The sequence below is a fragment of the Anser anser genome (genome assembly GCF_964211835.1).
Source record: "Anser anser genome assembly, chromosome: 24".
NCBI classification, from domain to species: domain Eukaryota; kingdom Metazoa; phylum Chordata; class Aves; order Anseriformes; family Anatidae; genus Anser; species Anser anser.
Window position 1 is genome coordinate 1,355,583 of NC_139745.1, and position 68,830 is coordinate 1,424,412.

At 62.8% G+C, this 68,830-nt stretch overlaps 1 protein-coding gene across 1 annotated transcript; it reads left to right on the forward strand.

The window, feature by feature from the left end:
• Positions 1 to 29,870: 29,870 nt before the first annotated feature.
• On the forward strand, positions 29,871 to 59,999 carry FOXO6 (forkhead box O6). Its single transcript, XM_083809902.1, has 2 exons — positions 29,871 to 30,999; positions 55,275 to 59,999. Exons 1-2 carry the CDS (start codon positions 30,553 to 30,555, stop codon positions 56,685 to 56,687), a joined length of 1,860 nt encoding a protein of 619 aa, XP_083666028.1. The 5' UTR covers positions 29,871 to 30,552; the 3' UTR covers positions 56,688 to 59,999.
• Positions 60,000 to 68,830: the final 8,831 nt, after the last annotated feature.

Sequence of the window (68,830 nt, forward strand, 5' to 3'; positions counted from 1 at the left end):
GAGCCTGCGCTCAGCTCGGAGGCCCCCAGCACAAGGAGGACGTGGAGCTGTTAGAACAAGTGCAGAGGAGACCACAAAGATGCTCAGAGGCCGGAGCACCTCTGCTATGGAGACAGGCTGAGGGAGTTGGGGTTGTTCAGCCTGGAGAAGGCTCCGGGGAGACCTCACAGCGGCCTGACAGGGCCTAAAGGGGGCTGCAGGAGAGCTGGGGAGGGACTCTGTGTCAGGGGGTGTGGGGGTGGGATAAGGGGTAGTGGCTTTAAACTCAAAGAGGGTAGGTTTAGATTAGGTATAAGGAAGACATTCTTTACCCTGAGGGCGGTGAGGCCCTGAACAGGCTGCCCAGAGGAGCTGTGGGTGCCCCATCCCTGGCAGTGCCCAAGGCCAGGCTGGATGGGGCTGGGGGCACCTGGGCTGGTGGGAGGTGTCCCTGCCCGTGGCAGCGGGGATGGAATTGGATGGTGTTTAAGGTCCCTTCCAACCCAAACCATGCTGTGATTTTATGACTGTTTTTCTTCTAAAACTGACCATGTCATGGGGGTGAAGAGAAAACCAAGAAGAGAGAAGATACACTTTATTTGCAGTGGAGATTTACTTCAGGGTAACTCAGAATGTTTCATTTTGCTATTGCTGTAGGAAATAAAAATCAAACAAATGAAAAAACAAACCAGGAAGTTACTAATTTGGCTTAAGACTAATCGTTTGCCCCGTGTTTTGCCTTTTGGTCCCAAAACAAAAGCCAGACCCTGCGATGACTTTCTGCAGGTGCCTGAGATCTCCCGAATTGTGGGGAATTCCCACCTGCAGCATCTCTCAGCTCTCAGCCTTCGCCGTGTCCCTGCCCGGTGCCGGATAGCCCCTGCCTGGTGACACGGAGATGGGGAGGTGCAGGATGGAGGCAGCCACCCCAAAACCTCCCCTTTCACCCAAATCCCCATCTGGCCACGGGGCCTGGCCAGCCCGGCTGTGCCAGCCTCACCGCGCCGCTCTGATAAACTGCACATGGAATATTTGTTTCAGATATTTAAATACATCTCAGGGTTCAGATCACAGCTTCTCAACAGCAGTTAAATAAGTAACACATTCATATTTTGTAAACTGTTTCTCACAGCTTGTTTATTTAGGGTTATAACTCGATTTGGGCTCCTTATGGAAGTGTGACTCATTGTTTAATGTGTCAGCTCATTAGCAATACTTGTTTTTGCCTTATATTTCTGTGCTACCACTAATTGCTGAGCCCACTGTGAGCTTCAGCTTCCAATGACACTGTGGAAAATGCAAGAAAATAGATCAGTTACTAGATAAAAGGCAACAGAAATAAACAAACTCACGAATCTGCAGAGGAAGCTTTTTAGCTGCTGTGATTTTACTCCAAGGAGACACTTCCCTCGCCTGGGAGATGGATGCCACCAGTTCCTGGGCTCCTCTGCCAGGAGGAGTTGAGCGTGAGCAAGCCAAGGAACACGGATCGTGAAGAAAGTGGATCAGGGCCACCTCTCCATGTAGGCACAAGCGGGCTGAACGCCTGCAGCTCCGAAAAGGTGCCCTGGGAAAGGAGAAACCATCGAGCCGAGTTTGGGCACTTCCTTCCCTGCAGTTTATTTCTCTGAGACCCAGCCCTGGAGGGCTGGGATGGAGGTGGCGATAGCAGCACCCGCCCTCCGTTTGGCAAGAGGGCTGTGGTCCAACACGACCATTCGAGGTGCTTTGGAGACCGGCACAGAGACCGAACAATCCCAGCCAAGGCATCCTCCTCGGCGAGGCCGCAGGCACTGCTGTGAGCAGTCAGCCTCCCCATGGGCTGGGCGGCCAAAAAGGCACCAGGGCACCAGGGGGTCCCCCCCACGGCCCCGTGCTCTGGCTCATCTCCTCTGCCACCCGCCCACAGCTCTCAGGACAGCCCGTGGGATGGGGGCTTCCCAGGTTGCGCTCTGCTTGGACCACGCCAGTGACGTCTTTTTTACGTCTTTTAGAACCCGTTTTTGTCATTTAGGTTTCATGTGGTGACCAAGGGCTCTCTGGAACAAGCCTGGAAAATCCTGATGTTCATGGACACATTGTCTCTGGCAAAGCAAATGTTCTGGACGCTTGAAAATCAGCCTTCCCTGCTGGCTGGCTTCCTTCCTTTATTCCTTCCTTTTCTCTGCATCACTTGAGTAAGATTTTTTTCTGCTTTGCTGGCACAAGCTTCTTTCTAAGAAAACTGCTGTTAGTTTCCTACATGGTTTTATAAGTTTTCACAATGTATTTAAAGGAACAACATCCACCGAATTAAAAATATTTTATGGGAGAGAGAACGAGAAAAAAAAATCAGAAAATTGGAGGGTTCAGCGGTGATGTCAAAGGAGACGAAGGGAGCCAAATTGTCTGATTCATGTTTTTAACTTCTTCCCCTCTGCAGAGCCTCCGGGGAGTGTTGCTGGGAAGGGTCGGGCTGGAAGTGTCGCTCGCTGGTGCCTCCCAGCAGCACAAGGAGCCCCCCAGCACGGGCAGCATTGGGCCCGGCTGGCCCCGGCTGGCTGCCAGGCGGTGTCGGGCAGGGGAGACACCAGCACCCTGTGGCTGGCGTCAGGAGCAGAGCTGCAATTAACGAGAGGAAAGCCAGGGAAGGTTAAGTAAACTCAAGCTTTCCAGAGGAGGCTGCGGTAGCCAAAGCTCCAGGGCTGTGTTTCTGGCCAGAAGTGCTGCAGGTTTGGAAAAAGTCGTGGTTGGAGCTGAGGAGCATCCAGCCCGGGTCTGATCCGAGCACTGCTGGGAGGTGGTGCTGGAGGAACCAGGCAGAAGGCAGCCCCCTCCTCCCGAGGTGCTGAGACCCACATCATGCCCTGCAGCACCCCATTTGCGTGCAGTCCTTATCTGCTCCATTTTCCAAGGGCTCCTCGGGGGTTTTCCAGGGCTGCTGCCCAGGCCCGGTGCTGCTGCGGATGCTCGGCAGCAGGGGCACCCAGCACGGGGGACATGCTGCCTCCGCCTCGGCTCAGCAGAGCGGGGAGGAAGAAAAATTCATTGTCTGATAGATGTAACAGGGCAGAATTGCGTTTTCCAGCTCCGAGGAGGGTTTGCAAACAATGGAGATTAAAAAATAAATAAAAGCCATAAAAAGTGCTTGACAATGTCCTTTTAAATTATATTTTTTTTCCTGAAAATACGCAATAAATCCCATGCAAGAGTCATAAAAGTACCTGAAATGCTCTTAGAAAGATTTATGGGCATCTTACCACTATTCTCAATAAAGTGAATATGCTGCTTCCAAGATAATTTCTCATCACCCATACTTCAGATTCCTGAACTCCTTTCAGTCAGCCTATCCCAAGAAATACTGTAACGTCAGGCTGTCTGAATTACATCTTCTTAGAAATAACCATCGTGTCTGATTTATACGTGCTAGCCGGGATCTTTCTCCTTTGTCCACGTTGCTGAATCCAGTGCTTTTAGCTTTGACCAAGTGCCAATGAGCCGTCCCTGTAACTTTTCCAGGGAACTTTGTCATCCCAAAGCAATCTAATCATTACCCCGAAGTAGTTTAGAGACTCTGCTTTAGAGACACGCTCTCCTGACATGGAGAAGAAATGGGATTTAACACCTGCCCTGAGATGTTATGTGCCAGGGGAGGCGGCTGGCAGAAGGCAGGGACGAGCGTCCCCTCTCGCGCCATGGAAGCGTCAGAGAAGGGTTACAAAGGGGGTGCTGCTGCGGGCCCCACCTGCCCCGTAGACAGGGATCACCCCGTGACATCCCCCTGAGCAGAGCAGCTTCTGCAGACCCTGCCCAGCTGTCTCTGTGTTGACCACGGTCATCGCCGTTGGCTTCTGCAAGGCAGTCTGCTCCTGGCCGTGCTGACGAACCCCGTGCAGGGCTGTCCTGGCTTTGGGTTGGTGCCGGGACTGCTTCTGGCTGGTGCCCGCGGCTGGAGGTTTTTCCCAGTTTTTCCCACTGACACCCCAAAGGGCTGATGCCAGGACAGGGCAGAGCCCCTGGGCTGGCTGGGGCTGGCTGCGGGGACAAGGCGTGGGACAGGCTCGTACCCTCCTTGCCCTTCTGTGTCTCCTCCATCACCTGCAGCATCCCTCTAAAATCCTCACCCTGGGCAAGTCAGTGCATCCTCTGGGACTTCCAGAGACATCTGCAAGAACCTGGCAGCACTGAGCTCTCGTGGGTGTGGAATTTATTGAGGGGAGAGCAATAGCACTGGGGAAGAAAAGCCCCAAATGTCTGCATTCTGTGTTCTGCTCCAGCAGGAAAAATGTCTTTTAATTCTTGGGTTAAAACAGTTGTGACCTGGGAGACACTTGGGTTGTTTATCCTTGTTTCCACCTTCCTTATTTCTTTAATTAGCCCACTAATGAAAGAATGCCAATAATTTTTTGTCCCAGAATTCTTAGTGACTCTGGGTTTATTTTCGTTTTTCACCTTCTTTCTGTTCCCACAGTCCTTTTCTAATGTGCAGAGGTTTGCAAAATTAGGTAGCAAGGGGAAAATTACAGAAAAGGAAACAAGGAGCAAGGTCAGTGTCCTTCTTCCAAGGGTAACTGGGCTCTGACAAAAGGATATGGACAATAGCAATCTGCTAAAAAAAACCTTGAAATGGGGAAAAGAAAAAGGTAAATTATAATTTTGACAACGACAAATGGAAAATTAAAGAAAATCATATCCATATTTGTTTGTTTGTTTGTTTTGGAGAAAGGATAGATTTTGATACTAGGTAAATGTAGTATTTGTGGGGCAAACCCATGGTTCTCAGGGACACCCAGTGACACTAGTACCACGGGCTCTGGGTGGGCTGTGCAGGGCAGTGCACCCTTTTGGGGATGTGTGGGGCATTGGGGTCCTGGGGTCCATCCCCCCCAGCATGAGCATGAACCTCACCCACAATATCACTGTGCAATTTGCTAGTGGCTCGTAGCATGGCAAGCTCGGGAAGGGGCTGTAAGAGAGCATTACGAGGTCCTTGACCAGGCAGTGGGCATTTTTCAGTTTTCTAATGTGTAGTGAGTAAACATACCTAACTAAATCGTATAGTGCTCAAATATTGCCACCTTGTTCGTCATTCAGCAGGGAATAACCTTGCTTTGTGTGGGATGCTTCTCTGCAACCTTTGCAGAACACAAGCACGCACAGGCACACGTGTGTGGGCACTTCATAGCGCACATCCTTCTTTTGAGGTCCCACTCGCCAAAACCCACTAGAGCAGCCACTGGAACGGGTGCACGGCCGAGGGCACGAATTCTCCTGCAGGTGCCTTTGACCTGGGTGGAAGGAGCTGGGAGGCAGAGGGCTGAGCTGAGCCTGGCAGAGCCCTGTCACCGCTGGGAGTGCCGGGGGCCGGGGGTGTCCGGGGGGGCTGTCCTGCACAGACCGAGGCTGGTGCCCCACAGACCCTGCTCAGCCCCACAACCGGGTGCTGACCCTGGCCATGGCCGGGGCAGGGGCAGGGGCTGGGGGTGTCTGCGTTCGCCTCCCCCTGCTGCTTGCCTTGGTTCAGCTCTGGGAAGCCTTAGGGATTTCGCCTCCTGTATCTGTGCTTTCTGCTGGTGTGCCGGGGAAATCTGCGCCTACTCAGAATGTGAATTTCCAGGAAATTAAAAAAAAAAAAAAGAAACACAGAAAAGAAAATCTCATTTCACTTTCACACGTTTCAAACTGCCTTTTTTTAATAGCAACTGCAAAGATGGAAGCAGGGAGGCAGAGCCAGGCGCGGATGAGCCAGGAAAGGGAAGGTCCCTGCTGCACGCCCAGCTGGGATGGGGTCTGAGTCCCAGTCAGGGCCAAGGGCACAACGGACCCGGAGCCACCTCCTCCCCGGGCCAGCAGCACAGCCCTCCTCCCTGCCTCTGATCCTCTGCCAGCCTCGGAAATCAGCCTTCTCAGCACTAAGCAGTCCTCGTATTGGGTCATCCCAAAGAGTTAAGAAATGTGGCATCCTGTTTGGAAATGCTCTCAGAGGGCCAGTCACGCCCTTCAGTGGTGGGATTTGGGTGTTTGCTTTTTGCATTTGTCACGAGTGCTTTGCTACACACGTGCCTATTCATCTTTTGTGAGGGTCCCAGGCCCATCGCCCAGCCACTGCAGGAGCCCCCTGAGTGCAGGACAGCCCCACGGGGTCTGCTCCGGTCCAGCACCCGAGCCTGTTCCTCCCGGGAGCGCCGGGCAAGCTTCCAGGGTGCTGCTGTCACCCTGGAGCCAGGGCCCTGACCTTGAAGCAGTGGTGTGGGGCCAGGGGAGCGATTTTCCATCTGGTTGCCCTTGGCTGCTCCAGCCCGTGCTGGAGCTGTCCTGCAGCAGGAGGTGCCAGGCGCACGCCTGGATGGTTTTTGGCGTGCACGAGCACAGAAATAACCAGGGAGTTGCATGCACGGAAGAAAAAGGCAGAGCGGAGATGAGAGGAAGGACAGCAGAGCATGGCCTCTGAAACTGAGGATTCAAATAGTTCCAGCAATTAATTGGTTGTGTGATGAGAAGCATGCGCTGACTGTAAAAATGTTGCTGCGCTGGGTCATGTGTCTGGAAGCACTGACATGCATGAGTGTTTGCACGGCAATGACGATCTGATGCTGGCATTTGAATTCTTGATGCTGTGGTCCTTTCTCTGCAACACCGACCTGCCTTAAGGAGCGCCTCCCCTTACCTACCCGCGCTCCCAGACTCACGGCCATGGGACTGGCACCTGTACCTCGCACCCCATCCCTCCCAGGGGAAACGCCATTAGGATGGAGGCACCTGGCCTGAAAGGGGGGAACGATGTTGGTCGGGTTGTTGGAGGCTGAACATGGAGATGGGGGTGAGGGCTGCCTGCACCTCCTCCCCGCGTCCTCTCCTCGCTCCCAGCCGATGGAGGGGGACGTGCCTGCTGCCAGCGCCAGGACAGAGAGGATGCGAGCGCTGCGGAGAGACTCCGGTGTCCGCCGTGGTCCCTCTGGGATCCATCTCTCCAAGAATAAGTGTCTGTGTCTCCATGGCCTCCGGAAAGCCAATCAACAACACTCGTTAGCTGCCATTTGGGCTCCCAGTGTCTCCAGCCTATAATTCAGTGGCTTGCGTGCATTAATTGTCAAGCTCAGAGTGCTACAAAGATGCCCAGCCTGGCTTTCTTGTGGTTTGCACTGGCGCCTCTCAGCACCGGCTCGTTGTCCTTCAGCCGAGCTCTTTGGCAGAGCAGCCTGGGTCCCGGGCCTGGCTCTCCAGGTTACATCCATGGTCCTGGCCTCCGCTCCGGCCCCAGCCCGCTGGATGTCCCCAGCCTCTGGCAGCCCCAGAGCTGCCCACGGGAGCGCAGCAGAGCCTCTTTTCCACTGGGCTCCCAGACTTACTGGGGTAAGCCCGTGCTGTCTCCAGGTGCACGGGAGTGTTTTATGGCTCAGTGCAGGCATGCTGATATAGACCCCATCTCAAAACCATATTGCTGCTACCCCGAGGATGGGAGTGTGCACACAAACCTCACCCGTGTGCTCACAGATCCCATGTGGACGTCACTGTGCACGTCTAACCTCTTGGGGCAGGGCTGTCTCAATGTCCTGTGGAACACTCAAGACAACGAGCCTGAAGAACAAAGAACCCCGGTGACTCGTCCATTTGCTCAGCAGCCTGTCCGACTCTCAAGCTAATCAGACTGGAGATCTTGGATCTTCTCCAGTTGCAGACCCTCACTTTGTGTGCAGGTGTTTGGTCTCTTACCAAGCTTGCAAAATTACAGCCAAGGATGGGTTCCTGGGGAAACGGCAATGTGAACAGGAACCTTTTCTTTTGCACTCATCCAGCAGCAATTTTCTGGGCTTCCTGCAACTGTGGTTGCATCTGGACCATCTTGTGGAGTGCACCTTTGCTGGCACTGGTGATGATTTTTCTGGGGTACTGTTTTGGGCACTCGGTACAAGAGAGACATCAACAGGGTGAAGAAGGCAATCGGGATGGTGAGGGGGTGGAACACAAGGCACATGATGCTCACCTGCGGGAACCAGGCTTGTTCTGCTGGGAGGAAAGGGGATTTTAAAGGGTGGGGGGCCAAATTTCTTCTGCTACTTCTGAAAACAGTGGTTTAGAGGAGATGGAGCCAGTCTCACCTCAGAGGTGTACAGGGAAAAGGCCAGAGGCATTGGACACAAATTACAAAACGGGACATGAGGAAAATATTCTTCATCACAAGAGCAATACAGACCCGTAACAGAGGTACCAAGGAGATGGAGACTCCACCGCTGGAGATTTTTAGAAACTGAGTGGACCAGGCACAAGCAACCTGCTCTAGCATGGAGCAGGAGGCTGCACTGGAGATCCCCCCGGACAACTCTTTCCATCTAAACCCGTCTGTGGTCCTCTGCTTCTGCGGTTCCTAATCTGAGCCCAAAGACCATTTTCAGTTCCACAGCACCAGTGGCCATGAATCTCAAGGTGATTACAGGTGGTTTGGTTTAACCTGACCTTTCTGTGGGGTAGCCTCAGCCCAAACCCCTGGTTCTCACATGCCCCACACTGGAGGAGACGTGGCTTCCTTCCCCCTATTTCACACCCTAATCCTTAGGTCTGCCTTTGGTGCCTTCATCATTTGCGTTTCCCTCACCATTGCAGGGACGCCTGGTGCACGTCAGCTGCAGGAGTCCAAGGCTGTGAAGTGGTGTGTTGGGCTGGGCTCTTCACCCCTCTGCCTTGGTTTGCCTTTTGGTCCATCTCTGAGCTTTGAGCTGGTGGTTCAAACTCTGCAGCGTTTCTCAGCCCGCTTCCCTCAGTAACATGAGCAAATTTAGAGCCCATTCTTGCACAGACATATGTAGCCTTGTTCTTTCCAATGCACACTGCTTTATATTCACTGGTGTTGAATTTCATCCGCAGTTTTATTTCCTAGCTACTAATTGTTGGATTCATCTGTTTAAACCGTGGCTGCCTGTGTGACACCTGGCCACCGAGGTCTCCCTAGGAGGGAGATGGCGAGCAGCACCAGGCACAACTCATCCCAGGGACGCATCCTGGACAGGGTGGGCAGCGGTGGCAGGGCTGCCCCCAGGGGCTGCAGGTTGACGACCAGCACAGCAGGAGGGCTGCTGGCCGCTGGCTGCTGGCCGGCTGTCCGCCTCCCTGGGCACAGGGGTCTGTGAGCAAGACATGGGGTGGGCATGAAAAATAGGCAATGAGAAGGGAGCCCTATAATGCTGACAGCAGATTTCCAGTTTTGCGCATTGAAAACTTGCTTGCTTGAGCAAGCACAGCGAGCTGATGCTGCACCTCCCCACAAAGCTCGTGGCCCCCCACCCAGCACAAAGCCGGGCTCGGCTCTGCCTGCCCCAACCTCTCCGGCCCTTCCAGGGGCGGCACGTCTGCGCTCCCCAGCCTTTGCTGCCAGGGATAACTGGGGCTCAGCAGCTCAGTGGTCTCACGACCGGATTCCTCAGATCTCCCGAGTTAAATCCACCCGGTTCCGGTGATTTGCTCCTGTCGATGCTTCTGACTGATGCTTCAGTTTGAAATGCTTCCCAGACCCCATCCCTAAAGACCATCTCTGGCGCAGGGACCACGTGAAGCTCTCCCAGTGAGCGATAATGCAGATAATTCATCCGTGTGACCTTTTCCTCGCAGAATGTTTCTCTTGCATCTTTACCATCTCTTGGCCCAGCAGACTTTTTGGCAGGCTCTTTGCTTCTGATGTATTTGAAAAAGCTTTTATTACCAGCTTTTACACCATTAGCAAGCTGCTCCTCCAAGTCTTTCCTGGCTTGATCTGCCAGGGTTTAATATTTAGCTCACTTGCCTTCATGCCACTCCATTACGTGCTGGGGGAGGCTGGTCCCAGCTAACCTGCTGCTGTGCCTGCCATCTCCCCCACACCCCCAGGCTCTTGCGCTCCCGGAGCAAACACGTGGGCAAAACCTTCCCATTGCATTGTGACATTTGGTACTTAAAGCTTTGGTTTCTGGAGTCAGGTAACTCCGTGGCAATGTCAGCTTTCACCGTCGCCTCCTCCCAGCCCAGAAACGGGGCAGTGAGAAGGGAGAGCCCAAAGATAACGGGGTAACAGGAGCAGCCTGGTGCCTGGGATGCCCCAGGGTGAAGGAGGGAGGCTTGTGTATCTGGGCAGCTCTGCAGACCTCAGCCCTGGCTGCCCGGAGCTGGTGGCAGAGGGACCCCTGCACATCACCTGTGGCATTTAATTGTCCTGGCTGGCATGCCAGTGAGCAGACCGGCTTTCCTCCTGCCCTGCATCCTCAGCTCACCACCCCCTGTGCAGGGAGGAGAAAGCCTTGCAGGGGGACAGGGACGAACGCAGGGTTTCGTCTGGATGCTCGCAGGCTGCAGACGGCTGATGACAAGATGCTTGAGCCAGACGGCTGGCAGGAGCTGCCGCTGGCACTCAGCAGCACTCGTGTGACACTGAGCAGAGCCGCTGATTACACCCAAGTCCTTCAGCGGGTGGGGGGGACATTACAATCAATAAGCAGCTCTGGATATTATTTAAGAAGTCAATGGTACCAGCTTCAGGACTCTCTCATCAGATAACTGAATGGCTGGGGGAAATTCAGATAACACCGCGGTGAGATCGCGGGGGAAAGGCAGGTTAAGAGGCGCAGCTGCCTCCAAGCAGCACAGACTCTGTTATCTGCGGAGGAACTACCAGGTCTCACTGTCAGCTTTTAAAGCTTTTAATGACACAGCTTGTGAATGGAAATAACCCCTGTAAAATAAAGGCTGGTGCGTTTTTCAGTCTTAGATTCTAACTTTGCGGTATTAGCGAGGAGCTGATCAATTTTTCATACAAATGTGAAAATCTAGGTTGGTTCATGTTGGGATGTGATGAATGCTCAGCCCTGCCAGGGTCTTTATATAATCTCACTTGGGTTTGCAGCAAAAAATAAATAAATAAAGAAAGAAAACTAGGAGACCCTGGCTAATGAACAGACTGAAAATATCACAGCATGCATTGCCCCTGGCCCTTTCCTGGCAGGACTTGGTCTGTCATCCACACGGGATGGATGAGGACTGTGGGGGGACCCCGATGTTCACACTGCAGCGGGTGGTTCTCCCTAAATGCCATGGGCAGAGGAGCACCTCGGCCCCTGGAGCTGGCTGGGCACATGGAGAGCTCCACGCGCGGGGGGTGTCCTGCGAACTGAGACCCCCAAGGGGCCCCCAGAGCCAGGAAGCTGCTGCCTGCATCCCCCGCCAGCGGTGGTCTCATCGCGTGGTTCCTCCTCTGGGAGGTGGGTGGCGGAGCAGAAGGGGATGGTGCCCACCAGGGGAACCAGCAACCAGTGGCCATGGTCCCCACCTGCTTCTGGGGCGCAAGGGGAAGTGGTGCTGCGATGAGCAGGAGCTAATCCCGGGCAGCCAGTGGGAATTTCTGGCCATCTTCTGGGATCAGTGCATGTGCTGCTACCTGGGGAGGCCTTGAGGTCCCGTCCTTCAGAGGCACTGCCGTGTACACCCAATTCCTCACCATCTGCAGGGGGAGGCAGAGGGTACAGGCAGAGGAAATCCGGTCAGGTGCAAGGGGTATGTGGGGCTGGACGCCAAGGGGAGAGCCAGGTCCCTTGGGGACAGGATGCAACAGCTTCCTGACATGGTTCTGAAATAAGTCCTAAACACATGGGTACTGCTCAGCCTGCTCGGCTCGGGGGCCCACCAGAAGATGTTCATTTGTTTCCCCTCATCAGCTGCTCCTAAAACGGCCGGTCCTGATCTCAGCCGCATGCAGCGCCAGGTCCTCTGCACCAGTTTTGCAGACCGGCTTTGAAAAGACTCCCGGAAGATGCCCAGGGCTGGCCAGGAGCTGACAGCTCCCGCGATGGTGAGAAGGTCACCCCGTGGGGGGCACCGGCCCGGCGGTGGGATCTGGCCGGGTCTGTCGGGGTAGCTGATGGAAGCCACAACCCAGCACACATCGCTGCCCCTGCTCCCTGCTCTGCTGCTGCTCTGGGGTTTGCTTCTCTGAAGGCGTCCCCAGGGCACAGGGCTGGGGCAGCCCTGGCTTGCTCGCAGGCTGAGGGATCCTCACGGGGCATCGGAAATCCGCCTCCTCCACCCCGAGCTGGCTCTGCTTTGTCCCCTGTGCCGCTCCACTCGCTCCTGCATGCTTGTTTGTCCTTCTGCCCTCCCGACCCACCCCTCCTCACCCTGTCCCCTGCCTCCTGTCCATTCGGACCCCCCCAGATGTGTTTAAGGACTGCCCTACGCCGTGTCCTTGTTCATCACTGCTCAGTGACGTCCATGAGAACTTCCCAGGGAGCGGCAGCAGCAGGAGGAGCATGAAGACCTTCAGCCAGCCTGGCCAGCTGCCCCCCCAGCGCTGATTTTCTCCCTCTGGCCGTGCCCACCTCTAACTTGACCTCTGTTTTTCTGTAGCCCAGGCCCCCTGCAGCCCAACGGGTGGCCACAACCCACAGCCTCAGCCAGACTGCACCTTCTGCCCCCCCGTCCTGCCCCTCGCTGACCGTACCCCGGGCAGGGGAGGTTGTGCCTGCAGCAGTCCAGAATCTACAGAAAGGCCCCGGGGTGTAGGTGCTGGTGGGCAGCATCCTCTGGAAAGGCTCACGTGGAGCCTCCCCTGCAAGAGCTCAGCCACGTCCCCAGCGCCTGCACCCCAGCGGGGCTCTGCCAGGTGATTCCTGCACAGAGGGTGCTTTTTGGGGGAATTTTGGAGTGGAAATGGGCCATGTGCTTGGAGTGCCAGGTTTGCTGCTTGTTCCTGCCTCATCACTGCATCTCCAGTAACACTCACCTGTGCAGGGCTGGTGCTTGGGGCTCTCTGGGGTGGAAAACCCAGGGCTGCTGGCAGCTTCTGGCGCTTGTGGTGAGCTGAGTGCTCGTAAATCCCTGGGGCTGTGATTAATTCTTTGTGTTGTTATTTAACAGCTTGCCAGGGGTTCACACGGGCAGCTCCAGGAAGATGAAGTTTTGGGGGTGACCTCACCTCAATGCACTCCAGCAGGAGCTGCTGGTTTTGGGTAGTGCTGTGAACAACCGCTTCTCTGTCCATACAGCTGGAACGAGGGACACCAAAGTCCTGAGCTCCTGATCCACACAATTCCTCTTTCCTTCCTGTGCCTTTTAGACCAGTTCCCCCAGAAAACTCCAAATTGTGCTCCCAGACTGATTCAAACTCTGGTTTTCTGTCCCTGCCTCCTAAAGCTTTGAGTTCCACGAAGGATTTGTGCTGCAGGCTTCACTATTTCCTTTCCATTATTGGGCTTAAAACCCTCTGTGTGTGGGGAGCAGCTCCCTGTGTCACTTTGCCTTCCCCACCAGCCCTCCAGGGCTGCTCCCTGCTTTGCAGCCCTGTCTGCATTGCAGACCTTTGCCTTCTCCAGGGCTGAGGTGACCGGTCCTGGACCTGCTCTCTGTGGTCTCTGCAGGTTTGCTGCTGAGCATCATGCTCCAGCTTCTGCCATCACCTCTCCGGAGCAGTAAATAGCACGGCTGGGTGCACGAGGTACTCCTCGGGGGGGGGGAAGTTGTGCCTACAGCCTTCAGCATCCCCTTCCCAGCTCACGTCGCTCCCTCCTGCTGATCGGAAGCTTTGGGTGAGACCCCAAGCAGAGCCTGAGCCCCTTCCCACCAGCTGTCCCCATCTCCAGCTGAGGAGGGGCGAGGTTTGGGGCAGGACGGCAGCGCCGCGCTGCTCTGCAGCTCAGCAAAGGGTACTGAGAGAACTGGCGGAGGAGCTGGCCGAGCCGCTTTCCATCATTTATCGGCAGTCCTGGCTATCGGGGGAGGTCCCGGTTGACTGGCGGCTAGCCAATGTGACGCCTATCTATAAGAAGGGCCGCAGGGCAGACCCGGGGAACTATAGGCCTGTCAGTTTGACCTCAGTGCCGGGGAAGCTCATGGAGCAGATTATCTTGAGGGTCATCACGCGGCACTTGCAGGGCAAGCAGGCGATCAGGCCCAGTCAGCATGGGTTTATGAAAGGCAGGTCCTGCTTGACGAACCTGATCTCCTTCTATGACCAAGTGACGCGCTTGGTGGATGAGGGAAAGGCTGTGGACGTGGTCTACCTTGACCTCAGTAAGGCTTTTGACACCGTTCCCCACAACATTCTCCTCGAGAAACTGGCTGCTCGGGGCTTGGACTGGCGTACGCTTCGCTGGGTTAGAAACTGGCTGGATGGCCGGGCCCAGAGAGTTGTGGTGAATGGAGTCAAATCTGGTTGGAGGCCGGTCACTAGTGGAGTCCCCCAGGGCTCGGTACTGGGGCCGGTCCTCTTTAATATCTTTATCGATGACCTGGATGAGGGCGTCCAGTGCACCCTCAGTAAGTTTGCAGATGACACCAAGCTAAGTGCGTGTGTCGATCTGCTCGAGGGCAGGAAGGCTCTGCAGGAGGATCTGGATAGGCTGGAGCGATGGGCTGAGGTCAACTGCATGAAGTTCAACAAGGCCAAGTGCCGGGTCCTGCACCTGGGCTGCAACAACCCCAAGCAGAGCTACAGGCTGGGAGATGAGTGGCTGGAAAGCTGCCTGGCCGAGAAGGACCTGGGAGTATTGGTGGATAGTCGGCTGAATATGAGCCAGCAGTGTGCTCAGGTGGCCAAGAAGGCCAACGGCATCCTGGCCTGTATAAGAAGCAGTGTGGCCAGCAGGTCGAGGGAAGTGATTGTGCCCCTGTACTCGGCTCTGGTGAGGCCGCACCTCGAGTACTGTGTTCAGTTTTGGGCCCCTCGCTACAGGAAGGACATGGACGTGCTCGAGCGAGTCCAGAGAAGGGCGACCAAGCTGGTGAGGGGTCTGGAGAACAAGTCTTACGAGGAGCGGCTGAGGGAGCTGGGCTTGTTCAGCCTGGAGAAGAGGAGGCTCAGGGGCGACCTCATCGCTCTCTACAGTTACCTGAAAGGAGGCTGTAGAGAGGTGGGGGTTGGTCTGTTCTCCCACGTGCCTGGTGACAGGACGAGGGGGAATGGGCTAAAGTTGCGACAGGGGAGTTTTAGGTTGGATGTTAGGAAGTACTTCTTTACCGAAAGGGTTATTAAGCATTGGAACGGGCTGCCCAGGGAGGTGGTGGAGTCACCATCCCTGGAGGTCTTTAAAAGACGTTTAGATGTAGAGCTTAGGGATATGGTTTAGTGGAGTACTTAGTGTTAGGTCGGAGGTTGGACTCGATGATCTTGAGGTCTCTTCCAACCTAGAGAAAATCTGTGAATCTGTGAAAGGTCGGGGTTCAGAGCAGCCAGGAGAACTGTGCTCAGCGGGGACGCCTGACCTCGGACCTTTCAGTTTGAGCTGAGGAAAGGAAGAAGGTAAGAGAAGGCACCCGACAGAGCAGCACGGTGCGGCCTCCCCGGGGAAGGCAGCTGGGCATCGGTGGCCTGCTGCTGCTCCTGCCTGGGCCAGGGCTGGGAGGTGGCTCGGGAGCCCTTCCTTCAAACAGGAGAACAATTAACAAGCAATAAAATATCAGCAAGCCTTGAAAATCACCTGGAAGATAATAAAGAGAAAACAAATCTCTCCTTTTTTCGAGAGAGAGCTCTTCTCGGCTCAGCAGATTTATTGCTGCCTTTTTAAATTTTAACAACTTGCGAGGCCAATGCACTGACTTCCATTACATTAAAACTTTTGCTTTTTATTCCCTAATTTGAAGCAGAAGGGAAGCTAAATCACCAGGCAGTGAAAGGTCTGCGGTCGACAGGCGCTGCTGTGCGAGGAGATGGATGTCTCTGGCAAGGTGTCCTGTCTGCGAGGTGGCACGGGGGTGCAAGGTGAACGCGGTGAGCGGGGAGGCTCCTGCAGCATTTTGGGGTCCTGGAGGTGGGTGAGAACTGCTCTGAGAACGTGCTCCACCTTTTTGAGGTCAGACAATGTGCTTTCTGCAGGGCAGGGGCTGGTTAGGGGGTTTGGGCTGGCTTAGGGCACCCATGTCCCCGTGGTGGGATGGTTCTGCACGAGAGCGGGGCTGGTCCACCCGCGGACACGGCTTCGGTCTGGCAGAGGCAAGGAGAAAGCAGCTGCTGTGCTCTGCCACTCCTCGCTGCAAGACCTTGAGCAGACACTTCTTTCCAGCTCTGTCTCCAGAAGGGCCCTACAGAAAGCCTTTCCCTTGAGTGTCTTACAAACCTTTTTCACTTGTCACTGCTTGACAAGGACTGGGGGCCTCAGGGGGATGCTCACGGGGTGCCCGCACCTTGCCTTCACCCACTGCATCCAAGCAGAGGGCATGTTGCTCTGTGTGCCTCCCCATGGGACACTGTGCCGTGACTCTGGCTGTCCCCTCAAACTTCAGAGCTGAGCTGGGGCCCCGTGGGCACGCACGGTGTCTCCCATTGCCCTTGGAAGACCTGGACCATGGGAGCCCAGAGAGCTGCAGGATGCCACGAGGGGCACGGCCGCGCTCGGGGCGTTCAGAGCCTGGTGTCGACGTGTGCCAGCCGCCCTCGGCAGTGAGGACAAGTGCAGCAGAGGCTGCAATGTGCTGTGCACCTGCATATTGCTGGCTCAGCGCACAGGTTTCCTGGGGTTGTTAGTGGCACTGTTGCCTGGTGGCAATAGTGAATGCTTCACTGCTGAGGGGATGCGGATTTGGTGTCAGGAGCAGGCAGACCGACAGCCTGGGGTTTCTGGAGGTCCCTGCGCACCAGGAGGGCAGGAGGGGAGCAAACACTGTGCCTGGTGGCTGCATCTCCCCACCCGGAGGTGGGGAGCAGCTCGGGCCGTGCCTCGCACATCTCTGGTAGGCGCCAGCAGCCCAAGGCAAGCACAGACGCTCTCACCTCCGACACGGACGTGGCTGAGTGCTGCGGGGTTTTATTTGGCCAGAAGTCAGGGAAACTCCCGAAGGGGCAGGGTTTGCATCCTCCTTCACACCTCACGCCTCGTCCCACGTGCAAACACCCACGTGCACCCCGCAGCCCTGGGGCTCTTCTGTGGGCTTTGGCGAGGGGTTGGCCTGTGAGCAAAGAGCAGGCAAGGTCTGCCAACCGGTTCTAGCTGAGGCGTAGAAGAATTTAGGGTCAGATCCCCTTCTTTTACAGGCTGAAGGTGTTCTAACCAGGGAACAGCTTTTCCTGGTCTGGGAAACCTGGTGGCCACAGTCCTGCAGGGGTCTGCAGTGCAGCGTCACCCACGTGCCACGGGGACCTGCCAGCCCTGAACGAGGGTGCTGCCCGGGCCCCAGATTTCATCAGGGTGGAAGGGGAAGCGAGATGGCACAAGCAGAGGTTGTGCAACCCCGCGGAGTTACTCATGGTCAGATGCGGCATTGAGAACCTGCTTTTCATGAGGAACTTGACTTGCTAATGAGCAGCGAATCTGGGTCAGGCATTTCCCACACTGGGGATGGGTGGACGCGGGCACGGGCACCTACCCGGGAACCTGGAGACACGAGGCAGGGCAGCCGGGTTTGTCTCTGCCTGCGACAACCACGGGGAAACTTGTGCACGGGGCGCTCCGCCTGCTGCCTCCTGCCAGTTTCAGCGGGCTGGGTGCGTGTCTCCGCTGGCTGCGAGCAGCCGCAGCTGTGCATCGGGCCCCGGGATCGGCACAGAAACTTGGCTCCTGCCCGCAGGTGCCTGCTGCACCGTGGGTGCGGGTCCCTTCAGGCCCCAGCTCCTCCCGCACGGCGCCGCGGGTCGCAGCTGCCCCTCTCCTGGGAGCACAGCAGGAGCTGCTTTGAGACCTCTCATTGTATTCTGTAACACAAGAACTGTGCTGCCCTGCACGGGTGTTCCTGGGGGGAGAGGCTGACCAAAGCCGTGTCACCAACCAGCCCGTGGCCCTCTGCTGTGCTCCAGGTCCCTGCTCAGCACCCTCCACCCGCTGGGGTGGGCAGGACCCTCCCTGACCCGGGGACCCCCTGCCAGCGCCGCCCCAGCTCCAGCACCGGGTGGATTTGCTGGCCCCCAGGGCTGCAGCACGGCTGGGAAGGAGCCTGGCAGGGGGTCTTCCTCTGCGCCCCCCCCTGCACGGGGATAGGGCTGGGTGTTCTGTTGCAGCATCTCATGGCTCTTGGACCAAAATCTCAAAAATTAGGCACAGCAGTCTTTTTCATTTGTATGCACGTCTGGGCACTGGATTTAAACATGAAATTGGTGCACTAAACGGGGGTGGAAGTACACGCAAGTGGCTAATCAGACCTTTACACCCTGTGTGCCGACTGGGATGCCCTCGCCTGATTTGCAGGTTGCTCTTGCCTTGTAGTCCTCTAATTCCTTGATCCAAGCAGCACATTCAGGCAAAATCAATGTAAATAAGGCTCCTGTGGTTCTGCCTCTCCCTGTCAGAGCCCAGCACTTGAGTCAGATGGACAAAAAAACTGCTCTCAGCAACTTATTTATTTTTTAAAACGAATCCAGCCTACAGCAGGATTACGTGGATTAGCAGCTGAGCATTCCCCTGCCTACAAAACATGCATAGCCAGCCAGCCAGAGACTCACTGACGGGAACCCTGTCCTCCAAACACGGCGTGTATTTGCATGGCCCCTTGGCTGCTCGCACCCGAGCCCATCTGCTCAGCTGGTTCGGGGTCTGCCCACACCCCCGGGCTGCTTGGAGCGATGCCCTGGGGCAGGGGCACCAGCCTGGGGGTGTGGGTGGGCAGGAGGTGCTGGGGGCAGGCAGGGGGTCCTGTGTTATCACTCCCTGCAGGACGCTCCCCTTGCCAGCAGCCGGCGGGTGTCACGGAGCGTGGGGCACAGGGGGGCTGAGGGCTCTGGCAGGAGGCTCGCTGCTGCTGTGGCCAGCTGCTGGCCACGCCGGTGGCAGGAGTTCACAGACCGCTCAGGGGAGGAGGGTGAAGCATGGCCTGAAGTCATCAGGATGAAACCCGGGCTGGGTGTAGGGGGTATTGGGGCACAAAAGCACGGGTGTGGGAAAAGCGCCCCAGAAAGCACCTTGTGTGGGAGCATTGCTGGGGAAAAAATGTCTGGCCCCAGGCTGGGAACAGGTAGGAGATCCCCCACCTGCAAAGAGAAGTCCCAGCTGCTGTCACAACCAGCCCCCTGAGCAGCCCGACGGGCTGCGCTGGCTCCGAGCCCCACGGAGCAGCACGGTGATGGAGCCGGCACCACCCTCACGAGGCTCATCCCTGCGTGCGGAGCCTCCTGTCCTCCACGCAGCCCCCAGGGGCTGGGGCTCTGGGGGCACCAAGCAGGTGGAGGCAGCAGGGCGGGCAGAAAAGCTCTGGGGATGGCAGCTCTTTGCCGTGTCCTTGCTCTCCCTCCACCGTTGCTGCTGGGAGGATGCTGAGCTCCAACAAACGCTGGCAGCCTGTGGCTAAGCCAGGTCCCCTGCTCCCCGTCCCCTGTGGGAGCTGCGCAGCCTCCAGGGCCGATCCCTGCTGCCAGCCCCGCTCCCTGCCCGTGCCTGCCCGCCTGGCACGGGGCAGGCACCGTGGCACGGGGGGAGCAGCCCAGCCCCGGTCCCTGTGCCAGGGAAGCCCGCTTGGCTGAACAAGTTTTCACTGACACATTTTTTTTTATTATATTTTTTTTTCTGCAATGGATGCGTGCCAGCAGATTTGGAGCTGCTGTCGGCGGAGGGAGCCCAGCTCCCTGCCTGCTCCGGCGGGGCTGCTCGGGGAGCACGGTCCCATGCGGGGGGAAAACCCTCTGCCTGCAGAGGGTCACTCAGCCCAGGCTGCAGCTGCTGGGGGGGGTTTGGGCTCTGCCCAAGGGGCTCAGCACCAGCCTGGGCAGGTGCTGGTGACCTCCCTCCTCTCTGGCTGCGTCCTGGTGCAGGCAGCCTGGGGGCTGCGTCTCCCCATCACCATAGCCAGAGCCTTGCTGCCGTCCTGCCCCGTCCCTCTCTTCTTCCTAGGACCTGCCCCTGGGATTAAACGATAACTTTCAAGTGGGAGACATATGTGTGGAGCAGGTGAGGTGATCGGAGGGAGGAGGACACAGGTAACACTGCCAGGTCTGAAGGTTTCCCGGGTTAACGTACGTCTGGTGCCTCCTGTCTCAGTCGCACCAGGAGCAGCACGGGCCCCTTCTGCCTTGCTCAGTGCAGGACGTGGACGCGGACGAGCCTGTGACTCACTGACGGAGACTGGGGAACAGAAGGTGCTGAGCAGCCTTGTCATTCCAGATGCATCATCCCTCCTCCAAACAAGGCAGGAGCGCGTGCTAATAATCCGGGATCTCGTAATTAAATACCCTGCAGCCTGAATATGTATAAGAAGGCACAGTTACTGTGCCGAGGACTATCTCACTTGTGACATTTCTGTGGGTTGGAGTTGCTTTGCTTTGCAACTTCAGCGCTCACGTAGGGCTGGCTGTATGCGGCTCGCTATCAATCACGGGTGTGAAAAGTCCCCCAAGCCACCAGAAAATGGAAACAATCTTGAATGCTCCTGAAGTGAAAGCAGAGAGCCATTCCCAAGATGTTCCTTCACCAGCAAAATGGCTTTTTAAGGAATTCAGACAGAAGAGGTAATAAGGGAAAAGCTGTACAGGAAAAGAAAACCCCACCACCTGCAGCAACACAGCGTGATAGGAAAATTCAGGGAGGAAGGGTCTCTGGAGGTCTGCCGTGCAAGCTTCTGCTCTAAGCAGGGTCAGACCAGGCTGTTGAGGGACTTTTTTCAAGACCGTTTAGGTCTTGAACACCTCCAAGGACACAGACTGCACAACCTCCCTGGGCAACCTGCTCTGACATTTGACGTCCCCCGTGGCAAAAAAGTGTTCCCCTATATCCAGTCCGAACCGATCCCAGTTCAGCTTGTGCCTGTTGCCTTTTATCCTCTTACCCTGGGCTATTGCAAAGAGCCTGGCTCTGCCTCCTCAGTGACCCTCTCTCAGGTGGCCTCGAAGTTCCCCAGAGCTTTCTGGTCCTCAGGCTGAACAAACCCGCTTCCCTCCGCCTCTCCTCCAACACCCTGCAGCCCCTGGAGCTGCTTGGTGTCAGCCCCTGAGCTGCCTCCAGTTTTGCGATGCCCACCATGACCCAACACGCGTGAGGTCTCTGGGTGCAGTCTAATGAGTGTTGTGCAGAGGGGGAGCAAACCTCCTTCCCAAGCACCCCAAGCTGCGTCCTGCATCTCCGGGCATGGCCTCGGCCATCCGGACAGAGGTGGGCACGCGGGGAGGTACCACCGAGGGCTACCCAGGAGATCTGAGGACAGTTGTTGAAAACCCAGGCAGGAGGGGACCAAAATCACCATCTGGGGGCTCGCTGGGCAAACCAGCAGCCCAAGCTGGTGCTGCAGCACCACCATTTCCAAAGGAGGCGGCGGCCCAGGGGGAGGATTCGTCCCCTGTGGGGCAGCAGCGAAGCCCCAGCGCCTGCCACCCCTCCCGAAGGCTCCCCGGGGAGGTGGGAGGAGGCGATGCCGGGCAGGGTGGGGATGCTCAGGGTGGGGAAGTCGGCTTGGCTGCAGCCTCCCCGTGGAAAGGAGAAAGTGCAGCACCGCCCTGCGCCGGGCACGGGGCCAGCGCGTCCTGCCCCGGCAGGCAGCACGCCCCACGCTGCGGGGACGCTGCTCAACGCGCCGAGCTGCTGCCTGTCGGCCTGGGACGTCCGTGGTGGCCACGGACCCGAGCTCCAAGGAAACACGTGGCGTGATCCCCCGGTGCTTCGGGGGTGCAGAGGACTGGTAGCGTGCACCGGCTGCGGAAGTGGCTTTGGGGGAGGAAGTGCTCCCACCCCAACGCACCATATCCATCCTTATGGAGCAGCTGTGGCAGCATCTCCCTAAGCCAGTGCAAAGTGGGGTTCCTGTAAGTCTGCCCCATGTGGGGGGAAATGATGGTGATGAGGCTGTGCAGTGCTCGCCCTGTGCCTGCAGGGTGAAACACGGGGCGCTGCCATTCTCTGTAGCCCTGTCTAGAGATTCAAACACCACCTTCAGCAGGCGTAACCCCTTGGTGGCTTCCTCTCCGTGCTGAAGGCCCAAATCTGCTGAGCTTTCCCACTGACCTCCTTCAGGCCCCTCGGTCTCTGTGCTGCCTGTAACGCTCAGCATGATGGAGCTCTGGGACACCCCCTGCTCCCAGTGCTCCCATTTCTGCGTGTACCCACCAGCTGCTGGGACCGCCTGGGAGCGGGGCAGGTCCTGCTGCATGTGGACATCACTTAGGTGTGATACAGCTTGCAATGGGGTAGTAATTGCACGGTGCAGAGTTCCTCCTCCGCTGTGTTAAGCAACCATAAATGAGGTTGCATTGGCACCATCAGATGCACTCTGTTACAGTAAATAGGGAAATGTGTGTTTCTGGGTCTTTTCTAAGAAAAAACGGTCAGATCTCCGTTGACGGACCGGCCAGCCTCTTGGGACGTGCCACTGACTGGGGGCTGCCCGTGCCTGAGCTGCTGGGCTTCCCCGAGAGCGAGGACATGGCTCGTGTCAACCCTGCTCGTGGGCCAGGGTGCGCCTGTGGGCTCCCATCCTGACGTCTTCTGACACAGGCGAGGCACCAAGCACTGCTGTTGTCCCGCTCCATCCAGGGCCAGGTCTTCTGCTGGGCACTTGGTGCTGGGGCAGAATTTCGGGGCGCTTTGTGAAGATTTTGCTGCCAGCTTCCATCGCCGAGGCGCTCCTTCACCAGTCTGCGTGCAGCAGCCCCGTCCCTGCCTCTCGTGGCGGGGCAGCGGTGCGCGCAGTGTTTGAGTGCAGATTGCCTGGCACTGAAATCCTCCATCCCGTACTCGCTGGTGCTTCAAGAGTTGTGCAGATTGTCCAGCTTTTAAGCAGCTAATTGCAGAGCTATTGGCATGTCTGCAGTGCATCGGAGGCTCGAGACATATATTTTGTTGTAGGCCCGCAGAAGATTAGGTAATTTGTCCACATTTGCTGACAAGAACAGGCTTTGACACGGTCTCCCTAGCTCATTGCCAAAGCCAGCCGAACCCACGATAGGCAAGAGGAGCGTTTGTAGGGAAGCACAGCCTTTGCAATGAGCCTCGCAGAAAGACAAAGCCCTGGGGACACAGCACGTAGAGCCCAGCCACCACGGGATTTGGGGTTTCCACCGCCACTTGGGAAAAGACAGTCCCTGCTCTCCGGGTCCCTGGCCGCAGCCCCTAACCCCAGGTACCACCAGCACCATCCCGCAGCACGGGGGCAGGACGGGTGGGGAGCAGAACCTGGGCTTGAGTTCATCCTAAGGGACTCCAGGACTTCTCCATGAGCCTGGGGGGCTGAGGATGTGCAGAGTTTGTGAGGGGCTCGTGTGCTGCTGTGGGTCAGTCGGCACGCGCTGGTGCACGTGTGGAGCGTGCCTGGGCTGAGGACGAGGTCTCGGAGGTGCCTGGTCCATGAGCAGCACCTCGTGCACGGCCCCTTGCACAGCTCAGCTCCCGCGCTTAGGGGAAACTGAGGCACTGCCGCAGCTGGGGAGCACTGGAAGCAAAATGCAGGCGGCACCAATTGACCTGTCCGTCTCCGAGGCAAGCCAGCAGCAGGTGACCGCATCCACCCTGCGCAGGGTGGGCCCCGCGCTGTTTGTTGGCCGAGCTGCTGGAGAGGCGCCGCGGGTGAGCGCACGGGGCGGGGAGCCCAGCCCTGCTGCTGGAAGCCGTCACCCCCGGGACGGGGCCGAGCAGCCGCAGGGCAGAGCCGGCAGCCCTGGGGCGTCGCGAGGAGCCGCGCGTTCCTGCGGCGCTCTTGGAAAGGGTTTTCCTCCCTGCGGGCAGGGGCCGGGAACTGGCCGTCCTCCCCGAGCCGCCCTCTGCTCGGGGTCAGGGGGAGCGCGGGGCGGTCGGACGGCGTGCTGCGAGCACTGTGCTCGGGTAAAAATATCCTCTGACCAGCACCTGCCTCCCTCCCCGGCGCAAACAGCCAGCCTCTGCCGGGGAAAACACCACCAAGCCCTTCAGAAAAAAAAAAAAAAAAGAAAAAAAGCATCTGTAATTTTCCACGGAATGAAGGCACATTTTTGGCCTCCCCAACCCTTGGCCACCCTTTTGGGGCTCGCAGCCAGGGTTTCATGGGGCCAAGAGCCCGGGGCGGGGGCGAGCATCGCCTTCCTGCAGGGCGCAGCCGGCACCCACCCAGGGCTTCCCAGCAAGGGGCTGGCACGGCCGGGTGCTCGCCCCGCACAGCATCACCACCCCCTGGGGTGGGAGGCGGCGGGGAAGGGGCTCGGGTGGGCTCCCACAGGACAGGACGCCTGACCCCGGCTGGGGTTTGGAAGGGGAAGGAGGTTCCCGAGTCCATGAGGACGCCCCCACTTTGGGGACATCCAGCTGTGAGCACAAACTGGAGGGGCAGAACCACAAATCTCCCAGGTCAGGCACCTTGCCGTGCAGCCCTTCATCTCGCCCAGGTGTGGCAATGCCCCGGGGCACCCAGCTTCCCAGCACCCAGCCCCCTGTGCCACCCCAGCTCAGCCCCATCTCCACAGGCTTGCCCGAGGCTGCAGCCTGGCCAGCTGCCTCTGCCTCCAGCTGGGCTCCCCTGCACATCCTGACCTGCCCGCACCCGCTGCTGGGCTGCCCGGGGCAGCAGGGAGCCAAGGGGGGGGTTTGGAGGGGGCACGGAGGGGAGCAGGGTGCAGAGACCCGGCAGTGCAGGGTGCTGCCAATTCTCCCATAGGGCTCCCAGAGCAGCCCAGCCCCATGCCCTCGTGCATCCACAGCAGTGATGCTCTCTGCGATGCGGGACCTGGGGCTGTGACGGGGCCACGATGCCCACGGTCCCTGTAGGAGCCAGGGGCTGTGCCTTGGGTGGAGGGAGTTTCCCTCTTGCAGCAAAGCCCTGCAGAGAAATGCTCAGAGCAAATAAGACCCGTGCTCGTGCTCGTCCCTGCACCATCCCCCTGCAGCCTGGTTGCACTGGGACGTCCAACTGGAACAACCTCCTACCACCTTCTGTCTCCACCTGGGACCCTGCCCACCTCCCCTTTGGACAGGTGGGGGCCCTGCGTGCAGCCCCCACACCCCTCCTGCAGACGGGTGCTCCTCCTCCCCGCCTCGGCGATGCCAGTATCCCGGTGTGAAAACACAGAAGTATGAAAATACAGTTCGGTCCCTGCTCTGTGACCTTCAAAACCGCCCGACACATTCGGCTTGGACGCCGAGCCCCGGCAGATGGCCCTTGTCAGCCGTTCTGGCCGGGCAGTGCGGGGACGGGCGGCGCAGCGTGCCAGCACGGGAGGCCTCGGGGTCGTCGGTGGAAAAGCAAAGATCAGGGCAAGGTCTGGGGCTGGAGGGGACGGGGCGCAGCCGGACGCCTCCTGCCCCGCACCGTCCCCAGCTGGGGCTGCGCGAGCGAGGCTGCAGGCGCTGGAGGACGGCTCGGGCACCGGCCGAGGGCAGCTCCCCTGCTTGGAGCTCGGGGAGCCGGGCAAGGCGGCTGCCGGCTGGTGGTGGGGACCAGAAGTGACCCGTGCCGGGTGGGGGAAGGCACGGCCCCCCCTTCCTCCACTCCATGGGGACACCGAGACCCGCATCGCGGGGAGCACCACGGCTCCTGAGGGCCAGCAGAGGAGAACCCAGCCGAAGTCACATCACCTGGTGGAAGGGAAGGGTTAAACGGCCCGTCAGGGCTGAGACGCTCTGGAAGCACGGGAGACAGCTGGAAAAGATTTAAATAGCTCGTAGCTGTGTGTCTGCAAGCCGTGGGTGCCAGCGAAAGGTAGTCTTATTTCTGATAATATCTGGTCTGACACACTCAGCGTGTTTAGCAGTTTTCAGCTCACTCAGGCAGATGAGACCGACTAGGAAGCTCTCGTGCAGGGACTCCTGGATGCCGCATTAACGTGCACCCTCCGAGAGGGATGTTTTCGCCTCTAAATGCAAATAGGGGCTGAAGCCATGGAAGAAGCCGTGGCTGATCTCAGCCTGAGGGATCGGGCTGGCAGCTTCAGGGGCACCCAGGCCCTGGTTTGGGTGCAGTCGTGCCTGGAAGCAGGGCAAAGCCCGAGCGGGGAGCGCAGAAATGAGGGCGTTGTGCCCTCAGCTGTGGGAAACCAGCACCGGGAGCCAGCCGCGTACCACAGAGGTCTCTTGCCAAATGGTCCCTGCTTTGGATGGGGATCCCCTGGGGAGGCTGTGGCACGTGGCGGGGAGCTGGCAGCGCCAGGCTGTGCCAGGGGATCCGGGCGGTGCCGGTGCGGGGCCGGGGAGCCGTGCGCTGTGCCGGGAGCTCTCGCTGCCCGGTGCTGGGACACGGCAGCTGGGCCAGGAGGGGAGGTTAGAGGGTTTGTGAACTCGCTGCATGACATAACACGGGTCTCTGTCGAGCAAAGATACATCTAATCACACGGAATTAGTACCAAGAATTAGCACTGAAAACTGTTATTAAGTGTTGCTATTATTAAAGAGCGGAGAGCTCCCTAAGCGCCGTTCTGGAGCAAAATTCAATGCCGACAGTGAACGCCATAGGCTGGTAAGAAACGTTCTCCCCAGCTGGTGTCTCACAAAAATGGAGCTATCAGCTACATGAGCGCGCTCCTGAACCGTCCACTTGGTTTTTCAGCCAGGCTCCAGCCCTTTGAAAATGAAGGTTTGGGTTTTCCACTGAAAACTTTTGTTACTGACGTGCCCCCTGACCAGAGGTATGTACCACCCGGTACGACGTGGTTATGGGTGAGGACACGGGTGTGGACAGGGACTGGCGCTGCACCCCGGGGTACCCCTGGCCCTGGCAGAGCCCTCAGGGGGCTGCGGGACCCCAGCCCCGAGGAACCCCCAGCCCCCATCCCGGGAGGCGACCGGGAGCCTCGCGGGAGCACCGTGCCCTGAGCGAGGCTGCAGGAAGGCGCTACCTGGAGCGGTTTTCCATCAGAAAACAGGTTTTTATTGAAATCAAGCCTTTTCCTGGGAACTTGTCGATTTTGCTGCCATTTTCTCCAGGAAGAAGTCTAGCGGAATCACTTTGACTTTCTTGTTTCAGCAGTGTCAAAATGTTTATTCCGATCATGTCAAAACACCAAGCTCATTTCTGGAAAGTAAAAATATTTCATTTTTGACTTTATCATTTCGTTCGCTTAACTCCCAGTTTATGTTCCGTGAAAGCATTTTTTTAATATGCGCCGCCCGAGATCCTTTAGCGCCGCAACGCAGGGACGCGGCGAGGAGACGGCTCCCCATCACACACCCGACTCCTCAAAGGCCCCGGTCAGCAGTCGGGCGATCCTTCATTTCGCAGGGCATGCCGAACGCCTGCCTTTGCCTTTCAGCGCAGGGCAGGCAGCTTGCGCGGGCAGGCACCCTGATCTGCCTCGCAGACGGCCCCTGTCCCTTCGGCTGTTGGCGGCTCTGTGCCCAAGTCCCGCCGCCCTGGTTCGTCCCCAGGGAACAAATGCTGCAGGGCTCAGCGTGGTCCCGGGGGTCCCGGGGGTCCCGGGGGTCCTTGTGCTGCGGGTTCAGCCCGGCTTCGCAGGTGCCTTGCAGCAGCCCAGGCCCAGAGCACCCCGCAGCCCCCCGGCACTGGGGGGGTCCCTCCGCCGGCTGCTGTCACTGACCTGGTTGGTGCTTTCCGGGGGCAGCGCTGGCACAGGGCAGTCACAGCCACCTTCTGCCACCTTCGTTTGCAAGGGGCAGCTCACGTGTGCGGGGCAGGAGCCCACCGAGCTGGCCCTGCTCACCCGGTCCCCACCGAGCTCCGTGTCCCCTTTCAGCCTCGTTCTTCCCACCCCGGAGAGGGCGGGCACCTTGCTGGGGCTGGAGAAACGCAGGGCACCTCTCCTGGAGCCTCAGCTTCACAGGATCGGCCAAGGTGCTGAGCGACATGATCATCACCATCAATCATCATCATCATCTTCATCTTCATCATCATCTTCATCACCCAGAGAAAGGTGGAGCCAGCGGAGCTGGGGGGTGCACCACACCCCAGCGGGAAGAGTTTGCCCAAATGCTGCTGGAAGCTGCTGGGAAAGGAACAGATTTGGCAGGTGGGGGGGTGGCCCCTGGGGACACACAGCCGGCTCCGACGGCGGGGACAGCCCCCGTCCCACCACGCTGCATCAGGAGCTGGGGCGGTGCCGGGCGGTGCCGCGGGGCGCTGCAGGGTGCCGCAGGGCGCTGTCACCCCCGTGGTTAGGACACGGGAGGGCAGCCGGGGTGACAGGCTTGCGTGATCCCGGACCGGCCGCTTGTGAAATCTGGGGAGACGCTGGCACAGCCTGAGCTAACCGGCCCTGCTGCCACCTCCAGCGGGGCCGGGAACCTCCACCTGCCGGCGTGGGACAGGGCTGGGGAGGGCCTCCAAAAATGCCAGCACTCACCCCCCTGCTTCGCCCAGCACGGCCACGCGGTGCCAACACCCCGGGCGGCAGGGCATGCCCACGGGATGTCCCCGCTGCCAGCCCCGATGTCACCGGGATGGTGGCACCGGGTGCCCCCTTCCCTGCTCCCGAGGCTGCCTCTCGCCACGCAGCGATGCACGAGCAGCGAGGCCTGCTGCTTAACGGGCTGGTGGCAGCGTGCAGCCGCCTTAATAGAGATGCTCCCGCCTGGTGCCAGGCGGTTAAGTGATAATTAACCAGGTGCTGGGGAAGGTGATGCTGGAAGCCAGCCCTGCGCTGCCGCCGCCGGTGCCAGCAGCCTCAGCTGGGACGCGCTGCCCCTGCCCGGGGCACAGACCTGTCCCTCCCAGCACTGCGCCTCCACCCCGCTGCGAGGGGCTGCACCCTGGGCACCCTCACCTCGGGGCCGGGGGCTGCCGAGCCTGGGCTGGGACCCCGGGCGTGCCGGGAACGGGAGCGCTGGGCAGCTCGGGTGGCTTCGAGGCGCAAGGAGCCACGAAGGCGCCCGGCACCCGCCCTCCACCCGCACCCCAGCTGCGTGCGTCCGTCCTTGTCCCTGCCGGACTGCTTCCCGGGGGGAAACTGAGGCACGGGGTGAGGCAGCCCGGCAGCCGCTGCAGCACCCGGTGCTGAAGCCACGGAGGGCTCTGCCCGTGCCAGGCGAGGGACGGGGCACCCGGAGGGCTCCGAGCGGTCGCAGGGATTGGGGGCACCGCGGGGCTGCTGGGGAATGTGAGCGGGAGCCGGGGGGCAGCGGGAGGGCTGGCGACGGGGTGGGAGGAGGGGGAGAGGGGCGCGGGAGGGAAGGGGCAGCGCCAGGCCCCGCGTGGGTAAAGGTGGGTGGAGGAGGGGGTCGGGGGCAGTGCGTGGGGAGAGGAGATCGGGGCTCAGGGGGCCCAGGGGTTGGGGCTCAGGGATCGGGGATTGGGGATCAGGGGGATCAGGGATCTGGGATTGGGGATCAGACCTGGGGATCGGGGCTCAGGGCTCGGTGGGGTCAGCGATCAAGGACCGAGGATCAGGGACCGAGGATCGGGCCCGGGGATCAGGGCGCGGGGGCCCGGGGATCAAGGACCGGGGACCGGGGATCACGGCTCAGGATCGGGCCCCGCACGTGGCGCGCCCACCCAGCCCGCGGGGCGTGGCTTCGCGCGGTGGGCGTGGCTTCAGCCGGGGGCGTGGCTTGCGCGCGGGCCGCGGGGAGCCCTCGGGGGCGTGGCCTTGAGGCCGCGGGGGCGTGGCCTGCCGGCGGGGGTCTCCCCCGTCCCCTCCGGCGTGGGCGTGGCCGCGGCGGGCGAGGGGGCGAGTCCCGTAGTAAAGGGGCGTGGCCAGTAGTAAAGGGGCGTGGCTATGAGTAAAGGGGCGTGGCCTCGCGGCGTTGCCCGGGGCGACGCGCGGATGCGGCCGGCTCCGTGACGTCACCCGCGGGGCGGGGCGCGGCGGGAAGGGGGGCGACCCCCGGCGACGTCCCGCCGGCGCCGCGCCAATGGGCGGGCGGGGGGGAGGGGGCGTGGCCGCGGGGCGCCTCCCGCCAATGAGGGGGCGGCGGCGGGCTCGGGGCAACAATGGGGGGCGGGCGGGGCGGGGCGGGGCGGGGGGCACCACGTGGGGCGGCGGGGCCGGGGGGGGTGGGAGGGGGGCGGCACCGGGACGGCGGCGGGGCAGGGACGGGCGCGGGCACAGGGAGCGGGGCCGGCCCCGCCCCGCCCTCCCCCCGCCCCCCCCCGGGCCCTCCCCCTGTGTCACGGCGGCGCCCGCATTCGCGGCGGAGCTGAGCGCCGAGCACCGGGCACCGAGCACCGGGCACCGGGCACGGAGCGCCGGGCACCGCGCACCGAGCGGGGCCGCCCCAGCATGTGGCCCGCCCGCCCCGTGGCGGCAGCGCGGCGGCGGCGGCGGCGGGCAGGTGCGCGGCCGGTGCGCGGCCGCTGAACCGGGGACCGGGGGGGGGGGGACACCGGAGCCGCCGCCCGCCGGCCGCCGCCGCCGCCGCCCTCGCCCGGCCCCGCCGCCTGACCCGATGGACGCGGCAGCGCCCGCAGCCGCCCCGGGAAGCGCCGCTCCGGAGCCGCCCCGCGGCTGCTGAAGCCCCGTCTGGCCCCGGGCTGGCGGCCCCCGAGGAATATGCGGCGCCCCCCCCGGCCCGCCGCCCCCGTTAACCGCCCGTTGCCCAGCGCCCAGCCGGTCGCTGCCGCCCGGTAGAGCCCGCACGGACTCGGTGCCTTCCCGCACCCGCACCCGGACCGGTGCCCCCGCCCCCGTCCCCGTCTCCCCCCGCCCCGGAGCCCTTTCCGCGCTCCTCTCCCTCTTTTTTTCTTTTTTTTTTTTTTTAATTTTTTAAAAAAATTTTTAAAGATTTTTTAAATTTTTGGGTGGAAACCGACCGCAACTGCTGGTGGGGCGGGGGGTGGGGGGGGAGCGCAGCGCCGGAGGTGAGGGGGGGTGGGGGGGGGGGGACCATGGAAGAAAAGCTCCAGGCGCATCAGGTGGAGATCGACCCGGATTTCGAGCCGCAGAGCCGGCCCCGCTCCTGCACCTGGCCGCTCCCGCACCCCGACTTCACGGCGGAGGACGAGGATGGGGCCGCGGCGGGGCCCCCCCCGGCGCTGGCGGCCGGCGGAGCCGAGGGCACCGAGAACGCGGCGGCGGCCCCGGCGGAGCGCAGAGCAGCAGCAGCAGCCGCCGCCGCCCCGCCGCCGCCCGGTGCGGACGTTGGACAGCTCCGCAAGGCCAAGACGTCCCGCAGGAACGCCTGGGGGAACCTCTCGTACGCCGACCTCATCACCAAAGCCATCGAGAGCTCCCCGGAGAAGCGCCTCACCCTCTCGCAGATCTACGACTGGATGGTGCGATACGTCCCCTACTTTAAGGATAAAGGGGACAGCAACAGCTCCGCCGGATGGAAGGTACCCGCGCCCCCCTTCCCACCCCCGCCCCGCCGACCGACTTTGCCCCGCTCCCGGAGCCCCCCCCCACCCCCCCGCCGGTGCTCGGTGGCCCCGCGGCCGGGGTCGGGTTGCGGGGAGGGGAGCGGGTGCGTGGCCCGGCCCCGTGCGCCTCGTCCCCGCTTCGCCGGCTGCGCTCGGGCCGGTGGCGGGGCAGAGCCGGGGCGCCCCGCTCCTCCCCGCCGGGGGGACGGCGGCACCGGGGCGAGGGGCGACCCCACCGCCCCCCTGCACCGGGAGCTCCGGGGGGGACGGCTCTGGGCTGGTGGCCGGCGGTGCTGGGGGTGCTGGGGGCTCCCAGCCCCCTCCCAGCCCACCGGGGCGTGCAGCACGCGGGGTCCCCTGGTGTCCCCGGGCAGGTGTCCCCAGGCTGCCTCGCGCCCCAAGCGTGGCTGCACGGGGGCTGCGTCCCCTGCCCCTCGCAGCCCCCGCGGCTCCACGCTCACGTCCCCTGGCCCCGCTCCGGTCGGCGTGTGCGAGCCTCTCTCCCCTGGCTGTGCCACACCGGAGCCAGCCGAGGCCACTGGAGGCTGGGGGGGGCTGCCCTGACCCCCACCCCCCCACCCCGCCACGCTGCCGCTCTCCGGTTCCGTGCTGGGCAGGGGGAGAGATCGCCTGTGTCCAGATGGTGTCAGTAAAAAGGAGACGGTTTCTCTTAAGCCCTCCCCTAAGCCCTGTCACCTCCAGTGTGATTAGTGTGTAACGAGGCTCGGGGGCTCTAATGCTGCCCTGCTGCGCTGGTGGGCTGACCTCGTGCCGGCACCGCGTGCCCCCGTCCCCTGCAGGTGGCCCAGCCTGGCTCGGCTGCTCGGGGGGCTCTTTTGGGTGCAAACAGGGCCCTTTTGGGGACAGCGAGGCCGGATGCTGTCTGTCTGTGCCACCTGCGGCTGGGCTGTGGGAGCTGGTGGTGCAGGTGGAGGCTGTGCTCGTGCTGGGTGTGCAGGGGCAGCGGTCCCGGAGCAGCCGTGTCCCCGTCCCGGAGCGGTGATGTCCCCGTCCTGCGCCGTTGGGAGCTGTGGAGGCAGGAGCAGGCGCTGGTCCCGTGGGTCTGCTCCAACCTGTGCCTCCGGCGAGACCTGCATGGCCTCGGGCACGTGTGGGGGGAGCTGGGTGTCCCCAGGGCTCCCACCCGTTGGGGACAGCGCGGGGACATGCACTGAGCGGGCCCTGGGGGCACGGCGAGATGCTTGCTGTGGCTCTAGGCTGGTGGCTGGGAGTGCTGGGTGTGCTGGGGGCTCCCGGCAGCAGCTCCGGTCACTGGGGTGTGGAGCATGTGGGGGTCCCCTGGGTGTCCCCAAAGGGCAGCCCAGGGACCAGGACGAGGGGACGGGGCCGCGTGTGGCAACGAGTTTGTGTGCTGAGCTGTGGATGGGGACGGGGACGTGTGTGCCTCTCGGGGCCGGTGCTGGCACACGGGAGGTGGGAAGTGCCATCCAGCAGAGACTGGCAAAGCCCTCCCTGTCCCTTGTCACTGGGGTTCAAGCCACCCACAGAGGGGTGACCGGTGTCCTCTCTGGGTGTGCAGGGGCTCAGACAGGGCCACGAGGGGACGGTGGCGCTGCGCGGGTGTGTTGGTGTGGGTGCGCGAGGCGGTGGGGGCTGCCTGTCCGGGGCTGCCCGTCCCGTGCCCACCGGCACTAGCTCCGACTTCTGGCCTCTGAGCAAGGACGGGCTTTGCAGGCAGGACCCTCGTGGTGTGGCCTCACCCCCTGCCAGCTGTCACCCGGCTGTCCCCTCGCTCATCCCACCAGCGCTGCCGGCACCCCAGCCATCGGCCTCCCCCGGGGAAGCCTCCAGCAGGGAGCGCGTGGGAGCAACGCCGGGCGCCCAGCTCTGTCCCTTGTCCCCCACGCCCTTCCTGGTGTCCCCTGTCCCGTGGGGCAGGGATGGCGGCTGTGCTGCTCGACGTCTGGTGCCAACCGAGCTGCTTGTCCTGCGCGGGGCATCGCGGCTTTAGTGCGGGGGCTGCGTCGGCCGGAGGGGCTGCGTGGGTGCGCCGGGGGGGCTGAATGGGCGGCCCCGCACTGCAGAACTGTGGTGGTGTCAGGGCACAGTGGTGGTTTGGTTCATGGGGCTGGGCGTGCGGGGGGACCTGGGGCCGTGCTGCCGGTGTGTGGTGTGCCCGAGGGAGGAGCTGCGTGCTGGGGTGGCTCTGCAGGACGGGGACCTGGCGCTCTCCAACTCGTCCTGGGGAGCCCCATCGCCAGCCAGAGCGGCTCTGTGGTGCCTCTGCCGCTGTCCCCCGCTGCTCTGTGGTGCTGCCTTCCTCGTCCTGGCACTGGAGCAGTCCGCAGGGACCCCCTCACTTGGTTGTCACTGCCTTGGACACCGCTGTGCCGGGGGTTAAGCACCCGTGTCCCTGCTGGCTGTGCCCTGCCCAGGGCAGGCTGGCAGCTCGGTGAAGCCGTGGGAGCACCTGCAGCGCCGGGCAGTCAATTTTGTAGTAATGAGCTGCTCAAAGCTTATTAAAGAGCCCCTGGAGATGCCACGTCCCTCCTGCCCCAGGCCTGGGAGAAGCATCGCAGATTTAAAGCGTTTCATTACCGAGCACAGTGGCATCAGAGGGGGGTCTCGGGTAATGGGCTGCTTCTTTAATTAGCTCCTTCGCAGCCTCCCCATGCTGGGGAGAGCAGATCGCGGAGGTCGGAGAGCCAGGCCGAGGGCTTGGCTTCCCTGCGGGGTCTTGGGTTGGGCTCTGCCACCAGGACTCCATCCCACACCCAGCCGGCCACGGGGACGCTGCATCCGCACCCAGCAGAGGTGTCCATGGGGGCCGCACTCCCCCAGGCTGGTTCCGTACCTCGGAGGGGAAGGATGCCAGCGCAGGGCGTGTTTTGGGGTTTTACAGCAAGGTAAACCGAGGCACAGCACCTAAACGCTTGGCCGTGCTCAGCAGTGGGACCAGGGCCCGATGGGGCAGGGGTGCTCCGGCCCCGTGGAGGATCCCAGGGCTCCGGGTGCCGCAGCGGCTGGGCTGGCGCCGCGGGCACGTGCGCCGGGAGCTGCTGCTGCTGCTTCCCGATGCAGGGCAGCAGGCGCCCGTGACTGACAGTTCTGCTTAATTAGGGAGTTGTTATTTTATCAATTCCAAAGCGCTTGAAGTTTTCTGCTCCAGCTCACGCTTTCCACTTGTTAATGGGAAACCAACACCCTCCGTCAAAAAGGCAGCGGCACGGATGCATTTTAAAGGTTCTGCTCGCTCCGGTTTGACATCCAAAATATAACAATCAAGCAATCAGCTGGTGGATGCCTGTTTGATGCGGCTCTGACAGCGCTGCAAACCTTAATTTCCCAGCCCTCCCCTCCACCTCCTCCTCCCGTACGGCGCCGGGGCTGCAGCGTGACGGCGGGCAGGGTCTTGGGGACACGGGGTCCTGGTGGCCTGGGGGAGCACGGGGCCTCTGCAGAGACCCCCAGTGCTGCTGTCCCCATCGTGGGGTGCAATGGGAATGAAATGGGGAGAAAAAGGAGTAGAAAAGGCGTTTGGGTGCGAGGATGGCGCAGGGGCCCTCTGCTGTGGGGTCAGGGCGCGCAGGGGGCTCGGCTCCTGGTCCCTTCCGCTCCATAGCGCCCATACCTCCCTTGTAGCCCCCACAGTGGGGACAGGGCCAGGCTCCCCCCGACACACGGGGGACCCCAAACCCTTTGGGCATCCCAGGGATGCAGCGGGGGCTCCTTGCCTGTCCCTGTCCCCAGCTCGGCGGCTCGCTCAGCCCCGAGCCATGGTGACGCGCTCCCGTGCACCACGGTGCGTGCCGGGGGCATGGCCACGAGGGATCCCCCAGGATCCGCTCCTCCTTCGCACCTTGCTCTTTTATCTCGTTCTGGAGATTTTCATCTTCCTTCCCTTTCTTATTTTTTTTTTTGTAATTTTTTTCCCCCCTCTCTTCTGGAATCGCTTTTCATGCAGCGCTAACTGCTGAAGTAACACAAACCTGCTAAATGGTCCGGCTTTATGATAGCATAAAAATGATACTACAGCAGTGAGTGGGGCTTTATTAAACCCAAGGGAAAGGCTCCAAATGAACAGCTTGCTCCGCTCTTAGCTTTCCCCCCCCCCCTCCTTATTTTTAATAACCGCTGGAATATAAACTACAGTTAAGATCCTGTGGAGTAGACAAGCGCTTGCAGCCCGGCGCCCGCTCTCTGTCTGTCTGTCCGTCCGTCCGTCCCCACGTGCGTGTCCGTGCGTGCGTCCCTCCCTCCCGCTCGCCGTCCGCAGCCCGGTGCCGTGACGTGAGTGCCAGATTCCTGGGCTGGGAAACGAATTTCCTGGTGCTTGGCTTTTGTACTTAAAAGGCCTCGTAAATATTTTGTGTGGACGCCGTGCCCCAGCGGAGCAGGCTGGAGGCGCGGGAGCTCCTCGGCCCTGGGGGGGCCTAGGCAGGGTGCTGCCACCAGGAGCTTTGCTTTGGACGCTTTGCTAAAAACCCAGGGGATTTCTGTGGCAGCCTCTTCCCTATCGTGTGTGGAGGCAGGGGCAGGACTCGCGCGCTGGCCCCGATCCCTTGGTGCAGTTTTTGGCTGGAGGGCTCTGCGTCGCACCTATTGCCACCCGTGGGGGCACCCCCAGCCCCACGCTGACCTCTCCATCCCCGCTGTCATCCCCCGGTCCCGCTGCCTCCCTCGGCTCACACGTGGCCGCGGGGATGCTCGGGAGCCAGGCACGGCTCTGCCGGGGTCTCCCCGCCTGCATTACTTTTAATTAGCCAGACGCTGCGCGCCAGCTCTGCTCTCCTGCTGAAGGTGCCTGATTAGTGCCGAGGTGAAAGGCACTTTGGGTTACGGAAGGACACTCGGAGAGGCTTGCCTGTCTGCCGCTGAAGCTCATTTTGGACAGCATCTGTTCATTATTATGTGCTGCCTTGGCCGCCCGCCAGCAAGGAGAACTGAAAGCACGGCACAAAGATTGCTTTCACCCGCCGGGGGGGCGGAGGCGGCCGGCGCTGGGAGGGGGCGCGGCGGCGGCGTGGGTGCCGGGTGGGGACCCCCGGAGCGGGCTGGTCCCTTCCCTGCCCAGCCCTGGGGTGTCCTGAGCTGCCCCCAGCTGTGGTCTGGCCCAGAGTGTCCGGGCCCTTGGGGTGGCCACAGTGGGGCTGAGCAGTGGGGTCTGTAGGGGTGGCTTTTTCCAGAGTCCCCGCCACCTCCAGCGCTTTGTTCCCGCTGTGCGAGGGGCGCAGCAGCTCCCGGGGCTGTGGGACAGAGGAGGTGTCCCAGGGGTGCTGGCAGTGGGGACACGCGCGGTGGTGCAGGACGGGTGCTTGGTTTTGCTGCCTGGGCTCCAGCATGGCCAGGGCACAGTGAGCGATTCTGCGGGGAGCCCGCTGCATCTGCACGTGCTTGAGCACACACGCGGCGGCTCAGCTTGCACGCCGTCCCTTGCACACCCGTGTGTGTGCACATGTGGTGCACATGCAGCCCCGCTGTCCCCCGGCCACGCGTGTGCACGTGCGCAGGGCTCGCCACGTGCGCTCCCATGTGCGTGCACGCCTGCACGTTGCAGTCGGGCACGCGTCATGCGTGCAAGGGCAGCACGGGGAAGGACTGGGAGGGCACCCCCGGAGCCCGGCCCCCTGGGATTTGGGGTTGTCGGGAGCGTCCCCGTGTCCCCGGGGGACAGGGAGGGGTTGGGGCCTCGCTGCCGGGTGGCGGAGGCCGGGCTGCTCTCTGAAGTCACGGCTGCGCCTCGGCGGGCGCTGGGAGCTGAGCTGGGAGCCGAGAAGCCACCTTTGGTTTGCTGGGAAGAAAAAAATGGGGGGGAAAGAAAGAAAAGAAAGGCGAGGGTTGTTCGAAGCCGCCTGCCACCTGGCGCGGTGCCAGCCCGGGGACGCTCCGGAGCAGACATGCCAAGCTGTAATTGCAGACAGGCTCATTTCAAGAGACGAGACGGTTATTTTTAACTCGCGTTAAGGTAATGCACTGATCTCCAGCCTGCTGGTTCAAAAGTTCAGCCCCACCGTGTCCCCACCCCCAGCTCGCCCACCCCTCACCGCTGCCCCCTGGCTGGGGGCTCCTGGAGAGCGTGGCCCTGTCCTGGAGCATGGCCGGGCCCCCCCTGCGCCCCCCCAGGGCAGCCTCTGCCGTGCCCCCGGAACCTGGCTCCAGCCCTGCGAGCAGAGGAGGCGGCTGCGGCCCCGGGTGCAGGGGAGCACCCAGCGGTGCCGCCCTGGGGACCCCCAGGCCGTCAGGGTGGTGCAGGGATGCCGGTGACTGTCCCCATCTGTGGGGTGCCCCCAGGCTCGTGGCGTGTCCTCGTGGTGGAGGCTGAGCCTCGGGGCCGGCCGCCGAGCCCCATGCGCCTGGTGCCGCGAGTTGGTTCGCAGCGGGGTCCGCGCGCTGCGGTGCTGGAAACTCATTGGTGGTGGGGCAGCACGAAAAACAGGCACTGGGATTTTTAATTCAGATCTTTTTTTATTATTATTTCACCTTAACATGCATCACAAAGTGCCGAGGGGGCTGCTCCTCTGCTGGGGAGCCGAGCTGTCACTGGCGGCAGGGCAAGGAGCGCGGGGACGAGGCTGGCGCCTGCTCCCCGAGCCCCTGACCGGAGCATCGGAAAGCAGAGCGGAACCCCCCCCCGGGGTACCAGCGAGACGAGAGCTGCAATTAGCGCTTCGCCTCCCTTCAGCCTCCCCTGCCAGGGGCTCAGCCACAAGGAGCCGGCGCGAATGGAAGCTCGGGGTGCTCGCGAGCGGGAGCAGCCTGTCTGTCCGTCTGTCCCCGAACGCCCTCGCTCTGTCCTCGCCCCGCTTCGTGCTGTCAGCAGTTCGCGAGCTGTCCCGGAGCTCCCTGCGGCTCTGAGATCCTTTTGTCCTCGGCCGTCGCGTGGCCGGGATCGCGGCTGCCGGACGTGGCTGCTTTTGGGTTTTTGGCAGAGCACGGTCCGAGGGGACCCAGGGGGAGCTGGGACCTGCTGGGCCGGGAATGCCAAAATCCGGCGTTTCCCGCATGCTGCACGGAGTTCTGCCGCTCGCCGGGGCTCGGTGCTGGCCCACGTGGCTGTGCTCCGGCTGCCGGGGCCGATAAATCAGGGGGAATTGCTCGGTGCGTTGGCGGGGAGCCGCGTGCTGTTGGTAATAAGTTCAAGCAGGATGGCACCGGGGCTGCTCCTGGGCTGTGACCCGGACAGGACACGTCCTGGCTCAGCGCACGGCCAGCCCCACGGGGGGTTGTGCGCTTCCACGAATCCACGTGTGCAGATCGGGGCTGTGCGGGGACCATCAGCTGCATCCAGCATCCGCCGCCGCTGCACCGGCGAGGCCTCGAGCATCCCCGGTGCGGGGCCGCCCAGCTGCTCTCGGGTCCGGGTGCTTTTGGTGCCGCGTCCCCGGCTGCCAGCGCCGCGCTCCGGCCCCAGGTGCAGGGCGTGTGCGGAGAAGCAGGCAGGGAATTAACAGGCTCGAGCAGCGACAGGCTCATAAATTTGGATGTTTTTTTTTTTTCTTCTGAGTCTGTCAAACCTATGTCTGTCCCAGGGATGTAAGACAGCGTTTTATTGCTGCCTGCTTGATGGTTGTTCCCTTCTCCTCCGCTGCCATGATTTATCTCTGCACTTTGCGCTGATTGGATTAGAAGTTTAAATGCTAAGGGTGCATAACAATATATTTTTCTTATTAATATTAAAAAATCATTATTGGATTTTTTATAGTTCTGTTTTGAATTGAATCCCCTTGCTTGATTTATTCTCTCTCCCAGAGTAGAATTTAATGCTAATAGGAACAATCATTGCTTTGTTTTGAATCTTTGACTGTTTGGAAAACTTTCCCTGCAAAGGGAAATTACAGCATTATTAAGAGTCCATTAAAAGAGGGTTTGCCCATTCCTGGCTATTACCTGCGAGCTGGAGAGAAAACAAAAAAAAAAAAGCAAAGACAAAGAGTCTCTTCTGTAGGGCTTTCTGCTTACACCCTTCCCTAGGTGTAACGCAATTATCACGCCAATTATTGTAATCAGCTCTATTATGTTGCAGGTATTAATTGCAGGTCCCATCGGTTAGGTTTCTTGTGGGATGCCGGGCCGTGGACACGCACACATCACGGCTGAGCCTGACCCGTCCGCGTTGACCTGGGCACGGGCGGCGCAGGGGGGCTCGGCCGGTTCCGAGGGGCACGGGGGGGCACGGGGACGGCGGTGGCCGGCTGCCCGCTGCAGACTTTTAAGAGGAACGGGAGAAGCGCGGCAGCAGCCCCGTCCGATGCTTTTTGCCGCGGTGCCGACGGGCGGCGGGTGCTGTAGCAGCACGGCGGGGAAGCTGAGCCCTCAGGGCTGTGAAGTGGCACCGGAGCTCTGTGCCCCAGACTGTGCACCCCGCGTGCTTTATCCTGTGTCCCACACTCTGCGCCCCAAACCCCACATGCTGCACCTCAGAGGCTGCAGCTGCAGTCCCACTCCCTGCACCCCGAGCCCTGCTCCGTGCACCCTGCATGCTTCATCTTGCACCGTGCAGCCCTGTCCTGCACCCTTCATCTTGCATCCTGCACCCTGTACCCCAAACCCAGCACCCAGAACCCTGCACCCCACACTCTGCACCCCACCTGCCCAGCCCCACAACCAGACGTTGCCCCTTGCAAGCCTGTACCCACGCCCCTTGTGCAACCCGTACCTCGAACCCCCCAGTACACCCTACTCCCTAACCCCACACACCGAGAAACCCACCTGTGCTCACTGGGCACCCCGTACCCGCACCCCACCACTCTCCTACCCCCACCCAGCACACCCCACACCTGCAGCTCGTCTCCCACCATCTGCTCCTTGCTCCTGCCTGCCCTGGGCCCTGTTCTCCCAGTGCAGGGGGTGCTGAAGGGGACAGTGGGGACCTCAGGACGTGCCTGGGACGCTGTGGTTGCACAGGATCACTGCAGGGTGCATCAGCTGGGGGCGAGCTCCTGTCCCCCCATGCCTGCCGGATCCCGCGCCCCATCGCTCCTGGCCCGGACCATGCCCAGGGGCCTGGGGGTGCGGTGCCACCCCCAGGGTGTGACAGGGTCCCCAACACCCCTGCCCACAGCCCCCACGTGTGCGACATGTTTGGAGACCATGGGGGGCCCCGTGCCATGGGGATGCTGCTGCCGCTCCCGCTCACCCCGCGCTCCCACGGCGTGCTGCCAGGCCTGCAGAAGAGTTTTTCCACCGCTGTGGCAAACGCGGGCAGCAGAACAGAAGCTCTCAGTGTAATGAGAAGATGCCAGACGGGTGCGTCAGAGCCGGGGCTGCTCGGGGCGAACCCAGCCCCGCCATGCGCCCTCCCTGACCCGCGGCGGGGGCAGCCCCCAGCCCTCCTGCGGCGCTGCCCGCAGGGGGGCCAGCCCCACGGGGCCAGGCTGCCGTCACCCCACGTGCAGGGGCATCCCCCGCCCTGTGCCGATGCAGCCCCGATGCAGGCGCCGTGTCCTCAGGCGTCCTCCCCGCTCTCTCGGCCAGGCAGCGTGGGGATGCTGGCGTTGGGCTCTGCTCACCACCCCTGCGTTATTTCGTGGCTGCCCCGCTCTTGTTTTCGCTCTGCGATGGAGTCCGAGCCCGCCATCGAGCAGTGGCTGCGTGGGGCAGCTGCTGCCCGGGGCCCTGTGCTGGCTGTGGGGCCATGGGGGGGATGGCAGCGGTGGGGGGCTGAGGACAGAGGCATGTGGGGGTCCCCGGGGTGTGCAGTGCGGTCCTGGCCGTGTCCCAGCACGTGGCCTGGCCCTGGTCCCACTTCTGCTTGTGGCTTCTCAGAGGAAGGGGTGACTGGATTTGGGCACCCCCAGTGCAGGGTGCAGGGCAGGGGGATGCGGCTCTGGGTTTGGGGGTTTGGGGAGATGTGGGTCCTGCACCAGCTGGCGTGGGTCGCACCGTGGGAAGCCTGGGGTGCGGCACGGGGAGGTTTGGGGTGCGGCACCAAGCAACGTGGGGTGCAGGGCTGGGAAGCACGGGGTGCTGCTGCTGCTGCCATGGGGAGGTGAGGGGCAGCGATGGCCTCGGGCCCCGGGTGCTGTCCCCTGCCCCCTGCCCTCCCCGCGGCACGAATCCTGCTCCTGCCTGCCCGAGCGAGCAGGACCAGGGGGCTGCTGTAATTATGGTGCGCTCTGAATAATTCATGGCCGTTCCCAACAAAGCCTCTCCCTGCCCCAGCTCCCCCCACGCCGCCTGGCAAGCGCCGGCTGGGGCCGGGAGGTGCTGTGAAGGGCGGTGAGGTGGGGACGATGTCCCCAGGCTGTCTCCATCCCGGAGAGGTCCCCGTGGTTGTCCCCTCCCCTACCTTCCTTCTTGGCACGGTGCTGGTGACCGGCACAGGGACTGGGCGCTTTGGGGGTCTTGGCACAAGCGCTGAGTGTCCTGAGCCGCCCCTGCAGGGCCAGGTTTACCCTGGGGGGAGGCTGGGGCCGAGTTTTGGCTGCGGGGCTGGGGGGGGCTCCTGGCACGAGCATCTGCGAGGCTGGGAGCCGCCAGGGGTTAAATGAAATAAAGCCGGTGTGAAACTTTTGGCTCGGGAGCTGCAGGCAGAAAGTGCATTTGTAGCCGCAAGTGGCCGCCTTGAAGACAATCCAGATCTGTCTGGGAGCCGTCTGCTGCTAAAACCCTTTGATCCACTTACTCCTCCCCGGGGAGCTCCCTGCAGCGCTGCTGCTAATGCCCCCGTGGCGACAGGGGCTTAGCTGCCAGACGGCTGCAGGAAAGCCCCCCCCCGCCAGGGGGGCGGCAGCAGCAAAATGGGGAGAGATGGGCTTCGGGGGGCAGGAGGGATGCCTCCAGGCTGTCTGCCCCACTGCGAGGCTCGGTGAGGATGCTCAGTGCCAGACCCACGGAGGTTTTGCTGTGATGTGAGCCGAGCGTGCCCTTGCACCTCTTCGTCACCACCTCTGCACCCTCCGGCAGGGCCCGTGGGGCAGCTGTGCCCCCGTGTTTGGGCTTTATCCCACGGGGCTTGTGCCCGGCCTCACTGTGCCCAGCTGGCAGACACGGGGATGGGGGCGTGGAGCTGGGTTTTGAGCCAGCTGGGGACCCTTTGCTGGTGCGGAGCCTTTTCCGAATAGGAAAAGGAAATTTTGGGTCAAATTTGGCCCATTTGGAAAAAAAAAAAAAAAAGAAAAAAAAAAAAGAGAGAAAAGTGGCAAAGGGCAGAGAGGAGGCAGCCCCTGCGGGGTTAGGTGGGATGTGGGTGGTTTGGGGCCACGCTTTGATTTGACTTTAGGAAATGTGCAGAGAGCGTGGAGCTGCGCCAGCTGCTGGGCACGACCTCGCCTCGCACCTCCGTGGGTCTGGGGGCTTGCGGGGTGCACCCAGCCTCCCGCCGGGCCCCGCTGTGGGCGGGCGACTTTTGGATGGACCCAGGGGGCCTGGAGCAGGACGGGGCCGTGGGCAGGAGCAGGGGCCCTCTGGGGCTGCAGCCGCTGGGCTCCGGCACGGCGCGGTGCTGCCCGCGGTTTCGGAGCTGCTGAGCGTCCCCGGCGGCGGCACCTCCGCCCCGAGCCTCGGAAAAGGGACGGAGCGGCCGGGGATGGTGGCGGGGGGCAGGCGGCGGGGGGCCGGAGGTGTGAAAGGAGGCGACGGCGGAGCGAACAAAGGCCGCATTGAGCCCCGGCGCTTGGCCGCCCCGCCGGCAGCGGAGCAGGAGGCCGGCCAGGAAAAACAGGGCCGGGAGCGGGGAGCACATCGTGTCCCTGGCTGGGGCCGCCGCAGCCCTCGGTACATTCTGTAGCGGAGGAAGCTGGCGCGGGGACGCGCTGCCTCGCCGGCCAGCCCCGCGCATCTGACCCCGGCGGGGCCGCGGGTGCTGCACCCTCCGACCACGCTAATTATCTGCTTAACGAGCCCCCCTGAGGCCGGCCGGACCCCTTCTCCCCCCCGCGCTGGGGGGCCGCAGGCTCCTCGCTTCTGGGTCACTGCAGGGGGAGGAGGGGGGGTGGCTCGCAGACAGCGAGCGGGCGCCGTGCCCAGGAATTCGAGGATGGTTTGCAGGCTGCTCTGCCCAGGCAGCAGCGTCTAATTCAATTAGAGCTCGGTGTCACGCAGCCGGGAGGCCGGCAGCGCGTGGGAGCGGGTGGGGGCCCCCGCGGGGATGGAGCCCGACTGAAGGGCTGCCAGGTCCCCCGGGAGACGCACGGATGTCACCGGGCTCCCCCCCAGCCCCCGGGGGTCGGGGTCCCTGTGTGTCCCCCCGGCCAACCCCTGGTGTGCGCCGGGCAGGAGAAAGCGGGTGGCATCGCCCTGGTGGCAGCTGCCTCCCCGCAGTGCTGGGGGGGTTCCCAGGGCTTCCCCCCTTATCCCAGCCTCATCTTCCTCCTCCTCACTGCCCTCCCCTCTCCAGCCCCCAGCCTGCACCCCCCAGCTCCAGCCCAGGCCCCACAACTCCCCCCAAGCCCTATTGCAGGGTTAGCCCCACTCCCGCCCCGCCAGGCAGAACCCTAAAACCAAAATTAGCGACCACGAGGGCCGGATGGAGCTGAAACCCGCATGGTTCTGCCTCTCCCTGCACGCTGGGGCCTGCTTGCCCCTCGTGGCCCCGTTCTGGTTCCTCCCGTCCCTTTGCCCGGCGTTTTGTCACCCCTGGTGCTGGTTCGCAGGCGGGCTGTGCCAAGCAGAGGCCGGGCAGGTTTTTGGGGTATTGTGCTCCGCAGAGCCCCGTCTGCACCGGGAACAGCCCCGAGGGCGCTGGCTCCTCCAGGTGCCCTGGGCGAGGGGGGACCTGGCCCCACTGCAGCACCCACGGCGGGGCTCGGGGCGGCCCCGTGGGGCTGGGGCAGGGCCAGCGGCTCGGGCGGGCTCCGGCTGATGCAATTCTTGCCGTGGCAGGTAGCGCTGCCGAGCTCCCGCGGGGGCGGCAGGAAGGGGATTGTTGTGCTCCTGTTGCTCTGCAGCATCCCGCGGGGACGCTGCCGCCTGCCCAGGTGTGTCCGCATCCTGCTCGCGCTGCTGATGTCGCTGGTTCACCCCGGAGGGGAATTTGGGGGGCTCCGCTGGGGGAGCAGGGGCCGTGCACACCTCTTCCCCTGCCCCTTCTGTTCTGCTTCGTCCCTGTGTGGCAGCGAGTGCACCCCAGAGACTTCCCCGTGCATTTCTTGTCACCCTGTAGCACCTGGGGGGTGACACCCTGCCTTGGGGGGGGTGGCGCATCCCCACCAGGGACATGCAGCTGGGGTTTACAGCTGGGAAAGTTTGGGGCATCTGGGGAAATCTCGGGGTGTTCCTGGCACTTCTGAGCCCTGGGAGGGAAAAGCAATGGCTGGGATCAGTCCGGGGGTGCTGAGGGGGGAGCGAAGCCCCCGGCCGGGCGCTGCGGGATGCGCTGGTGCTGGGGGGGGCTTCGTGCAGGGGGACCCCCCCCTGCCACCCTCAGGTACCCGCGGGATGTCGCCGGCCCCGCCGTTTCCCTGGCAACAGCGATGGCATCCCGAGCACCTCGAGCAGAGTTCCCCTGCATCCCGCGATGTCATCAGCCGTTGCCCGGGTAACCCAGCATCCGCAGCCGGCCGGGCGCAGGGAGCACCCGGCGCGGCCGCCCCAAAGCGGGGCGAGGGCCGAGGGGCGAGGGCCGTGCCCGGGCTGTGCCCACGGGGGCCCTGGGTGGCCGCGGCCACGTGGTGGGGACAGGCTGGCGGGCCCCGGGGTTGCGTTTTCGGGACCCGCGGGGGAAGACGAGGCACGTGGCCCGGCAGCGGCTCTGCCTCGTGCTCGGGAGCCCGGCGGCTTGGAGGTGGAAGGGGAGAGGCGGCTCAGGGACGTGGTGCCCACCCCGTGCCCTATCCCGTGTCCCATCCCATCGCCGCTGGGCTTGTGGGGTCGGTGTTCCTAAATGGTGAAAAGCCAGAAGAGGCTGAAAAAAGGGGTCTGGGTCAATCGCAATTCCCTTTTGCGATCACCGGCGTGCGCCTGCTTGCAGCCAGGTGCGGAGCAGCGGCCTCAGGGAGGGCACTGGTGCAGCTCCAGCCCCAGTGGCAACCCCCACCCAGAGCCCCAGGCTGGTTGGACTGGGAGGAAACTGGAGCCTGTGGTGCTGCCCCCCCCCCCCTTATGTGGAGCACCTGCACAATAAATGTCGCTGGTCCCCGCTCTCATGGGAACACGGGGGGGGGGGGGGGGGCCGTGAGCCCCCCGCCCACCCCAGGCTTGGCGGCTGATGTGCACGGGGGAGGCCCCCCCCCGCCGTGAGTAAGCGCGGGCTGGCGAGACCCCGGCGCGAGGAGCTGCGGGGGCGGCGGGGGGGCCGCAATTAGCAGGTGCGAGGCAAGCTGCTGCCGGCGGGGCAGCTGAGTCACCGCACCGCACCGCCGGCTGCGCGCCTGTGCACGCGCACGTGGGCGAGGGGGGGGCCGGGTGGGGAGGGGCTGCATGGTGGGGGGTGTGTGTGTGTGTGTGTGTGTGCCACGCGGGGGTCTCACCAGGGGCACACGTGCGTGGGGTGACGCGGTGACGTCCCGCTGCCAGCCGGTGACACCCCCGGCACCGGGGGTGGCCTCCCTCCTCCCCAGGGCTGGCGGGGCCGCAGCGTCCCCAGCGCCCCGCGGTCCCGTGGTGGCCTTGACCCGCCGAGGTGACATTGACCCGCCAAGCGTGTCGCCTGTCTTGGCCTGGCAGGATGCCTGCAGCACAGGGGCTCTGGTACCCCCCCCGGTGTCGCCCCGTCTCCCAGCAGGGGCTGCGTGCGGCTAGGAGACGCTCAATGTCCTTCGGGTCCCTGCGGCACCGCGCTCGGCGACAGCTCACCCGTGCCGGCTTTGCCTCCCCCGTTCTGCCCGTCCCGGGTGGGCTCTGTCAGTGGCACGGGACTTTGTGCCCCCCACATCCCATGCACCGGGGGTAGCGATGGGAAAAAGGGAGCTGGGGGGGCTTGGGGGGACGTCAGTTTGGGATTTTTTTTTGGTGGTGGGTATCCGCGGTGCTGCGTGCGCCGGTGTGGGCGTGGGGCTGGCTGGCAGGGCTGATGTGGGGGCAGGCCGGTGCAGGTGGGGGGGAAACGGGGCAGATGGGGCCATGCTGGGGGTGCCGGCTGCAGCGGGGCTGCCGGAGACATTTTGCCTCCAGCTTTTCCGCCACTCTTTTCTGGAGCCCTGTCACCGGCTGGGGCCGCAGCCAGCCCGCAGGGTGCCGGGGCTGCGACGTGCAGCAGGCGGAGCCGGGCAGGGAGCGGGGACAGGAGGGGGGCGGTGGGGACAGAGCAGGGGGACCCGGCACCGCCACTGGCTGGGAGCTGCGCATGATTTTACACAGACGTTTGTCAAATGGGGACCTCTTGCAGCATTTCGCATCTCTGCGCCGTGCAGCCAGGCCCCGTGCCAAATGTTCTCTCCTCTAGCCCAGAGGCTCGGCATCCCCAGCCCTCCCCTGCCCACCTGTGGGGCTCAGACTTGCACAGGTACCTGCTCTGGGCTCTTCAACAACCAGGTCAGTTTTACCAGAATAAAGCTGGGGCACAGAATGTGCTTCACCAGGAGGGATCCAAGGCAGCGATGTCCCCGCGGCCCCAGCCACCCGCCTGGTCCCTGCCTGCCGCAGGCTGATGGTGATGGTGATCCCAGTGCTCCCAGTGCTCCCAGTGCTCCTAGCTTGCCAGCAATCCCTGCCAGCATGGCCAAACCATCCCCTCGCCTCCAGGAGCAGGACATCAGGGATGGTGCAGGAAAACATTGGGGATGGAGCAGGGTATTTGGGATGGAGCAAGGAGGACATCGGGGTTGGAGCACGATGTTGGGAACGGTGCAGGGAAGACATCAGGGATGGAGCAGGAGGACATTTTGATGGAGGAGAAGAAGGAGGGTTTGGTTCCACAGGAGCAAGGACTTGCTGCTGCTCTGAGCATCCCCACCATGGGGGTCCCAGGGGGCCAAGGGGCCATGGTGAGGCCGGGCAGATCCAGAGCAGGGCAGGCTCCCTCCTGTGGGTCCTCGGGGACTTCTGTGCCCCGGTGCATGGCCCCGTGCCCAGCTTCCTGGGCCGCTTTTGGGCACAGTCCAGCTCCAGAGTAGATCACAGCCCAGAAAGCAGGAACACCGCATGGCTGGGTCCCGTGGTTCCCTTGGGAGAACCCCCAAAATGTTTTTTTTTGTGGGGTTTTGCAGCTCCGTCCCCAGCCAGCTGTGCCCTGGTACCTGGCTGGGGGGGCAGCCAGCGGGGAGTTGAAACGGTACCCGAGGAAAAGGGAGCGTGGCTGCTTTAATTATTTGGCTGCGGTAAGAACTTGGTGTGGAGGAAATTGAACCCAGGGGAAAAAATACTGTAATTTCATGCAAAAATTACATGGCAGCTCCGTGTGATTTACTGCAGCTATTTTGGTGGCCAACTCTGGGGTGTAATTAGAGTATTACTGGATAAGTGGCTGATGGTGGAGAGGGTCTTTCCAAGGCGTCCCAGCCGGTGTGGAGCAGTGGAGGGGTCCGGGCAGGCCGGGGCTGGGGCGCTGGCGGGGACGCAGCAGCCCCTGAGGGCTGGGAGCCTCGCTGCCTCCAGCGGGAGGCAGGCGCCGTGCACGGCATCCCTGGTGGTGCCGGCGCCCTTGGGACCCCGGAGGGAGGCACCGGGGCTTCTCCAGCTCTGGGGAGTCTTGTTGCGGGGTGAAAGCACGGCTCTGTGTGTTGGGTCCCTTGGGGAGCGGTGCTGGTGGGATTTCCCAGCGCGTGGAATTTGTGGGGCGCCGGGGGAGGACGTGGTTTGCTCTGGGGCTGGCTCAGTGCTGCATGTGGGGCTGGGTGGGCAGCGCTGCCAGGGGGCTGCAAAGGGAGCGTGGCCTGACCCCGTGCCCACCCCATCACCTGCAGCCACCCCTACTGCTGCTGCCCACCCCACGGCATCACCGTGGGACGGGGGCACATCAGAAGCAGGGGCGAGCAGCGGGCTCTGGCATGGGCTGGGCACTGTCACCAGGTCGCAGCGTCTGTCAGGGGCAGGCAGCACCAGCACACGGCTGGGGCTCGTCTGCCCCACAGCCCCCTCCCAGCACCCTGCCTGCCCCCCTTCCCTCCCTTGGCTCTGCGCTATGGGGCAGGGACGTGGGACTGGTGGGGCTGGAGGCTGGCACCGGGCCGTATCCTGCGGGCACGGACCCACAGCCGGGGCTCAGCGACCCACCTGGGGGACCCAGCCCTGTGCCAGCTGCCCTGGGAGGCGAGTGCCATGTTCGTTATCCAAGTCTGTCCTGTGGTGATCTAATGAGACCTTGGGGAGCAAGTGGGGCGGACCCGAGGTGCTCGGGGATCGGAGGCAGCGCAGCAGCGCAGGATGGCAGCGGCGCAGGTCGCTCCCGCAGCGTGCACCCCAGCAGAGCCCGGCAGTGTGGGGATGGTCCCAGCAGCATGGGGACTATTTTGGCCCCTTCTGACCTCAGCGCACCTGGGAGAGGCTGTGGCTGGAGGAGGAGGTGGCCCTGGGGAGGCCCTGGTGGGTTTTGGGTCTGTTCCGGGAGAAGCCCCAGGTGCTAGCCAAAGGAGGAGTGGAGCACACCCTGGGGTGGGCTGTGGGAGCTGCCCGGGGGGAGGGGGTCACCTCCTTGCTTGGACCCTTTGGGTGGCAGCCAGCGTGGGCTCAGCCTCCTTCGTGTCTGCTTTGGCTGAGGCTGGGTCCTCCCTGTCCCAGCCCCGTGCAGCTCCTGGGCAGCGCCGCCAGCCCCAGGGCACCCCCGCACCCGTCCCCAGGCACCCCCAGCCCCACGTTCGGGCACCTGGGTGCTGCCTCCAGCATCACCTGGTGCTGTCCCCATGCACCCAGCCTCGTCCCCTGAGCCTCGTCCCCGACCGGGGGGGACGCTGGTGCTGTGCTTGTGCCCCCAGGGGCAGCGGGGAGAGGCTGTCCCACCGTGGGGGGCTCTCAGCGCTGGGGACGAGGCGGGGGCACGGGGAGGATGCTTTTTGGAGGGGGCACAGAGCGACGGCAGCTGGCTAAAATAAAATAAATCGGCTGCCATGGCGACGGACACACTCCCACTGCACAACTCGTAGCAACCAGCTGTTTGGCAGCGGCGGTAACCAGGGCCGGGAGAGGGATGCGCGGCCGCCCCGCGCCTGCCTCCCCTGCTGCCACCGCTGCCGCCACGAGGAGCCTCCCGAGGATGAGGCTGGCAGAGGCCGACCTGCCCCCTGCCGCCCCCATGTCCCCTACGGGCAGCCCCGGTGTGTGGGGAGCGCTGAACCGAGCGGCCGTGTGCCGTTTGTCCGGGGGTTCGGCACCCACCTGGGGGCTCTGGCCCCCACCTGGGGGTCCCAGCTTGTCCCCGCACTGTGTGGAGGCTGCAGCGCATGGAGAGTGCTGCTGGGGGCTGTGGGGCAAACGCTGGGCACGGGGGGCAATGGGGGGCAGGCGGGGGCCGTGGCTGGGTTTGTGTCAGTGCCTTTTCCTGCTGGTTTGAAAATAGCTGGGGCTGCTCGTGGCCACGAGGGGAGGGAGGCACAGTGCCAGCCGCGATGCTCAGGCCCTGCCGCCTGGCCCACAGGGGCAGCGAGGGGGAGCGCCCGGCCATGGGGCAGCTCCGCGGGCATGGCGGGGCCGGGCTGGGGCTCAGACCCACGGCTGTGGGGCAGAGGTGGGGCAGGGCCCGCTCTGAGATCAACACGGGGGGCAGGGGGAGCAGCGGGCCTCCTCCTGGCTTTGGGGGCTTGGGGTGGGGCTGGCGGGGCCTGGCAGGGGGAGCGGTGCCGGTGTCCACCGGGAAACGGCGAGGTCGGTGTGGGGCACGCCGTGACCCCAGCATGAGGTGTGTGGGATCTGCCCAGGCTCCCAGCCCCTCTCCTGTACCCCAAAGCATGGGGCAGGCCCGGAGCCAGCCTTTGCCCTACGGCAGCACCGATCTGTGGGGCTGGGCAGGGCCAGGCCCCTGGCCCCTGATCGCTGCCGGGCCTGGCCCAGCTCTGCCCCACCTGCGTGGGGCCTCCCCGAGCCCCAGCTGCCCCTCTGCCCCCCCCCCAGGGGTGATCAGCGGCCCCTAACGAGATGCTGGCTGGGCTTTGTCTGACAGCCTCACGCTGCCCGTAACACAGGAGGCAGGCGAGGCCCAGCACCGGCCGCGCCGACAGCCTCCAGGCTGCCGCCGGCCTCCTCGCGTGCCAGCCACCTGCGACGGAGGGCTCGGGACGGCCGCGGCCCATCACGCCTCTAATGGGCGCCTGGCTCAATTAGCAGCAGTCAGCCCGGCTCTGCTCAGCCGGTGCGCTGACCCGAATTCGCTCGCCTCTGCTCGGCAGCCGCTGGCGAGACCCCCGTGGTGGGCGGCTGCTCCCGCACGGTGTGGGGCTCCCCGGGGAGGCTGGCGGCCTCGCTCTGCCCCCCCAGTGCCCTTCCCGGGGGCGCCTGGCCCCCCCTGGGCCCCCCTGCCCTGCCCGGCTGCAGGAGCAGTGCTCGGGGGAAGGACGGGCTGGGGAGGGCGCTGGGTCCCCATGGGGGTGTTGTGGGGCATTGCGGGGGGTGGCTGTAGGGTGCTGCAGAGACAGCTGTGGGGCACAGCTTGAGGTGCTGTGGGGCAGCATCGGGGGCTGCCTGTGTGGCTATGGGGCAGGTGGCAGGGGGTGCTATGGGGCAGTAGTGCCAGCAGCTATGGGGCAGCATGGGGCACATGCAGCCATGCTGCGTCCCACCAGCCGGAGGGCTGCCAGCTCCCAGCAGGTGGACACTGGGAGAATGGGGCAGAGGCTGGAAAATTCATTATGGAAGAAGGGAGCAGGGCCTCTGTCCAGGCTGGTGAGGGCAAGCCTCCACTGGGCTCCCTGCCTCCTGCAAGGAGTTGGTTGGGGTGGCACCGGGGGCACGAGCCCCCCGTGAGCATCCCCACCCCAGCTGCTCCGTTCTCTGCCTCACCTCGCCCCGCTCCTGCCTCCCTCCTGCCGCCGGTGCCGCTGGCAGCTTGGGCAGGAGGCAAAGTTTGGGTTCCCCCACCCGTGGTGCTGCAGAGCCACCACCGGCGGTGACAGGGGTGGCGTCCCCGCTCCCTGCCGGCACCTGGCAGTGCTCGGTGGCGGGAGGTGCCGCGGGCACCAGGGGCGCTGCCACCCCCTGGCACGCGGCGCTGCCACACCGTGCTGCTGCCATCTGCTCGCCAGGCAGGCGTGGGCCGCGCGCGGGATGCGCTGCGGCGGTGCCAGGGCTGGTGGGCTGAGCGCAGGGGCTGTGCCCACGCTGGGACAGCGGGGGGCACGGTGACGTTGCCGGCAGGCAGTGGGGCTTGGCTGTCCCCAGGGGACGGTGGCAGGAGGTTGGTGGCTGGCCTGGGGATAACGGCATCTCGGTGCTGGTGCGTGTGGGCTGTGTTGTCACCCGCGTGAGGACGATGTCTTGTGCTGCTGTCACATGGCAGCGAGCGCCCTGTGCCATCTCCAGCCTCTCTGTCACCCCTGCGTGGCATCCCCCCGGGACAGGGCACCATCAAGGCTGTCGGCAGCCTCTGCCCCCGCAAATATTTCCTCCAATACTGGCAATTTTTGTGTGTGAGGAGTAAATAAGCATCAATTAACCCCCAGAGCCACACTCATGCTGCCGGAGAGCGGGCGGCAGAGTGCTCGTTAGTGGCCCTACACTGCTTCCTCCCGTCAGCCTGCGTGTGGGGCCCCGCCAGGCACCGGGCTCATTAGTGGGCTGCAGCTGCAGCCAGGGCAGATGTGGCCAGCATGTGGGGCCACAGGAGGGTGCAGGACATGCAGGACAGGGGCTGGATTTGGGGTTTTTGTGGTGTTGGGCTTTTGAGGTTTTGCTCAGAAGGTCCCCAGGTGATGGATGGAAGGGTGGCAGGCCAAGGGACGGTGCTGGGAACAGCACGCAGGAGCAGGGAACGTGGCAGGGACAGGGCATGTGAGCATGTCGCAGATGAGCCCCAGTTTGCCCAAGCTCTTGGCACAGAGAAACTCGCAGGTGGCTCCAGAGAGGTCCCTTGGGTGCCCGCTGCCCAGCTCTCCGTCAGGGAAAGCGCCCAAAATCTGTGTGCTGCGGGCGGGTCGAGGCAGGGATGGGGCAGGGTGGGCATGACGGGGGGGGAGCAGGGGGTCAGCGAGTTGGGGCCCTGCAGGGTGGGCACCCCAAATGACGTCGGATCCGGCTCTTTCCAGGGGCTTGGCACGGCCGTGGCATGGCTCGGGGTGCCGCAATGCAGCCGATGTCTCCGCTGGGTTTCCCAGGTGCCGATCACTGGCTTCCAGCGGCTCACCGCGGGGCAGGGGATGGGGGCACGGGGTTGCACCCTCGGCACTATGGGCGCTGCCTGGCGGTGCCTGCCCTGTGCCCAGCTGGGCCTTGTGCACTCCTGCTCTCGCTTGGGTTGCACTCGTGCCGTGCCCCGTGCACCCCTATGGGATGTCAGCCTCCCACCCCCCCCGCACCCCAAAGCCTGCAGACCCCGAGGCTGGAGGGGATGCAGGGCAGGCACAGGGGTGTGGGGAGCAGCTGGGTGCTGGGGGCCCTTGCAAGGGGAGTCCCGCCCAGGTCGCCCCCAGCCCCCCGGGTTGTGCCGGGCACGGCCCCCGCAGGCAGCCCCCGGCCGGTCAAAAGGACGCGGGGGGAAAACGCTCCCGGCGCTGCCAGATGCAAATTGCCAGTCGAGTCACTCATCCAAACAATGGGGTCCGGCTAATCCTTTTACAATGGGACTAATTGCTAATCAGACCGATTTCACACTGCCTGTTCCCCTGACAATGAGGCTCGGCGGCGAAGGGGGCGAGGGTGCTCCAAGGGAGCCCCCCCCCCGCCCCGGACCAGGGCGCAGGGAGCAGCCGGGCTCGGGGCTCTGCGGTGCTGGGGAAGCCTCCGGCATCGCCCCCCCGGGGTGCACAGGGCTTGGGGGGCTGCCTGCAGCGTTTGGGCAGCGAGGTGCACGGCCCAGGGCACCTCCTGCCCCTCCAGGCTGCTGCCCGAGATGGTGGTGGGCTGCTGTGGCCGGGGGGAGCCCTGGCATGCTGAGGATGAGCTTTGGAGATGGGGGGTCCCTGCCCTCCGCCGTGGGGCTGTGAGGGGGGTACCTGCTGTCCATCGTGGGGCTGGGGGGGTCCCTGCCCTCCGCCGTGGGGCTGTTGGGGGACAGGATGCTGAGCCTTGGCGAGGGGCATGAGGTGCTGGATGGTCTGGGGTGTGGTGGGCACACGTGGGGAGAGGGAGGGGGCGCAGGCTGGACAGAGAGGTGATACAGGACTGCAGGACAAAGCAGGGCAGAGCGGTGCGGGAGGCACAGTGGGGTCCCTGCGATTGGCATCGGCCTTTGCATGCACCCCTGCACCTGCCAAAACCTGCCAGAGCCCCAGTACGCCCCAGGCAGGTACTGGCATGAAGGCTGCCGGCCCTGCAGGCTGCAATGTCCCCTGCACATCCCTGCCCTGCTGAGCCCCATGTTTTGGGGCAGGCGATCAGGCCCGGGGCTGGGTGCCATAGGTGGCAGTGGGGTGGCGGGGGCAGTGGGGTGGGTACAGCAGCTCCCTGCCCGTGGGGGCAGCAGCTCCCCGCCCGTGGGTACAGCCGCTCCCCGCCCGCCGCTGCTAATCAGCTCCTGCCTGCCCCTGCCCTGCGCCCTGCACCCAGGGCCCAGTGCGTCTGGGTGCTAATGAGGAGAGAGCCGGACTCGCCGCGCCTCGCGCTTAATTGCTGCTGTCTTTTGGCTCTTAATGAAGCTCTGCTGCAGAAGAGGCAGCAGCCTCGCCTCCTCTCCCCACGCCAGCCTCCTCCGTCCAGCCGGGTCCCTGCCTGATGCCAGCCTGGGCACGGGTGGTGCAGGTGCCCCCGGGGGTCCTGCCCCGAGCTGAGAGCGGGAGGCAGGCAGGAGCTGGGGAGGAGGCTGGCCCCGCGCTGACTGTCCCCCGTAGCCAGCTGAGGTGAAGGCAAGGACCCCAGAAATTGGCCCCTGTCCCTGCTCTGTGCAGGGCAGCTGCCCCCAGCCGAGGGCTGCTGCATCACCTGCCTGGCAGGGCGGGAGCGGGGCCGTGCTGGGACCCCTGGGAGCACCCAGCCAGTCCTGCTCCCATGTCCCCATCCCCGAGTGTCCATGTCCTCGGGTGTCCCCATCCCTGGGTGTCCCCACCTGAGTGCGAGGTGGCACCGCGGGGCAGAGCTGGCTGCTGGCTCTGCAAACCTGGTGACAGCCACGTGCTCCGCTTCGTTCCCCTGCAGTTTGCACTGCGGTGCGGTTACACGGAGGGGGGCTTGGGCCATCAGGTGTCCCCAGGGAGGGGCAGGGGGGGCAGGGGGGGGACTCTCCCTGCTGCGCTCGCTTTGCTGCAGCTGGAGGTGCTGGTGGGTGGTGCGGGCAGACACCGCCGCTCCCAGCCTGTCCCCGAGCTGTCCCAGCCACCGCCTGCCCCCTCCCCAGCTGTGCGTGGGGCCATGCAGGAAGGGGTTAATGGCTAGCCCATACCTGCAGTTGCATTTTAAAGATGTGAAATTAAAGCCCGTAATTTATTCTCCCCACACACGAAGGAGCAATTAGTTCTAAACACGGCTTAATCAGTCAGCGCGAGATTGATTTCTGTAGACTTGGATTTGGTGGCTGCTGGCGAGGAGCCAGCCTGGGAGCAATCTCCAAATAAATGAAGTGCAGAGAAGTAAGCCATTACATAATATGATAGATGAGGCTGGAGCTCACTCGCCTCTTCATTAGTATTCCACTGTACGCCGGCGACGGCACCAAACTTTCTCCCCAGCACCTTGGTTCCTTCCCCCTCCGCATCCCTCCGTCCTCCTGGGGAAAGCAGGGAGCTGCAGTGGCTCCCCGGGGGCTGCAAAGATCAGCACGTGTCCTTGGCCCCTCTCCTCCCCTGCCCGGCACTAGGAAGGCAGCTCCCCAGGACCACCCGACCCGTCACCCCGCGTGGTGCAGATGTGGGCAGAGCGTGCCCAGGGACAGCGCTCCCTGCCAGCCCCGGGGGGATGAAGCTGGGCTTGCAGAGCCCCCGTGCTGTAGCACCAGTGCCTCTCACTGCCGGGAGCGGCCTTGGGCAGGGTGCAGGGGGCTGGCACCCAAAGATGTGCAGGTGGAGGGTGTCCCTCTGCCGATGGAGCTGGCGAGGGTGCAGGGTGTGTGGTGGTGGGGACAGCAGGCGGCTGCTGCTGCTGCTCCCTGTGGGCTGGGAGTGCTGCTGAGCTCTGCTGGGCACGTGGGCGGTGGGGATGGGAGGGATGGAGAAGAGTGGGACCCCCATGCAGACCTCGCTGGCTTCGGTGCGGTGCGGGACCTGAATCTGCCCCTGCTGCAGCTGCCTCTGCCCCTCTGGCCCAGACAGACCCAGGGGATGGAGCCCACGTTCCCCCGCCCCCAGCTGCCCTTGCCCCCAGCCACGTCTGACCGCCCCCTCTGCTTCTTGTCCCCGCAGAACTCCATCCGGCACAACCTCTCCCTGCACACCCGCTTCATCCGCGTGCAGAACGAGGGCACGGGCAAGAGCTCCTGGTGGATGCTGAACCCCGAGGGCGGCAAGACGGGGAAGACGCCCCGGCGGCGGGCGGTCTCAATGGACAACAACAGCAAGTTCCTGCGCATCAAGGGGAAGGCCAGCAAGAAGAAGCAGCTGCAGGTGACGCAGGAGCGCGGGGAGGACAGCCCGTCCTCCCAGCAGGCCAAGTGGTCGGAGAGCCCCGCGTCCCACGCCAGCGATGAGTACGACGCCTGGGCGGACTTCAGGACGCGGGCCAACTCCTCGGCCAGCACGCTGAGCGGGCGCCTCTCGCCCATCATGTCCAACCACGAGCCCGACGAGCTGGAGGAGGACGATGGCACGCCGTCCTCCCCGCTGATGTACCCCAGCCCCTCCAGCACCATGTCTCCTTCCCTGAGCGCCCGCTGCTCCGTGGAGCTGCCCCGGCTGACCGACCTGACCGGCACCATCAGCCTGAACGAGAGCCTCGGGGAGAGCTTGCTGGAGGACCTGCAGGACGGCTACAGCATGAGCCCTTCGCAGCAGCTGCCCCCGGCCGCCCTGCGGCAGCGGAGCTCCAGCTTCACCTTCAACTCCAAGTGCTCCAGCATGGGGGCCGCCACCAACACGTACTGCGGGACCATCTACAGCCAGCCGGCCATGAGCCTCATGCGCCGCCTGCCCATGCAGACCATCCAGGAGAACAAGCAGGCCACCTTCTCGCCGGTCAGCTCCTACAGGAACGCCTCGCTGCAGGACCTGCTCTCCTCCATCTCCTACGCGCACAAGGAGAGCATGGTCCCGGGGGACCTGCCCCTGCCGCAGGCCGGCCCCATGGTGCCGGCCCGTGGCCACAGACAGACCCCGCTGCTGTGCGGCGGCGGGGAGCAGGGCTTGTCCTCCTACCCGGCCCACTCGGCCTCGCTCATGAAGAGCAGCGCTTTGTACCACCCGTCACCAGCCAGCCACCACCCTGCGGTCAACACCAGTGCCTTAGCCAATCCTGTCAGCCTTATGAGCCTGCCCAGTGACACGTGCAGCATGACGGCCATGCCGCACCACGGGCACCTGCATTCCTACGCTACTAACCAAGGGGCACACATGAGCTTGCTGGATTCGCTGCAGGGCCCCTACCCGGGGGCCGTCCACCCCCCCGTGTTGGGCCAAGACAGGTTCCCAGCAGACCTGGACCTGGACATGTTCAACGGGAGCCTGGAGTGTGACGTGGAGTCCATCATCCTGAATGACTTCATGGACAGCGACGAGATGGACTTCAACTTCGACTCGGCGCTTCCGCCGCAGAACGCGCTCAACGTGCCCGCGCTGCCCGGGGGCCCGCAGCCCACGAACCAGAGCTGGGTGCCTGGGTGACGCCCGCCCAGGCGCCCGCCACCGAGACGTCGCGAGGGGAACGCCGAGACAAACTTTTTTTTTTTCCTTTCTCTTCTGCCTTTATTTGTTCAGATGGGCTAGAGCCATCGGGTCAAACTCGCGATGAAACACAAACCCTAGGGTCAAACGTTGAGATGGGGCAGGGTCCGGCCCCAGATGGGCACGGCGGCGCCAGGGGACACGGGGCAGGCAGGAGTGGTGGAGCCAGGTGGTCCCAGGGCGGGCAGGGGAGCAGGGGGGGAAGCCCTCTCCAGGGGGTCCGAACGCCGGTGCCGGCTTGGCTCGGCCCTGTGCCGGAGGTCCTGGGGCTGGGTGGTGGAGCAGGGACAGCTGGTGGTGCAGGGACCTGCTCCGTGCGCGTCATGTTCCAGAAGGGGACCCTTTTCTCAGAGCCACCTTAGGAAGCGAGTCCTCCAAGTTGAAGTGTCAGGAGAAGGGAGCCTGCCCCAGGCCGGGGAGCTCATCACTCCCCAAACCCTTCTGGGGACCTGAGTGCAACCCGCGTGCCCAGGCCCCCTCCGCTGCTGCGCTTCTGGCAGGTTTGTCTACCAAGCAACACGAAGGGTTGGTGATGGAGGGAAGGGTGTGCAAGCTGCAGCAGCACATGTGCACTGTGCAAGCCAGAGGTCATGCTGTAGTGCCACAGTTACACAGCAGTGCCGCGGTCATGCTGCAACGCCATGGTCACGCTGTGATGCCGTGGTTGTGCTGCAGTGCCATGGCCGTGCTGCATTGCCACGGTCACACTGCAGTGCCACGGTTGTGCTGCAGCTCTGTGGTCATGCTGCAGTGCTGTGGTGGTGCTGCAGTGCCACGATCATGCTGCAATGCCACGGTCGTGCTGCAATGCCGTGGTTGTGCTGCAGGACTGCGGTCACTGGTGTGGGCTGTGCCGTGGTGGCCGTGCCAGAGGATGTGCTGCTAGCCGCGTGCCCTGTGCCGGCGCAGGCCAGGGGGAGTCACAGGGTCGGGGAGGGGGGGGGCGTATTTATTTGATTTCGTGCACTCTTTTGCCATTGAGTTATTGCATTGGAAGGAAGGGTCGAGCTTAGGGAGAGGAGAGAGGTCGGGGGCAGCGCGTGCTCAGCGGGGGCTGTGCCCATCGCACGTCCTGTCTTGGCTCGGCTGTGGTGTTGGATGCCAGGGCTATGGGCAGAAGTTGGGGGGCTGTGGTGTGGGTCACGCTGGCTGTGTTTCTGTCTGTGTGTGAGAGGGGGAAAGCAGTGCCCACCCTGCCCTCCCCTCCCCAGGTTCCCAGGCCAGTGTGACCCACGCTGCTGGCCCCATGGGCAGAGCTCAGGGAGGTGCCATGGGGCTCACGGCTGGGACAGGAGCTCCTGGGGTTGTTACTGGCTTCAGGAGGAGCTCCTGTCCCCAGGAACTAGATGGTGGAGAGCTGGTCTGGGCAGAGGGGCCGGAGGAGTCAGCAAGAGGTCAGCCCCGGTGCACCAGTCTGCCAGGGGCTGGTGCTCGGTGGGGACAGGGACCACAATTCAAATGGAGCAGGGCTGAGCCCTTGGACCGCTGCATCCTGCCCTGCTGAGCCCGGGCACAGGGGGGTTTCTGGAGCAGGGCAGCCAGGCAGGAGCACAGTCCAGAGGAGATGGAGGGGCTGGGAGGAGAGGGCGGTGGGAGCCGCTGCTCTGGCCCATGGGATCTGTCTTCCTCCTGGGCATTGCAGGCTCTCTTGTACGCCCTGCCCCTGGGAAGCAGCGAGGGCAGCTGTGCGAAACCAGCGTGTTTTCTCAGCCCGGCTCTTCCCTTCCCACCGTGGTGCCAGTGCTGGGTCCCACTGAGCCACAGGGACAGCATGGGTGCTCGGAGCTGGGGCAGGGGGACCCGTGGGTGGGCACCCCCTGCGCCTCTCCTGGCCCCGGGTCTGTGGCAGAGCGTGCCAGGGGAGCCCCACGTGCCACCGCTCACCTCCGCCCTGGGCACATGGCGGGCATAGTCTCTAAAGACATTCTTACAGGTTAATTAATTATGTTTACATTATTTGATCATGTACAGAATTTAATATATTCTATTATATATAATCTTTCTTGAATGCTTTTTTAAAAAGAATTATTCTTTGGGTCAGGATCATTCATTTTATACACCACCTCTTGTTTCAGGCGTATTTAAATCATCGGAAACCGATTGCGATTGCAAATGGCTATTTAGTACCCGGCTCCCCCAGCTCTGCATGGGGGTGTGAAGGAGCTGGTGAGGAGAGGCAGGGAAGGCACTGGGGCTGCCACGGGAGAGAGCGGGGGTCCTGCCCCGTGTGCCCCCCAAGCAGGGGAGAAATGGGGGGGGGGTGTCTGCATGATGGGCACACCCAGCAGCTCACCAGCACCCGGCACGCGGGCGTTTGCAGACGGGGATGCCCGTGCCCAGGGACCCCCGTCCACACCAGCAGAAAGAGAAGAGCCCCCAGCCCCAGCCCCGCTCGCCTCCCCCTGCCCCGCGGCGCGGTGGCCCCGGGCGTGCACCCCCGGGGCAGGTCCCATTGCGAAGCTGTCTTTGTGGTTCGTGACCGTGGGGTTGTCGTGTGTGCGGTGGAGTCGTGTTGGTAAGCGTCGTGTGTACAGTCGTCGTGCGGTGCGGTGCGAGGGACAGCGGGAGCCGGGGCGTGGGCCCCCCCAGAAAGCACCCCGGGGAGGGGTGGGCAGGAGCTGGGGGGCTCTGGGTGGAGGGGACGGGGATGGGCTGGACCTGGGTGCTTGGACCACGGCGTGGGGGGAGCTGGTGATGCCCGTGGGGCTGGCAGAGCCCTGGTGAGCCTGGATGCTCCCAGCACCCCGCTGCCTGCACTGCTGCCGGATGGAAATCGGGGCCGGGTTTCGCTCTGGAACCTCCACCAACAGCTCCCCGGGCACCAGCCCATCGCCTCCCACCTCGCCCGGCTGCAGCAACCCCCCTGCCCGCAGCCCCTCCTGTCCCCCAAGCCCCGTCCCTGCCCCACAGGACAGCCCATGGGGCAGGGAGAGCCCGCTGCTCCCAGCCCTGCGCCCACCGAGCCCCAGCCCTGCCCGGAGCCAGGAGCCGGCGTCGAGGGGACGCTGGGGGGGGGGCCCACTGGTTTGCTTCATACGGCGGCTTCGGTCCGTCCTTTCCCTCGTATTTATAACTGTACAGACTGGGGGGGAGGGTCTCTGACAGGCGTCATCTCTCACCACGCATCTATCGTAGGCAATGGTAACTTTCTTGGTTGTGCTATTAGAGTTTGTGTATGTGGCAATGTAAAGAACTGTGTATAGTGCATTGTACAGCATATTTTCATGAATAAAATTGTTTTAAATATTACAAGGCTGGGCTGCTGGCTTCAGCGCTTAGTGTGCCTGGGCTGGGATGGCGGGGACTGTGCTGGACTGGAGGGACCTGGGGACACCCACAGAGAAGCCGCGATGTCTGCGGAAGCAGGGCTTGTCCCCCCGCTGGGCTGTGGGGGGGTCCAGGCAGTCCTCGCTGGCCGAAGCCTCTGGAGATACTCCTTGGCAGCCTGTAAATAGATCCATTTACTGAATTTGCCAATATTTTCTGAGGCTGGTGGCCAGCTGCAGCGTCATGGCCAGCCCTGCCCTGCCCAGGGCATGGGGATGCGCACACCCTGCACCCGCTGCCCCGCGGGGTGTTCCCTGGGCGCAGCCCCAGAAATCCCCTTCTGTGCAGTTGCCTGGGCTGTTTGGGCTGGAACTTCTCCTTTGGTGGTTGAATTCATTTCCTGCCCCAGGAAAAATTCCCGAAACTTCCCAAGCAGCTGCAGCTCCTGGTTTAGGCAGTGATTTAGGGTCTTGGGGCAACGCGGCTCAGTTCAGGGATGGGTCTTTGCTGCCAGACCCCTCAGCTGTCCCCAGAAGCAGGACTCAGCCACCCGAGGGGCTCCCCGCCACTCATCCAAGCAGGCTGGAGAAGCTAAAACCCATTTAAGGGGTTCTCAGAGGCCCGAAGCAGAACATTGCTGCTGAGGGAGAGGTCCCCTCCAAAACCCGGCGCCCATCCTCCCGCCCTCCCCTCAGGTGGATTTCCAGAAGGTTTCTCCGTGGGCTGTGCGGGGAGGGCAGCACCTGGCAGACCAAGGGATGGGCCAGGCCACCTGGACCACTGCTCCGAGCCCCCGAGCCAGGTGACATTCAGCCACCCCCACCGGCTGCTGGTCGAGCATCTTCCACTCTGTTCTGGTGGGTCCGGTGTCGTCCCCAGATCACAGCTACGTATCAGCTAAGGACTAAAGACTTTCCTATCAGAGAACACAATCAGTGGTGACCCTAATTGCCTTGGCTTTGTGGAGGACAGGGCCTCCCCCAGCTGGCTGCAGGAGGACACAGGGGCTTGCCCCATGGGGACATGGCACTGCCTGCCCTGGGGCCAGCACTGGGGCACCCCCAGGTCTGTGCCCGGGGCAGCTGCAGGACGAGGCGGCGCTGGTGGCGCGAGGGTCCCTGTGCTGCCCGGCTCCAGCACAGCACACAGTGCCACCCTGGGGACCTGTTTGTCACACGGGGCTGAACGGCTGGGGGGGGCGCGAAGGAGCAGACCCATGGTGTTATCTGGGGGGGCACACAGGGCTGCGTTCTCCTCGCAGCTTTCCGCAGGAAACTGTGCTTGAGGCAAAGCTGCCCAGGGTGCCCCATGAGGAACCCTGCCCTACAACTCCAGGTGCCTGCTGATGGCATCCGCAGAGGTTGCAGGGCCTGGCGAGGACGTGGCGATGGCCGTGAGCCAGCTGGTGCGGGTCTCTCTGCTGGGCAGGGGGAGCTCAGCAGTCTGCAGGAGCCAGGGGCAGAACCGAGGCCTGAGAGATCAGGATTGGACCAAGGATTTGATCCAAACCAGAGGCCACCAGGCCTGAATGCCCCAGCACGAGCTCCTGTGGCGTCCTATGGAGTGCTGCAGCACCTCCGTGTGCAGCGAGGGGTGAGGCTGCCCTCGAGCACCACTCTCCCACTAGTGCGCAAGGGATGGGGACCCCAGGGTGCCCAGCAGAAGCACGTGGCGGGGGCACAGCACCAGCTCCTCTGTGTCACTGGTGCTCCTGCTGCGCCAGAGACACAAAGCCAGGATGCACCTTCACCACGAGCAGCACCTTCACCCTTGGGCTGTCACCCCAGGGTCCCTGCCCGGACTTTACACCATGGTCAGACCCCCAGCGGGCGCTGCTGGGTCGGTGACACCCGGTGGGACCTGCCGAGGAGAAGAGTCCCCTGTGGGACCACGAGCAGCCTGCGGTGTCTGCCCGACCTGGGAGCGCTCCAGCCCAGCACCATCTCACCTGAGCCCCCCACGTTTCTGTAGCCCAGGTGCCTTGCTGCTGTTACCTGTGTCCTCAGCAAACCCCACTGCCTCACCAGGGAAACATGTAAACCCAGTTAAAAAAAAAGAAAAAAAAAAAACACAAAAAACAGGAAGAAAGACATCAGATTGGTTTGACAGGATCTATTTTCCATAAATCCCTGTTGATTGGCATTAATTATATCACCCTTTCTGATACTTTATTCATTGCATTCCGTATCAGCCATCCCATTATTTTGCCTGGGATCAATGTCAGGATGACAGACCTGTAATTACCTGCGTCGTCCTGTTTCCCCTTTTAAAATGTTGGGCCAACCTCCACTTTTCTCCCAGGGCCCTGGAAACCCCCGTGTGCGCCTTACCAAAACTCAGCGGCAGTGCAGAAGCCAAGGTCTCTGGGTGGTGGCTTCCTCCCTGCAAGGCTGCTCCCAGGGGCATCCCCAGGTCCCACTGGTACCTCTGCCACGGCACGTGGGGATGCAGCCAGCTACCACACAGATGTAGGAAGCCGGCCGATGATGCCCTGGTGCCCTGACTGTGGCTGTGCCTTCCCAGCCAGGAGCTCAAAGCCCTGCTGCAAACGGAGGGGCTGCCGACCACGCGCAGTCCCCGGCAGGACGCAGCGGTCCCCTCTCGGGCTATGGATGATTTCCATCTGGCTGTGAAGATGCTCTGCACATGTCCCACCCCCTGTCTTGCTCTGGGGCTCGGGAGGAAATGGTGGAGGAGGACCGCGAGCAGCTGCACGGTGCCGAGCTGGGAGCAGCTGCAGGCGAGGTGCTGGCGGCGCCCTGCTCCCCCGGCCGTGGCGGTGGGGTGCTGCGCCCACGGCTCCTGGGAACACGGCTCCGGCGGCTCTGCTCACGCCCCAGGCTGCAGGGACCACCGTGGAGACCCTCAGCCAGGATGGACTTGGGGTGGACACCAAGAGGACGACAGATGGCTGTGAGTTGGGTGGGATTTAAGCGTGAGCGGGATTTAAGCCTAGTGTCATGAGGAGGAAAGCTCTGGGGATGGCAAGCAAGGCTGAGACCAGGAGCTAACCCACCAACGGATGTGGCCACTGCACACACATCTTCCATGGCTACCCAGGGAGCCCTTTGAGACCTTGTAGGAAGCATAAGGTCCATGAGAGCCCTTCCTTCTGCCTGAGAAGAGACAAGAACAGCTGCCTCTCCTGCAGCCTGGGAAGAGGATGTCCCTCTGTGATCCTTGCCCAAGCCCTGCCCTCCATGGGATTCACAAATAATCCCCACCAGGAGGCCTCCTTGTGGGCATCCCGCAGCGCTGTGGGGGAGCAGGAGGGGAAATGTATGGGGCAGGGGCAGGAGGGGTTGGAGGAGCCCCTGGTGACCTCCTCAGGCAGAGTGCTGGGATGTGAGGAGCCAGGGCCCCAAGGCAGCCCGGCGAGGAGGTGCTGCTTCCCACTGACCCCAAAGCCTTCATTTTTGCCACAAAAACACCTCCGCAGGGGCTGCGCTGGGCTCTGAGCAGGGAAGGGGCAGGGAGGCCGGGTGCCCCCACCTCCCTCACGCCCAGCCAGGGGTCTCCACGGCCCTGTCCCATTCCCGCAGCCCGGTGGCACCGGGCAGCAGCACGGGGACATCAGCCTCGTGGATCCAGGAGGAGGGAAGTCGGGGCAGGCTGAGAGCACCAGAACAGAGCATCCTCAGGGCCCTGTGAGCCGGCGGGAGGCAGCCCCGGGGGGAGGTTTGCCTTCATCCTCATGGCAGCTGGGGTGCCACGGTGGAGCCGGGACTGGTTCCTCCTCACCAGCACTGGCGGCAGGCTTGTCCTGAGAGGATGCTTTGACACATTTTGCTATTGCATGAGATAGCTGGCACTTGAGAGGCTTACTTGGAGAGCTGCAGAAGTGTGCTGCTTCCTACTCTTTGAAGAAAGCAGTCCCCGCGTGGCCACGGATGCTCGCTCGGCTGCACCAGCGGCCTCCCCGCTACCCCCGTGCGTCGTCAGCTTGGCTCCTCAGAGCCCCTGGGCAAGCCGGGGGACCCAGGCACGGCGCTGCTTTGTCACCGGGGCTGAGTGCCAGGCCCTGGGGAGGGGACAGCAGTGCCCACGGGCACCCACGGGACACAGGGCAGAGCCGAGGCTGGGCGCAGATCCGCATCCCGCGGGCAGATGTATCCACAGCCGCCCTCGAAGCATGTGGAAGAGGATGAGGACAGAAGGCTAGAGACAAACGAGGAGGAAAGCCTTCAGGAGCATGTGTCTGTCATAAGATATTCCCTTGCAGAAATCTTGGAAACCTTAGAAAGAGTTTTTGCTCAATGTTATTAATTAAGGCAAAAGAATCCCCATATGGAAAGAGAAACAGTCAAGTTATATTTTTGCTAAATACGCGGCACCATATGGTAACATACAGAAAATTGGCCACATAGGCAGCCTAGAATATATGTTACCATATGTTCATATGTACTTTATAATTTCTTTGTTTTTCAAAGAGGGCATTGTCTTATGGGGCAAAAATGAGCAGCCCACCCCGGGGAGAAGGAGAAACATCACAAGCTGCTTTTGCTGAATTATGCCCAAGGAAGCAACCCAACCACCTGGCCCAGGGGCTGCATGCGCAGACAGGACAGGGGAGGCAGCGGGAGGGCAGGCGAGCTTCTCCCCCTGCTGCAGCCTCCCCTGTGCCTCCTCGGCATGGGAACGCCGCGAGCGCTGCTGACAGCGAGCTGTGGGCTGGGAGACCCGGAGGAGGAGCGAGGAGCCTCCCGCTGGGCTGTCCCCAGGAAACCTGAATTCCCCTGCAGCGAGGGCCAGAAGGGAGAGAGGGAGAGATCTGCTGGGAAAGCCCAGCGGGGTCAGAGGCAGCTCGAAGCCCATCGAGCTCCATCCGGAGCCTGGCTGGCACCTGGTGCCGGCAGCGCTGCGCACCCGCAGTGCAGGGCCCGCGGCACGGCGAGGTGTCCCCTGAGACCAGATCCTGACCCTGGAGAGCGGGGGCTGCTCGTCCCGGGGGGGCTCGATAGGGCCCCTCGGCTCTGTGCGGGGACAGACACAGCCTGCCAGGAGCAGCAGTGACACAGGCACCCCGGGGCCACCCATGCAGGGACATTAGACTCCTTCGGGTCGGGTCCGGCCGTTCGGTGCCCGTTTGCTGTCCCTACCAGGCTTCTGCTGGCCCCTGGGGAGTGTGAGCGTGCAGTGCTGCGTCCTCGTCCCTCTCCAAGGACACAGGCCAGGCTTTGTCCCTGCTCAGTACGGCCCTACCCATTTTCATAACCGTTTTTTTTTCCACTGTTTTTTTCCCTCCATCGACCCCAAATCCTCTCAGGGCAGCTTAGCCCATGCTGGCTGTGGCAGTGTTGCTCGGCGCTGCCCCGAGCACAGCCCCAGCTCCCACAGCAGCGGGGCCGGTGCCCTCCGGCTCCTCACCACGCCGTAATTTAATCCACAGACCTGAGAGCAGGGCTTCGGGGCTTGTGGCCGGCTGATTAATAGCCAGTGAGTCTGCGGGCTCGTGGCCTTCCTGGCTGCCCTGTGCTGCTGCCGCGGCGCAGACTTTAATGCGGAGCCGCAGAGCGCTGCCTGCACAGGGCTGGGGAGCAGTGCTGGTGATGTGCCTGGTCCAGGGGCAGCGCATTGCCCTTCCCAAACCCACCACCACCCGGGGGGGCTGTGAAGCCACAGCCAGGCGGACGAGGCAGAGCCTCTCCTGGCAGACAGCTTTGTGTCTAGGTGTTCAGCCCCGGTGTGCACGCAGCTCTGGTGCACAGCCCCTGGCCACGAACACACCTGGCAGCTGCGGAGCACCTGCGGTAGGAGCAAACCTGCTCCGCACGGCGAGCACCAGCCCCTCTCACTGCTCCTCCTGGCCAGCTGCCCTGCCCTGCATGGCAAGGACTCGATTGCACCCACATCCCCCAGTCCTGGGGCAGTGAAGCCAGCAGTAAAACTGTCCCCGAAGGGAGCGTGGTCTGCTCCTGTCCGGGTGTGAGCCGAGGGGTGACACCCATGTCCCCACCCCACCTGGCGTCCTGGGGGTTGTGCCCACTCCCCACCGTGCCACCTTCCTCCAGGCACAGGGCAGGACCCGCACCGGTGTCCCCCCGCCTGGGGGCTCCTCATGGGCTGCGTGGCCTCGGGCACCCAGAGCTGGGGCTCAGGAGGGGGGCACAAGAACCACCCCCCCCCCCAGCACCGTGCCATGCCCCCGTCCCTGCGGGTGGCCAGAGAGCAATGTCCCCATCCAGAGAGCCAGGCAGGGTTTGCAAGGGGGGACACCTGCGTGCCCACCCCCGGAGAGCAGGGGGAACGCAGCACCCCCTGTGCACTGCCGCCCCCCTCGAGGCCGGCAGCCCCCCGCCGCGGCTGCGAGCCGTGGTGCCGAGGGCCGGGTGGTGCCGGCCGCCAGCCGGACTGCACACACGCAAAGGCAGGGCGCGCTTCCAGCCCCACTTCTAAGCCCCCCCTCGGCTCGGAGGAGCTTCATTAAAAGGAAACACAAACCAGAAGCAGAAGGAAGCACTTTTAAGTTGCTGGCAGCTTTGCCTGTCTATGAGTTACGAGGTCTTGCTTTATTCATGGGGCAGGAAAAAATGCTTATCTCCTAAGAGTCCATTATGCTTCATTTGGAGCCCGGGTGCGATCGGTGCTTTGGCAGAAAAATCCCCCTGCCCCGCTCACCCTCCCGAAACTTTATCTCACTATTTCATTACTGGGAGTTGCGCTCGCCCCAGTTTATCAGCGGTGATGGAGTGGATTGCTGACTTCTCTGCTGTCCTAGCAAAAATGAGGATGGAGACATTCTGCTCTAGGTTCCTGCTATTTTCAGAGACCTTGGCTGCATGATTTATTCATAAAAAAGCCATTATTTATGCCAAAGAAAGAAGACAGAATGGGTTAGCTTTTTAAGTGCTTATAATGTATTATATGGTACCTTAGCCTGCCAGACATCATTTATAATTGTAGAATCCCTTAACCTCCTTTTTCTCTTTTTCCTACCCTTCACATCAGTGCGGAGGGTGATAGCAAACTCGGTAATTAGCAGAAGTTGACAGATGTGGCAAGGAGAGGTAAGGTGAAATATCATCGAAGGAGACGTTTCTGCAGCACCTGAGTGAAGAGGGACCCTCCCTCCTCCCAGCCTTCATCTCCAGCGCCAGCAGCGCAGGGAATCGAGCGCCAGGACGGAGGGGTTGGCCGGGGGGGGCTGGGGCTGGCACCCACCCGAGCCCCCAGCCCCGCTCCGCTCCCAGCCTCTGCTTTTTCCAATGGGCTGTGGCTGTCCCAGATCAAAGGGGTCCTGAGAAACCCACCCCTGATCACCCCAGCGGCTGCTTCAGGTCCCCACTGCTGCCACCAGCATCCCAGCCACCGGGGCTCCCGGCATTTGTGCTCTGCCACAGGCGTCGTGAGGTCCCGCACCAGTCCCAGGGGAGCCTCGAGGCTCCCTCAGCTCCTGCAGAATGAACACGGTGCGAGTCAAAAGAGCCCCAAACCTCCCAGCGTGGGGGTGGGAGAGAGCGGAGGGGCAGAGGTTGGGACTGGAGCTTCCCCTCCCAGCAGGGGGAGGCTGTCCCCCGCCTCTGCGCCCAGCGGGGTCCTGTGCTGCTTTGGGGTGACCCCAGGAATCCCCCGGAGATGGGGAGATGCACGTGAGGGGCTGTCCCCCGTCTGACCATCGTTCCCCCAAGGTCTCGGCCACCTCCTTCTAGCACAGTAACATCTGGCCCACAGTTTCTCACCAACCAGGTATCTCAGGGGCTTACAGCTGAGTCCATTGCCTGAGCTCAGCTGTATGAGCCCCTGCCAGCCCAAGTACCCCGGCACTGTTTTCTACCCTTGGTCCTGGCCACACGGTGAGAAATGCGGGTGGGCACCAGCACAGCCCTCTGTCTCCAGAGCTGAGTCATCTCATGCAAAGAAAAGGGACTAAGGAGGATTTTAAACATCTCCGTGGTTCCTGGGTCTCCCGGCTGCATGTGGCCTGTGCCCCGCATCCCTGCTGAGGGTCCCGCTGAGGCTGAAAACAGTGGGAAAGGGAATTATACGCAGGGTGCCGGAGGAGACCGCGACATTCCCAGTATGACCCATCTGGGGCTGGGTGCAGGGGTGTTGGAAGATGCCGCTTGGTTCACCAGAACCAAATCCTGTGGTGCTGGGGAGGGCTGGGGGGGGGGTCCCCACGGGGGGTCCCCATGGGGTGCTGTGTGATGGCCGAGGGGACAGAGCCCCCACCAGCTCACCCCAAGCCCTGGGGGCTGTGCTGTGCTGGGCACGAGGTGCCCACGCTCCTGGCTGCGAGACGGAAAGCGAGGAAAACAATTAGCGAGGTGGAGGTGAGAGCAGCCTTCCCTCCGGCTTCTCCTATAAGCCGGTTTCAAGCAGTAGAAAATCCCCATGAAAAGGCAGTGCCATTTCCAAGATCCTTGAGTTCAAATGCAGAGACAGAATCTCAGCTCTGATTTTGCTTTTTAAGCCTAAGGTAAATAAAAATGTAAGAGATGGGAAATAATGTAATGTAATCATCAAGGAGAGGAGAAACCAAAGGCTCAACTCTCTCTCACACGCGCAAATATAAACACACACGCAGAACACATTTTAAAACCAATTAAAATCCCTTTGCAGAGAAAGCTCTTTCACCCACTCTCCGGGATACAGGCTATCTGCTTCCTTGGCGCACTGTATATGAATAATTAAAAGCTAAACATATGTTAAAAAATGCAAACAGTACATGATCCTGGAAACTTCCCCTCCTTATTATTATTTCCACAAGAAAGCTGTTAAATGGTTATAAAACTCGTGAAATACGCCAACCTTGGCTCCTCACGCAATTCCCTGCTTCGGGTAGGAAGGAGTTAAAGCCATTTGGCAGAGACTAA

What these genes read in the sequence shown, in the direction of transcription:
- FOXO6 (XM_083809902.1), top strand. Translation starts at nt 30,553, where the DNA reads ATGGAAGAAAAGCTCCAGGCGCATCAGGTGGAGATCGACCCGGATTTC. An exon ending in ACAGCTCCGCCGGATGGAAG is followed by an intron (nt 31,000 to 55,274) that starts GTACCCGCGCCC and finishes TTGTCCCCGCAG; the next exon opens with AACTCCATCCGGCACAACCT.